The 72,089-nt window shown below is 35.4% G+C and overlaps 4 protein-coding genes and 1 pseudogene across 6 annotated transcripts; all 5 read left to right on the top strand.

Moving 5' to 3' along the window:
• Positions 1-38,172: 38,172 nt before the first annotated feature.
• Positions 38,173-40,941, top strand: LOC110694299 (annotated as a pseudogene).
• Positions 40,942-43,125: 2,184 nt separating this feature from the next.
• LOC110694297 (glutathione S-transferase T3-like) lies at positions 43,126-43,791 on the top strand. Its single transcript, XM_021871475.1, has one exon. It carries the CDS (start codon positions 43,126-43,128, stop codon positions 43,789-43,791), a length of 666 nt encoding a protein of 221 aa, XP_021727167.1.
• Positions 43,792-44,820: 1,029 nt separating this feature from the next.
• On the top strand, positions 44,821-45,945 carry LOC110694296. The gene is made up of 2 exons (XM_021871474.1): positions 44,821-45,397; positions 45,596-45,945. The coding sequence occupies exons 1-2, from the start codon at positions 44,821-44,823 to the stop codon at positions 45,943-45,945; spliced, it is 927 nt and encodes a 308-aa protein (XP_021727166.1).
• A 2,638-nt stretch (positions 45,946-48,583) lies between these two features.
• On the top strand, positions 48,584-63,076 carry LOC110694239 (putative ribosomal large subunit pseudouridine synthase SVR1, chloroplastic). Of its 2 annotated transcripts, XM_021871415.1 has the most exons (10): positions 48,584-49,227; positions 55,282-55,361; positions 55,556-55,656; positions 55,819-55,891; positions 56,025-56,118; positions 56,217-56,265; positions 57,951-58,101; positions 59,211-59,267; positions 60,472-60,527; positions 62,555-63,076. In XM_021871415.1, exons 1-7 carry the CDS (start codon positions 48,828-48,830, stop codon positions 58,063-58,065), a joined length of 912 nt encoding a protein of 303 aa, XP_021727107.1. In that variant the 5' UTR covers positions 48,584-48,827; the 3' UTR covers positions 58,066-58,101; positions 59,211-59,267; positions 60,472-60,527; positions 62,555-63,076. The 2 variants fall into 2 exon arrangements, with proteins under 2 accessions (XP_021727107.1, XP_021727108.1); XM_021871416.1 differs by lacking the exon at positions 57,951-58,101 and having other exon boundaries at positions 48,585-49,227.
• A 5,471-nt stretch (positions 63,077-68,547) lies between these two features.
• On the top strand, positions 68,548-71,317 carry LOC110694238 (protein FAM133-like). Of its 2 annotated transcripts, none has more exons than XM_021871414.1 (3): positions 68,548-68,709; positions 68,854-68,923; positions 70,011-71,317. In XM_021871414.1, the coding sequence occupies exon 3, from the start codon at positions 70,036-70,038 to the stop codon at positions 71,071-71,073; it is 1,038 nt and encodes a 345-aa protein (XP_021727106.1). In that variant the 5' UTR covers positions 68,548-68,709; positions 68,854-68,923; positions 70,011-70,035; the 3' UTR covers positions 71,074-71,317. The 2 variants fall into 2 exon arrangements, with proteins under 2 accessions (XP_021727106.1, XP_021727105.1); XM_021871413.1 differs by having other exon boundaries at positions 68,549-68,709; positions 69,978-71,317.
• The last annotated feature ends 772 nt before the right edge of the window (positions 71,318-72,089 follow it).

The raw sequence follows: 72,089 nt of genomic DNA, 5'->3' as shown, positions 1-72,089 counted from the left end.
CAGAATAGGCGTCCATAAAACTCATCAAGGCATGGCCGGCTGTTGAGTCGACCAGGTTATCAATTTTGGGCAGAGGGTAACTGTCTTTGGGGCACGCCTTGTTCAAGTCTGTGTAATCTACACACATTCGCCAGGTGCCATTCGGCTTTTTAACAAGTACCACATTTGCAACCCAATCTGGGAAGTAACATTGCCGAATGAACCCTGCATCAAGTAATTTTTTGACTTCGGCGGCGGCCGCCTGACCTCTTTCTTCACCATGGTTCCGCTTCTTTTGCCGTACCGGCTTCTTTTTCGGATCCACAGCGAGTTTGTGTACTGCCAGATCAGGACTAATGCCTGGCATTTCATGGACTTCAAATGCAAAGATGTCCTTGTATTCTTTCAACAGGTTGTGAAAGTCATCACCAAGGTTTCTCAGAGCAGTCGTCCCAACTTTGACTGTTCGGTCAGGGCGGGAGTCGTCTAATATCAGGTCCGTATGCTCACCAGCCGGCTGAGGGCGGAACTCATCCGGCCGGTCCTCTGCCAATGATTGCTATTTTCTTGCCTTTCTGGCGGACTCTGTCTGGGACGCCTTTCTTTTTCTGTCGCCTGTTTCTTGAACAGGCGCACTTTCCTTGACATTGTCAAGGTCTGTTTTTTCTCCACTTGACCCAGTGGCCTTAGCAGTGGGTTTGACATCCGAGAGATAGCACTCTCGGGCCATCCTCTGATCTCCCCTTAGGGAGCCGACTGTTCCATTGTCCCTTTCAAACTTAAGCAGCATAAGTGACGGGATTATAACAGCCTTGGCACTATTCAGGGTTGGGCGACCCAGAATCATGTTGTAGGCAGAGAGTTCCTCTACAACTAGGAATCGGACTACCATGTGTCGTCCTTCCCCTTTTTCGCCCAGGCGGACGGGTAGATCAACTCGTCCCAGTGGGTGGACGACTCCTCCTCCAAACCCTATTAAAGGGTGGGAGGCCGGATGTATGCAGTCCGTCTGATATTTCAGTTTTGACAGACATTTGCTGCTGATGAGATCTGAAGAGCTCCCAGTATCTATGAGGATTCGACCAACTCTCTGGTTGGCCACTTTACATTCAATAACGAGAGGGTCGTCATGCGGCCCCCTTATTCCTCCTAGATCCTCTTCAGTGATGACAATCTCAGGAAATGTATATTTGGACGGTCGTTCTTGGTGAACGGAATTTACATCTAACCGCCTTATATTATCTTTGTTGCCCCTAATAGTGGGGCCGCCTCCTGAGAAGCCGCCTGCAATGGTGTAGACGACTGCATCATCTGTATCGGAACTGTCGGCCTGTTGATTCTTTTTGGCCGACTGCTTTTTTGAGGAAGTATTCCCCGTAGATTTCTTGACATAAGTGTCAAGATCACCTTGATCAGCCAAGCGGTCTAGGTACCGCATGAGACTAATGCAGTCGTTGGTGTGATGACCAATGTCATCATGATAAGCACAGATTTTGTCTTGGTTCCGGTTGCTCGCAGAACCCTTCATGGGGAGCGGTTTCTCAATTGAGAGCCGTCCCTTTATTTCTTTTAGGATAAACTGGTTATCCTTGTTAAACACATACTTTGGGGAGTATGGTTTGAATTCCTTTTTCTTCTTGGCCGGCTGTTTAGAGGAATCAGCCGCCCAGACCCCTTTTCTTTTTTCATCTTTGTTGGACGACTGTTTCTGTCGTCCTTCTCTATTGTCGAACCTCTTCCCGTCCGACTGTTTCATTGTACACAGATCAGTCGCCTGTATATAGGCTTCTGCTTCAATCAAGGCCTCTTGAAGAGTCGCCACCCTTTTTCGAACTAAATCAAATTTGAAGGTAGACCCGTCTTTGAGACCTCTAAAAAAGTCAGTATAAGCTACCTCATCCGGTAACCCTTGAATCTGTATTCTCATCAGGTTGAACCGCCTGATGTAGGAACGAAGCCCCTCCTTTTCACCCTGCTGAATTGTTCCCAAATCAAGGGTCGTTTTCTTCGCAGGGATGTTCATTGCAAAGTTGGAGGCAAATAAGTAAGCAAGCGTCCTGAAACTGTTTACACAACCAGTCGGCAGGTTGCCGAACCATTGCTGTGCAATTCCCTTGAGAGTTGCTGGGAAACACTTGCACCAAGTGGGATCATCCAACCCTTGAAGGTACATCAGGTTGGTGAATGCCATCAGATGGTCTTCCGGGTTAGTAGTGCCATCATAGGCGCCTACTAAAACATTTTTTACTTTGGCCGGCTGAGCGGCTTCAGTAATTTCCTTGGAGAAGGCCGACGGCTGTTCACCAAGTCTAAGCAGCCGTAGCTGCCAGTCCATAGGTTGGACGTTTTTTTGCTGCAGGTCCACCAAATGGAGGTGGCTGCATAAAATATTGTTGTTGCGGCACAAATGGCAAATTTGGTACCGCCTGCGCACTATGAAAGCCAGACTGTCGGGAGGTGCCGCCTGACTGACTCTCATGGTACGACTGAGTTGGCCTCATCGAGGCATTTCGCAAACTGTCCTGAAAATTTGAAGTAGAAGCCGACTCTGATAATCGGTCACTCCTCTTCTGCTAGAGCAAGCGGTGCGCCTGCTGGCTCGCTTCCTGTTTGAAGATACTCCCGTTCCCTTATTTCAGTATGACGGGTACGGCGGGCCCTTAGGGTCCCGTCTGGAGCTGTATGAGTTTCAACTTCAAATTCACTTTCGGTATCATGGTCCGACTGAACTTGAGGGTCGTCTAGGGGACGCCTCTCTTCTGGGGTCGGTACAGACTTGGATGCCATCTCTGAAGTACTCTCCCCACAGACGGCGCCAAATGTTTTGGGGTTTTCTGATGTCCTGCGGGAGAGCTACAATTCCGAGACTGGAACCGGACGCCTGTACCTGCAAAATAACGGAGACTCCTTAGAGCTCCGCCTCCAACGGTCAAGTTAGTACCTGATTAAGGAGTAATTAATACAGAAATTAAAGTAATAAGATCTCTCTAGGTGAGAGTATTTAATGTAGGTAATCTGCTTTGCTAGCGAGATCAGCCGGTTATTAGTGTGTTCCGTAATGTTTCTCCTCTGTTCCGTTAATTATTCCGTTTCCTGATTAATGAGGATTAATCGAGTATTTATAGCCTTGGGAAGCGTGCAACTCTCTAGGTTTAAGGTAAACCTAGGGCCGATCGGGCTTCTAGACTGAAATGGGCCTTGATGGCCGGTTGTCCCATTTGGCATGGGTGGACACGTGGCGTGTCTTAAGTGGTCCATGGAGGACGCGTGGCGGAACCTGGTTGGTCCACCTGTCAAACGGCGCTTGGTGGATAAAAATCCCCTAATCAATTTCCTCTTTACAAAAACTCAATTCCTTTCCTAAGTGTGCACACCCCCCAAGCTAGTATCTTTATATTGAAAGGCTATTCTTGAGGAAAGACTAGGTCATACAAAGTTCATAGTATTAAATTAATCCGCATAGTGGGATTAATATAATAATCATGCTTGTAAAGCTTTTTAAATAAATAATTTCAATATTCAGTAATTCCTCTTTAAATCAATAATTCCAATTTTTAAAATAAATCAACTCAAACTCCTTTTTATTTAATTCAACATACTTTCAAAAAATCAAACCTTTTGAATACTTTTGAAATCAAATGCCTTTAAACATAATAAATAATTTCAAACCATTCAAGACAAGATATAAAAACATATCTATTTTAAAACATTAATTCTCAAGATTATTTCATAAATCATAATTCAAAGCAATTTAATGAAAACCACACAAACATGCTTATTTATTCAATCAATTTCGAAGGTATCTAGCCACCTAAACGTACCTTGATCCTTGCTTAGCAAACACACAAAAGGGACCTTAAGAACTCTTGTCAAAAACACCTTAAAATTAAATATAACCTTTAATATAAGGTCAACAAATAATCACAACAATTAAAATAAAACCCCCAACTATATGTACATGAACCTTATAAAATTCTCTTTCATAAATTTGTATAATAAACTGATTTTATTTAATTAAAAACACTCATAATAATTTTTATAAAACTCCCATAATAATAATAATAATAATAAAATTAATTAGGAGAAGAGAAGAAGAAATAGAAAACCAAGGAAGAGGAGGAAGGAGAGGCTTTGGCAAGGGCAGCAGCACGCCGACAGGTGGCTACTGCCGGTGATCGGCGTCAGGGCTGGCCGGAGGAAGGTGGCAGCCGGCGGTGGAGGTGGTGGTTGACGGTGAAGGTGGTGGTGGTGGTGGTTGGCGCAAGAAAGAAAGAAAAAGAGAGAAGAGAATAAGAGAAAATTAGAAAGAAAGAAGAGAGTTTTGGTGTGAGTTTTTAGCTATGATTCAAGGGATATTTATAGTCTAGCTCATGCAAAAATTAAGGTAAGAAAATGTAGGAAGAGTTATGGCAAATTTGGTTTAAAGAATTACTTGGAAAAGTGAGCAAAAGAATTAAGAAAAGTTTAGTTTTATGGTGATTAAAGAATTAAGAATTATGGTAAGTATGTTGTCATGAAAAATAATATGATAAACGGCTTTGCTTGGGGAATAATCAAGAATGGTTTAAGGTAAATAAATAAGATGATTAAATCTTTAAGAGATGGGAAATAAGAATTAGGGAAATAATTAAGAATTAAGGAAGATAATTAAAATACAAAACTACCAAAATAAATTGCCTAAAATCACCCAAGTTGGCCGAAATTTTTGAGTATTCCTAAGCTCTAATTTTCGGCCCTCTTGATTAGACTTAAGGAATTATTTTGTTAGATTATAAGGATTAAACATGATTGTGTAAATAATATATTTTGTATATAATAATTACTTAGGAAAATACCAATTATTCACTAATTAATTTCACTAAGAAAATCAGATTTTCTTTACCAAGAAAATCCGAAAATTCCTAGTTAATCAATTAGGAAATTCGGCTCCTTTAATTAAATAATAAAATATAATTTTGCTTAATTTAAATATCCGAAATACATATATATATAATCCGGTTTTTGAAATAAAATAAATGGATGATAAATCTTATCCAAAATCCAAAAATAATAATTAAGTTTTTAAATGCTTTTGGCTCCAAAATTCAAATATTAAAATAAATTACTAGAGTACCCTTTTCATAAAATATTAATTAATTAATTAATTAGAAAATACGTTTCAAAAATACGGGGTATTACAGGCATGTTTATGCATGAGAGACATTCTTCACAACTTTGTAAAGCTTTGGGCCAACAACTGAACCTCCAGAAGTCCTTTGTGAAATTCTCGCCAGGGGTTGACAATTGTATAAGGTTAGCTCTTATAAGGATACCCTTCAATTCTTAGTTGACAAAGTGTCGGAGAAATTCTCTTGGGCCTCTCTGTGCCTATCCCAAGCAGCAAAATTAATCCTCATCAACACAGTTTTAGTAATTATCTCGGCTCATGTCATGTAATGTCTGAAACTTGCTCAGAGCATTGCAAACAAAATTGACTCACTTATTACAAGGTTTTGGTGGTCCAACAATAGGAACAAGGGCATGCACTGGGTTCGTAACTATCACTCAGCTCCCTAAAAGCATAGGAGTTCTAGGCATCTGAGGTGTTTCGATCCTAAACGTACCCTTCTTTTCAAACAAGCAACAAGGATGCATTTAAATCCACAACTTTTGCTCTCAAGAGTGCATAGAGGAGTCCAACCTTGTGGAATCTGTACTATGGCAAGATCGTATGAAAGGATAGGGAACCCATCAACGGGAAGGTCAAGCCTACAAAAAGTTACTATCTCTTTCAAGAAAGGTTTTGCGTGGAAAGTTGGTAATGGAAAGGACATTAAGGCTATAAGTATGCCTTGGTTAATGGGGAAATCCCAATTGCTAACTCTAACCAAACCTTACGGGTCTCACTGAGCTGGAAAGTAAATGATTTTATAGACAGGGACACAGCTACTTGGAAGGCGAGAAAGGTAAGGGAATGCTTTTGCTGGAATAATGTGAGATCAATTCTGTTTATGGAGCTTCCCTTTACAATGGAGGATGATTTCCTTTGCTGGAAATACCACCAATTGGGTAGATATACTGTTAAAACTGGTTACTACTTTCTTTCAAAGGAACATGGTTTAGAGCGAGCGACCTTCTCTAACAGAGAACATGAATTTGTGAAGCCCATTTGGAGGATGAATATTCAGCCAAAATGGAAACTTTTCTTGTTGAGGCTTTTTCATGATGGTATTGCAGTAAAAGTCAACTTAGCCAACAGGGGCATACAAATGGATGCAACTTGTGGTTATTGTGGGGTGGACATGGAAGATAGCAACACCTATTTCGTTTTTGCAATCTAGCAAAGGAGGTCTGGGTGGCTCCCTAGGAATTTGCTCTGACTCTACTGGTTTCAATTCTTTGAGAATATGGATCCAGAAATTTATCCTGCTATTTTATAGCAAGGATGGTAAGCATGACACCCATAGCGTTTTGTTTATAGCAACTTTATGGGGCTGTGGAAGACTAGAAATGTAAGAAGCTTCAATGGTGCCAATGGGGGAGCAAGCTTGGTTACGGATTTTATTAACCAAGCAATGCATGACCATGAGATTTTCACCCAAACGAAAAGGCATTATAATAATAATATGGATGATAGGAGGGATGACCCTTCCCTTCCCCTCGGGTTCAATCATGTGCAATTGGGAAAAGAAATGGAAGGGTATGACAACTTCATTGTGGGAGTTGATGGGTCTTGGGATAAGAAGACCACAAGGGCAGGGATTGGATAGGCAATCATGACAAATGACAATGAAAATGACACGGATGGGGGGAAGACATGTAGGGCGGAAACTTCAGCACTCCATTGTAAGGCTTGGGCTTGCCTAGAAGCAATGAAATGCGCTCGAGCAAAAGGTAAGAGGGATACTTATCTTCTCTGACTCGATTTCTCTCCTTAACAATCTACAAAATAGTCTAAGTAAGGACATGTCGATCTCTTGGATGATAAAGGAAATAAGGGAAGTGGGCACTTTGTTCCAGAGATGCGCAATTTTAAAGGTCCAGAGGGACCAAGTTCAAAGGACAAACGACGTTGCTAGGAAATGCTGTTTTACTATTTCTAATAATTATGTGTAGTCTTTAGTGTTTTGCTAATTTGCTATTGCCACACAAAAAAAAAAAAAAAAAAAAAAAAAGCCTTAATATTAACTCCCATATGTCGAATCTCGAATCAATATTGCATAACTCATGCAATTAAACCAGGCCTAATCTAATTGCATAGCATTATAACAATCCATAGGAAATTAATCCAAAACATTAACAATCAACAAAAATAAATCATCCCTTTATATTATTCATAGATCCCCAAGACCTTAGATGGTAATCTACTCGCACATAATTAAATCTAAACTAATCAAATCAATTAAATTAAACATAATCAATTAATCACATCAATAATAGCAAGAAATTAAAGAAAACAAAATATCATCGATGTATAAGAAATCTCGCAAATCAAACGTATCTCAAAGAAAATCAAGTAATAACAAGGAAAAATAATGTCAAAAGCATAAAAACAAAACCTTAACTAATGGAAAACTTGATTAAAAGCTATAATCCCCACTAAAACCTGCTACTTACGCAAAGATAAAGAAATAATAAAACTAAAACTGAAATCCACTAAAATCAATTCTATCGGAAAACAAAACTAAAGACTAGAAAAGTAGAAAGGATTAATCTAACCTCCTTCCATGTCAGCCTACTAACATCATTTATATATGACCAAAACCCACAAAAACGCGGAAAAACGCATAGTTGACCAACAACACTTGAATCCCTCTCACCCGATCGGGCACTAGGCCACCCGATCGGGGCCCACTATTTTTTCACACCCCAACAGTTGATCACTTGGGCAGGGATTAGGCTTCCCTCCAATCACTACTTGTTTCAGTCTAGCTAAATTGGATTGTCATACTTGTTTGGTCCGAACTAGTAACATGAACTTTCGTAGCCTATTTATTTAATCGAACTCTTAATTACCAGACCAAATTCATCTAGCTCATACTTAGGCTTCGTACATTTGGTCATTAAATACGATCAAACTCCAATATCTTTGTAGTGGTTTAAATAACTCAGAAATTATCATAATTAGGTGAAGCCCATGTGATGCACGGTTTATTTGTATTTATTGAAAAAATATTTTTTGTATTTATGCGATAAAATTTGTTATTTTGTTCGTTGTACGTAATATATCATTTAACATTTTTATTTTAAAATAAATTGTGAATTTTCTCTCATTGGTTATATATTTAGATACAATTTCTAATGTCAAAAGATAATATATTATATTTAATTAATTAAAACATTAAAATCTCATTTGCCAATTTTGCTTATGTGGCATTTAAATTATTTATTTAAAAGAATTTACAAATTTCTAATTTGATTGACTATCACTAAAATTTATAATCCTACATGGCGCGTTAAGAAAATTAGATCTTACGTGGCTCTCTAAAAACTCGGGAAAAAAAAATCTCTTTATATATTTATATATATATAGATTATATTTTATCTTACGTACAAAGCAAAAACAATGGTCAAAGTGATGAAGCCCGTGCGATGCACGGTTTATTTGTATTTTTTTGCAACTTATATTTTTTTCGTATGTTTGTAATAAAATTTGTTACTTTATTTATTCGTTGTATGTAGTATATCACATTCGCATTTAATATTTGTTTTAAAATAAATTGTGTATTTTCTCTCATTTATTATATATTAAGATGAATTTCCTAATATCAAAAGATAATATTTTATATTTAATTAAAATTTAAACTTTAATATCTCATTCACCAATTTTACTTATAACATTTGAATTATTTAAGTCTAAAAGAAATTACAAATCTCTTATTTAATTGGAATTAATGCCTATTTATAATAATAACAAATCATAAGATGAAATCAATTCATAATAAAGTTTATTATTAGATATGATAAATTTTGTTATCGCATAAGTTAATCTTTAAAACGAATAAATTATATTTTTATAAAATATTTTATTATAATCACTTGTCATATTATTATTATTATTATTATTATTATTATTATTATTATTATTATTATCTAATCCATTTTTTTTAATATCAGTTGAACGTTAATTTCATTTTTTTAAATTTTAATAATATATATATATATATATATATATATACAAAATAAAATAAAATGTTTCTTTTCTCTCAGGTAAAAGTTTCAATTTAAAAAGATAGTCTTTTATTTTTATAATAAATTTAAATTTTTAATTTTAATCTTACGTGGCTCTTTAAAATAATAAGCTTACGTGGAATAATCCTATATGTAACGCTCTTAAAATAGTAATCCTATATGGCTCTCTAATTATTTTTTAAAAAATCAAGATCCGAGTTGGCTCTCTAAAATCTTGGGGAAAAAAATCCCCTTTATATAATTGAACGTGATTTTTTTTTATAAGTATATTTTTATAAAATATTTTATTATAATCACTTGTCATATTTTCATTTATTTTTTTATCTAAATCAATTTTTTATTAAATATCAATTGAACATGAATTTCATTTTTAAGTTTAAAAGTATTTTTTTTAAAATATACAAAATAAAATAAATTGGTTCTTTTCTTTTAGATAAAATTTCCAATTTAAAAAGATAGTATTAATTTTTATAATAAATTAAAATTTTTATTTTAATCTTACGAGGCGCTTTAATATAACAACTACGTGGCATAATCTTATACGTAATGCTCTAAAAATAATAATCCTATCTGGCACTCTAATAATTTTTTAAAATTCAAAATCCTAGGTGGCTCTCTAAAATCTTGGGAAAAAACTCTCCTTTTATATATATATATATATATATATATATATATATATATATATATATATATATATATATATATATATATATATATATATATATATATATTAGATTAGATTAGATTACGCAAATTCATACAAAATAATAACAACTCTAAAAAAACACTAGAAAACGTTTATTATTAATAAAAATAGTTGCGTAGAGCTCAAATAAGCATAAATATGTCCGTAGGACGAGGGATAAAAATATACTACCTCCGTTAACAGTTATCTGCAACAAATGTACTTTTCGCGGAGGCCTAGGCAAAACTTTTAAAGCATGATTATTGAAATATAAGGGCATGTAATTAAGTATTAATCCAACTAAAAAAATCACAATTAACAAATACCAGCAAACCCAAAACCCAGAATCACCAAAACCACCGACACCCACAACTAACCACCACCAAAACTCACGAACCCACAACCACCACCACCACCAAAACTTGAACCCACAACCACAACCACAACCACCACCAAAACCACTAAAACACACAACCACCAAAATCAGAACCCACAACCCCAAAACCCACAAACCCCCACCAAAATCCATGAACACCACCAAAACCCACGAACCCACAAACACCACCAAAACTCACGAACCCATAAACCAACGAAGCCCACAACCACCACCAAAACCCACAAATTGAACCCCCACGAACCACCAAAATCACACCCTGAATCTCCAAACCCAGAACCACCACCGAAATCCACCAAACCTACGAACCACCAAACCCACCCACAAACCACCCCCACGAACCTGTAAATCCACCCATAATCCATCAAATCCACCCACGAATCACGCAAACCACCCACAAACAACCAGATCTGGAATCCACTTAAAGGATGGTGTGGAATTTGATGATGAGAGATAAGAGATGAAGAAGATGAGGTGCAACGAGGTGAGAGATTAAGGGGCTGCTATGGTGCAAATTGGTGATTGGGAGGGCCGGAATTGCACGACTGTCATTGGTGGGCGGCAAGTGGTTTGAGGCAGAGGAATCGGTGTAAGATGGTGTTGGAGAGGGTGGAGATGGTGTTGGGTGTTTGGCGTGGTTGGTGAGAAGAAGGAGAGAGAAAGATCAAGGTGGAGAGAGAAAGATGAAGGAGAGAAAAATAATCTGATTATTTAGGTGGGAAGATTTAGATAATTAATTCATATTAGGGTTATAATGAGTTGTAATTATGTGTAGTATTATGTGGTAATAATTTTTAAGTGAGGGTATTTTGGTCATTTTGACATAAAAATGTTACTAAAATAGAAAAGAAATAAGTTTGTTGCAAATAATAGTTATCACCTTTTTTTTTGGTAAATGTTGCAGATAACTGTTAACAGAGGTAGTATATAAAATAGACTCATCAGGTATCCGCCTCGCTAATTTCAAAAAAAAAAAAACCTACAAAATTAAGTTGGGTTAGCGGGTCGAGTATTTTTTAGCACCCCTAAGTTTAACAATAGAGTTAAATGTTTCGTTATAGTCAATCTGAGCTCGTTGTTGAAAACCCTTTGCAGCTCAATTGAACGAGCTCGATATCGCTCAATGGTGCCATTTGGATTATACTTAATTCGAAAGACCCACTTGCACTTTACCATATTGTGACATGAATAGTTTCCCATGCACCAAGTTTATGTAAAGATAGAATTTCATCCTCCATCAGAGAGGGTCTTTGAGGGCCCAGCAATAGTGGTAGGCTCTGTTGGTTTGGGTTGGGTAGTAGTGGGATCTGCATTTTTTGAGTTTGTAAATATGGTTTTGTAGCGTGCTGTAATGGTATGTTGTGGAGGTAAGGGAACTCATGTCGTGAATTTGATGTTAAGGATGTAGATAGGAGGGGATTAAGTATAGCAGATGAGTAAAGATTCTTCAATTGATGGAGAAGTAGGTGAGCTAGGTGACGTAGAGGAATTTAGGTCAAGAGAAGCAGTAACCTTTGAAAAGAACTCCATGACTATATATAGGTTGTTGGGTCCATATTCCGCAAGCCCACATTGAAAAGAAGCGGCACAAGAGATGACAAGAAAATGTATTCAGAGAATTGCTTAAAGAAATCTGGACAAAATCACGAAGATACAAACAAATCAAGGATTAATTAAAAATTATTTGATTAATCTCAATTCCGAAAATAGCGTTCAAAAGTGACAGGCTAAAGTCGTATCACCTAATCAAAAGTAATTCCTAAGACCACTAACTAAAATAAATAGGGAAGTAGGGTCGAATCCACAGGGAAACAATGTTTTATTATTTCTAATAAATTATTATAATCTAAATTATCAAGTAACAAGTATGAATTTATGTGAATTAAACTAAGGGGAATAATTAAACTAAGCAAATAAGACTAAGAGAACATCAATAAAATAAATTACAGGGAATAAGTTCACCAATAAATAAATTTCCGAGATGAAGGACAACAATCAATTATCAATGCATAAATTAACGGATTATAAAGGGCTTTTGCTATGTATTACAATCACATAATTAAGTTAGCGAGTTTTAATCGCATCTCTCTAATCTTGACTTAACCATTTATAAATTATACTGCCTATTGAAACTAAGCCTAAACATCAATTCTCATCTGTCGAATTTCAAATCAATATTGCACAACTCATACAATTAAATCAGACCTAATCTGATTGCATAGCATTAAATAAATTAATAGGAAATTAATCAAGCATTGACAATCAAAAATAATAAATCATCTTTCATATTATTTATGGATCCCCAAGAACCCTAGAAATAAACTACTCGTATATAATTAAAACTAAACTAATCAAAGCAATTAAATTAAACATAAAAAAACAATAATTATAAAAACTAATATTAAAGCAAAATACCAAAGTAAAATTAACAATAATAATTAAACAAAAGTAAAACAATAATAAACACTAGACAAACGAAAAGCAATAGTAGTTAGTGCGAAGACGAAATAGACCAAACTCGATGAAAACAAAAACCTAAAAATTCCTAATTAGCGTGTAAAACTAAGAACTACAGTACCCTACTAATCCGCAAAAACTCATATTAAAGTCAATAAAACTAATATATCATGTTCTTTCAAAAAATAAAAAATAATAATAAAAAAAATAAAAAAGAAGCTAAGAAATCATAAAATCCCACTTAAACTAAAACTAATGAAAAACTTACATAACCCCTGTCACAACCCACTAATTGGGTATTTATGATTCCCCATCAACTGACATCAAATTAGCGAAATCAAGGGTAATGTCTTTCCGCCTGATCGGCCATTGGGTGCCCGCTTTTTCACGTCCAGCAGATCCGATTGTGGGCCTTGTTTTTCACTTGGGCCTATAACATAATCTTTGCTGTTTTATGATTTGTGGCCTCATTACTTGGTCCGTAATACTAGCTTGTAAAACTTGGACTTCTTCACCAATCAAGTCCTTATTCACCGAACTAAATTTATTTAGTATGCCCTTCAGATTTAAATATTCAGTCATAAAATACGATCCGACTCTAATATTTTTGTAGTGGCTCAATAAGCTCGGGAATCGTCATAAATCTGCAATTTCCTACAAAATAATACCAACTCTACAAAAACACTAGGAACGTATATTAGTAATAAAAATAGTTTCGTAGAGCTCAAATAAGCACAAATATAACCGTGGGACGGTGGAATAAAAATATATATAAATTAGACTTATCAAACTCCCCAAGCTAAACCTTTGCTTGTCCCTGAGTATGTTGGAATATTTAGAGTGTTGATGGTTGCGTGCTCGCGAACCATGAGTAGCGCCCGCGCTAGGTACGCGTGGCCGCGCTGAGGTCGCTCCTAAACCGCGAACCTCACTGGAATTTGGGTATTTGGAAGGGTGAAGTTGGCGTGGCCGCACGTCTGGTGGCGCGCCCGCGTGTCATGGGTGGCGCGCCTAAATCGCGTACCACTCTGCCTTCCTTTGTGAATTTCGCAAGTTCAGAAGAGGCGCGCCCGCTCCCTTTGAGGCGCGCCCGCGCCTGTCTTTTTTCCGCGAAATTCTGACGGTTAAGTCTTTAATAAAAGGCTTGATTTCAGATTTGAAGGAAGATAGAAAAATTCTCTGAAACTCTCCAAAGAAATTCTCCACACTTATTCTCTCAAATTTCTTGCAAACTTTTGTGAGAATTCTCTTGCAATTAATTCTATATTGTGAATTGATCATCTTTCATCGTTTCTTAGTGCAAAGAACGTTGGGCTGTCTTTTGTATCTCAAAGAGTATTTCCATATTAAACCCAAGCACCGTTGTGGAGGAAATTAAACTCTTTAGGAAAGTGTTTACACGCCTAAGACAGTGTATCAAGGATTGAGACTCAAGTGGTCACCGGTTTTTCTCATGTTCATGTTGGTTGTTAAGGCTTGGAGTAGAGGAAAGTATATTATCTTTCACAACTAGTGTTTTCTTTGTATTTCTGTAATACTTCGATATTTTGGTGTTTGGTTGTAATACATTGAATTGTATTTGGATTATTGTATAATTTGATATTAATTATACACAGTTAGGTTTTGTTCCCACAATTATTAAGTAATTCTTGTTCTTGAATTGCTGTAAAATCTAACAATCTAAAGAGTTTAATTCTTTAGTAAGCATGTCTAGTGTGAAAGAATTGACCACAAACTTTGTCAAACTCAAGAAGTTTGACGGTGTGGAGTTTCGGAGATGGAAGAAGAAGATGTATTTTCTTCTTACATCTTTGAATGTAGCCTATGTCATTAATACTCCAAGGCCTAGTGAACATGAGAATGAATCCTTGGAAAATGTTCGTCGAAATGGGACAATGATTACTTTATTTGTCATGGTCATATTTTGAATGGTATGGAGGATGATCTTTTTGATGTTTATCAAAATGTGGAGTCGGCCAAGGAGCTTTGGGAGTCTTTAGAGGGGAAATATATGGTTGAAGATGCTTCAAGTAAGAAGTTTTTAGTAAGTAATTTTAATAATTTTAAGTTTGTTGATGGTCGGTCCATAATGGACCAATTTCATGAATTACAACGAATCTATGGGAACTTGAAACAACATGGTATATCTATGGATGAATTGTTTGTTGTTTCAAGTATAATTGACAAGTTACCTTCTAGTTGGAAAAGTGTTAAGCATGAGCTTAAACACAAGAAAGAGGACATGTCTTTATCCGAGTTGGCCACCCATCTTCAAGTTGAAGAAGGGATAAGAGCCATGGAAAATGCTAAGGATTGGAATCCTAGCTCATCCACCATTAATTTGGTGGAGGAAGGAAAAAACTGGTGCTTCCACTAGTGGAAAGAGGAAAAACAATACTTCTTTCAAGGGAAAGTCCAAGAAGCAAGCAAACAATAACAAGTTTGCTTGTTGGGAATGCGGTAAAGTTGGTCACCGCAAGGACTGCTTTTCTTTTAAGAAAAGGATGGAGAAAGCCAAGGAGGGTCGTGCTAATGATAGCAAGGACCAACCCACCAAAGGTAATCCGATTCATGAGGTTGAATTTAATTCCGGTTTGGATTTAAATGCAACGGATCCTAACATTTTTATGGTGCAGGATGATGACTCATGGTGGATTGATTCGGGGGTTTCAAGGCATGTATGCAAGATGAGGCATTGGTTCAAAACCTTTCACAAGGTTGGTGATGGAGAAGATCTCTTTATGGGGAACAATTCAACCATCAAGGTCCTTGGTAGAGGACAAGTAGAACTAATGTTTAGTTCGGGGAATGCAATCATTCTTAGGGATGTTTTGTATGCTCCGGATATTAGTAGGAATCTTTTATAGGGGCCTTCCCTAAATAGTCTTGGCTATAAACTAGTGTTTGAAGCTAATAGGTGTATAATTACTAGAGGAACAAATTTCATAGGTCGTTGTTTTTTATGTAATGGATTATTTAAGCTTTCTTTGAAAGACAAGTATGAACTTGATGATGGTTTATGTTTGAATGTTGATGTCAATGATAATCATGTTGATTTGAGTTTGTTTGACTTATGGCATTCTAGATTAGGACATGTGAATTATAGTAAAATGCTTTTTATGTCCAAACAAGAATTAATTCCTTCTTGTGACATTTCTCCTAATAAGTGTTCTACTTGCATGTTGAACAAGATCACTAGAACTCCTTTTAAGAGAGTTGTTGAGAGAAGTTCTAATATTTTAGAACTAATCCATAGTGACTTGTGTGATTTTCATTGTACTCCTTCTTTGGGGAACAAAAGATACATGGTTACTTTTATAGATGATTATTTTAGGTTTTGTTACGTGTATGTTTTGCATTCCAAAGATGAAGCTTTAACCAAGTTTGATATTTATAAAAGAGAAGTAGAATTGCAAGTAGATACATTTATTAAGAGAATGAGAACTGATAAGGGAGGGGAATACTATGATCCAAGTTATTTCCAATCTTTGGGTATAATTCATGAGACAACAGCTGGTTATGCACCACAATCAAATGGTGTAGCTGAAAGGAAAAATAGAACCCTTTAAGAGATGGTTAATTCCATGCTATCTTACTCTGGTTTGAGTGAAGGGTTTTGGGGTGAAGCAATGTTAACAGCATGTCACATTCTTAACCGGGTTCCCACAAAGGGAAAAGAATCTAATCCTTATGAACTTTTCTACAAAAGAAAGCCAAACTTGAAGTATCTCAAGGTTTGGGGTTGTAGGGCAGTCGTAAGAGTGCCCGGCAACAAGAAAATAAAGCTCGGTGAAAGGGGCTTGGATTGCATATTTATAGGTTATGCTGAGCATAGCAAAACCTATAGGTTCTATGTAATAGAAAAAAATGACTATATATCTGTTCATTCGGTTATAGAGTCAAGAGATGCAATTTTTGATGAAAACCGATTTTCATCAATGAATAGACCGAAAGATCTACAAATTAGTGCTAATGATAGGGAGATAGTAGAGTTGAATGATCAACTTGATGTTAGGGTTTACTACTTTGATTCTACACAACTAAAATCAAATAACAATGGTGGACAAACCCTAGAATGTGTATAAAATTCAATTAAATACACAACACCAAATACTTAAAGTATTATCACAAACCAATCACTAAATTAACAATATAATTTAGAAATTACAACAAAAATAACACTAATGTGAATGGTTCTTTACTTCCCTCTCTCCAAGCCGATATCCACCAAGAACATGAGAAAAAACAATGACCACGTGAGTCTTCTATATCGGATACTTGACTAAGGCGTGTATACACTTTCCTAAAGTGATAATTTCCCCCACCACGGTGCTTGGGTTGAAACCAGAAACTCACTTTGAGATACAATAGTCAACACCACACTCTAAGCACAAAGATGTGTGATAAGATGAATAAATTCTCAATTAATAAACTTAATGATGGAGAAATTAAAGAAGAGTTTGCAAGATTCTTCAATAAAATTGTAGAGAGAAGAGAGAGTTTTTCAGAGAGGAATATTATGTTATGTGTATCAAAAAACAAAACATCGAATACGATATAAAGGAAATAACCGCAAAAACTGAAGACGAGCGAGGAGGCGCGGGCGCGCCACTCCTGCGCACGGGCGCGCCACTCCTGCGCACGGGCGCGCCACTTGCTCGCGCGGACGCTCCTCCTCGTTCTTCCAAAATTCCAACTTTTCCAGAACCTGACGCGATTTTGTCGCAGTTTAGGCGCGGGTCGCGCCAAATCATGGCGCGGGCGCGCTTCCTAAACTTTACAGATTTTCCAGAAACTCAGCGCAATTTTGTCGCGCTTTTGGAGCGGTCCGTGCTTGTCTTTCACAATCACTACAACACTCTAAATTATCCAACACTTGAAACTCATGAAAGTACATTCGATAATAAGAAAGTTGAAACTCCTCAATTGAGGAGAAGTACTAGAGAAAGGAAAATTAGGAATCCTCTAGATGACTTCATAATTTATTTGGTTGAAGGATCTAGGGATGTCCTTAGTTCTACTACTCCATATTGTTTCAATGTGGATAGTGACCCAAAGACATATAGTGAAGCAATATCTTCCCAAGATAGTTCATTTTGGAAAGAGGTTATAAATGATGAGATGGATTCCATCATGGGAAATAACACTTGGGTCTTAGAGGATTTACCTCCCGGTTGCAAACCTCTTGGTTGCAAGTGGATTTTCACTAGGAAAAGGAGACCGGATGGCTCCATAGTGAAATTTAAAGCCAGATTGGTTATCCAAGGCTTTAGGCAAAAGCATGGTGTTGATTATTTTGACACCTATGCACCGGTTGCAAGAATAACCTCGATAAGGTTGTTAATTGCAATGGCTTCGGTATATAATCTAGTGATTCATCAAATGGATGTCAAAACGACATTCCTTTATGGAGATCTAGAGGAAGAAGTGTATATGAAACAACCCGAAGGGTTTGTTTTGGAAGGACAAGAAAGTAAGGTGTGTAAATTGGTTAAGTCCTTGTATGGACTTAAACAATCACCAAAGCAGTGGCATCGAAAATTTGATGACACGATTTTGTCTTTTGGATTCAAAATGAATCAAGCTGATAAGTGTATATATAGAAAATTTGATGACAAAGGTCATGGTGTCATCATTTGTCTATATGTTGATGATATCCTTATCTTTGGTACAAGTCTACAACAAGTAGAATTGACCAAGGAATTCTTATTCTCATCTTTTCAGATGAAGGATTTGGGGGAGGCGGATGTCATTTTGGGCATCAAGATTGTTAGGGACAATGGAAGGCTTATATTAAGTCAATCTCATTACATTGAGAAAATGATCAAACGGTTTAATATGTTTGATAAGTGTCCCGTGAACACCCCCATGGAACCCAATGTAAAATTGGTTAAGAATTCGGGAAAAACGATTTCCCAATTGGAGTAATTAAGGATAATTGGATCTTGATGTATGCCATGACAAGTACAAGACCGGATATTACATTAGCTGTGGGAAAACTAAGTAGATTTACTAGTAACGCGGGTGCACAGCATTGGTTTACAGTTCGGAGGGTCTTGAGGGTCTTATAGTGGATTTCCTTCGGTTTTAGAAGGATATTCCGATGCAAGTTGGATCACTTACAAAGAGGATGACTCTTCTATAAGTGGTTGGGTGTTCATGTTTGGGGGCATATTTCTCTAAGGCATAGCCTAGTGAAAGAGCTTATCAATGATGGGGTCATAAGTCTTGACTATGTTCCAACAAAGTTGAATTTGGCGGATTGCTTTACAAAGGCAATGGCAAGACATTCCATCATATTTTCTATGAATGGAATGGGGTTATGTCCAAAAACACAAATTTTTGAAACCCAATCTAACGCTTAAAGAAACATCAAGTCTTAGATTCAATGTGGTTGAATTGCAATTTTGTTGTTTGTTAGCAATATTTGATGACCCATATTGCTATGGTACTTGTGATGTACTAGGTAGCGTCTTTTAAAGTTCTCAAAGGTTTAGAGTTGAGAAGCTCTAAATGTAAGTGTCTTGTCACAAGGGCACATTTACGTATATGAGAACCTACCTATATAATTTCGAAGTTTAGCCGGTTCAAAAAGTCTAGATGGACATATAGACTTTGATGAACTTATGAAAGATACGGACATATGGTTGTATAAAAGTGTCAAGTGATGATAAATTCGATTTGTCTTGTGTGTACTTCACCTTCGAAAGGTTGGATATATCCGTGTGATTCAATCCATATGGAAATCATGGGATATGATCATCGTTAAGTGTATTGTACTAGGTGTCAATTCAATCCGAAGGGACATTGACATTGATGCATGAGATGTGGTTTAATTGTAAGAAGTGGAGAATGTTTTAAAGTAACAGTCTAAATGGGGGAGGATTGTTGGAATATTTAGAGTGTTGATGGTTGCGCGCTCACGAACCATGAGTAGCGCCCGCGCTAGGTACGCGCGGCCGCGCTGAGGTCGCGCCTAAACCGCGGACCTCACTGGAATTTGGATATTTGGAAGGGTGAAGTTGGCGCGGCCGCACGTCTGGTGGCGCGCCCGCGCGTCTTGGGTGGCGCGCCCGCGCGTCTTGGGTGGCGCGCCCGCGCGTGTGGTCGCGCCTAAACCGCGTACCACTCTGCCTTCCTTTGTGAATTTTGCAAGTCAGAAAAGGCGCGCCCGCGCCTCCTGGTGGAGCGCCCGCGCCTGTTTGTTTTTCGCGAAATTCTAACGGTTAAGTCTTTAATAAAAGGCTTGATTTCAGATTTGAAGGAAGATAGAAAAATTCTCTGAAACTCTCCAAAGAAATTCTCCACACTTATTCTCTCAAATTTCTTGCAAACTTTTGTGAGAATTCTCTTGCAATTAATTCTATATTGTGAATTGATCATCTTTCATCGTTTCTTAGTGCAAAGAACATTGGGCTGTCTTTTGTATCTCAAAGAGTATTTCCAGATTAAACCCAAGCACCGTTGTGGAGGAAATTAAACACTTTAGGAAAGTGTTTACATGCCTAAGACAATGTATCAAGGATTGAGACTCAAGTGGTCACCGATTTTTCTCATGTTCATGTTGGTTGTTAAGGCTTGGAGTAGAGGCAAGTATATTATCTTTCACAACTAGTGTTTTCTTTGTATTTTCTGTAATACTTCGATATTTTGGTGTTTGGTTGTAATACATTGAATTGTATTTGGATTATTGTATAATTTGATATTAATTATACACAGTTAGGTTTTGTTCCCACAATTATTAAGTAATTCTTGTTCTTGAATAGCTGTAAAACCTAACAGAGTAAAGCAATACTTCACCCCAAGTACAAATTAAATCAATAAATACGATTCAAGGTAAATCCGACAGATAAGTATCAAAGTCAATCAATCAAATCCATCCAACTACCAATCTTCCCTAACAATTTTCAAATAGAGAAAACCACAAGAGCATATAGATTTCAAGACTAGTGCTCACACACTCAACACTCATTTAGGTGGCGAGTAAAATATGTACTCGATCGCTCTCCATCCAACCCCTTTATATGTTAACAATGCCCTCCCAACTCACGCATTCGTGTGTTTAAAAATACAAGAACTCCACTTAATAGTTGACTCGAAATATGTCAAATCATTCTTTCCATTGATAAACAACTAATTTCACAATTATACAACTCTATGCACAAAGGTCGGGAGGTCTTTAAAGCTTGTAATGTAAGGCTAGGGTAAAGGGTAGGAAATATTTAGGAAAATGTGGGAATAAAAATCCATGCTTAAGGGAGCCAAATCCTAATAAAACCAAAGTCAAAAATAAATAATGATTAATCATCTTCAACATAACTCAACACTACAAAAATTCACCAAACAACCAATCCAATCATATCAAAATTTCCCAACACTTACGATTTCACCCATAAAGATATGACATTATAGAACTTGAGTGAATCAAACAAACTTTGAAACTTTTTCAACTTGAATTTTTCTTTGGAACTCATTTTTTTTCTCTTTTCTTTCTTTTGATCAACCTTCACTTAGAACATTTGAACATTGAAACAATTTTTTTCCTTTTGCTCTTTTTTTTTTTCTTTTTATCTCACATTGGAATTTTTTCAGCTTGAACACCTTTTTCATTTTTTTTCCAATCCACAAAATAAGAACAAACAAATAACTTCTCAAATCCACCTAAATTGTGCAGATTATGTGCACACTATAACTCCCTCACCTCACTATTAGCTCCCCCAAGCCAAGCTTGGGACTACTAACCAATGGGGAACAATTAGGCTTGTAATATGGCTAAATAAACAATAAAAAGGTCAAGGCAACAACAAGGGTAGCAAAAAGGAAACAAATGTATCTAAAATCATCTGAAGGCCACCTAAAAGAACAAACGCCTTCATCCTCCTCAATGTGCATAATAATGAGTTATACAAATATTACTCAAAGTTAAAAACCAATACTCAACTTCATTGACATACCAAGAACTAACACACATTCCTCACCAAATCAACTAGTCAAGCACTATATTCACAAGTAGTTGGGCAAAATTGACTCGTGTTAAGATTTCAAGGCAATCAAAATCAAATCATGACCAACTAATCCACAATATTTATCATCAATAACCAAGAATCAAAACAATTTGGAAAAAAATTCATCAAGGGGAACAGGGAAGCATGATTCATAATTCATTGGAACGTATTCTTGGGTTTTTTAATTTTTTGAAAGCAATAAAAACTAACCTAGAAATCAATAAAACCTATACTAATCAAGCAATAAAATCTAGACTATGAAAGCAGTAAAACTAAACTAAGCATACCAAAAAAAAAGGGAAAGAAATAGTACCTATATATACAAAAAATCCCCCCCAAGCTAAATCAGACAATGTCCTCATTGGCTTAAAGGGATGCTAGTAATCCAAGTGAATACCCCTCATCATCAAAACCGTAGCCACCACCATCCCAAGAATTGCAATGCATCACCTTGGTAAAATTTTGGACAAAAAAAAAAAGCAAAGTGTTAATAGGAAAATAGGCAAAAACGAGTCATGTTCACTATTTTGCTCTGAATTTTTTTTAGATAAGTGATAATACAGTGATCTTAATTTCAATGGAAAGTAGACTTGAAGAGCTTTCCAATAGTAGGTCATACGCAAAATTTCGTTAAAAACGCAAAAGTTATGGCATTTTGAAGTTGGCCAAAATTGATGTCGCGCTCTCGCGCCCGACCGGGCGAGCTTAGCTCGGCCGGGCCCGCCCCTAGAGTCCGATCAAGTATCTTCTTGCTACTTGCTGCTCGAAGTATCTTCTTACACTCGATTTTCTTCGTTTTTCCCTTGATTGAGCAAATATCACTCGATCGGGTGGGACTTTCACTACGGGCTCAAACTCTACAACTTACTTCTCTTTCTCCACTTGTTCATCTTCAAACCCGAGCCCTACACAATTTAGAGCTCTTTCTATAGCATCCTTTTCATCTCTCCATGTATTAGTTTTTCTTGTGGAAGATGCAACACAAAATACCGCCTCCAAGGGATCTCTAACAAGAGCTTGGGGCTTATTAGAAAAATTATTTACATCAACCACACCAACACTATAACACTTTTCCTCTAACATGGGGCTTTTAGGGACATTATTCAGATTAAAAGTAATATTATCATCCCCTACCGATAGTGTAAATTTACCACTTTTCACATCTATTATTGCCCCTGTAGTATGAAGGAACGATCTACCTGGAATAATCGAATTTGCAAATCTTCCTCCATATCAAGAACAATAAAATCAACAGGTATATAAAATTTACCTATTTTAACAGGAACATCCTCTAAAATACCTAAAGGGTATTTAACAGAACGGTTGGCCATTTGCAGAGTAATATTGGTAGCTTTTAATTTACCCATATTTAATTTAGAGCTCACAAATAATGGCATAACACTTACACTAGCACCCAAATCACATAAAGATTTATCAATCATCAAATTACCAATATGACAAGGGATAGAAAAACTACCCGGATCTTTTAATTTAAATGGAGATTTATTCTATAATATAGCACTATATTCTGCAGTAAAAGCAATTGTCTCTACCTCACTAATAGATCTTTTTCTAGTCAAAATTTCTTTCATAAATTTACCATATGCAAGAGCTCGAGTAATTAATTATGTGAAATGAACTATTATTTGGAAATTTTTGACACTTCCAAAAACTTGTTAAACTGACTATCGACCTTACTCTTAAGGTGACGATTTGGGAATGGAAGTTTGATAGCAGGACTATGCACATCTCTGATCTTATCTTGAGTTTTACCCTGCAATTTATCATTAGAAGAGTTAGTTATACCCTAGGGCTCTACGAGGCTAGTAACAACATTATTTGGTATAACAGAATCAGGAATATTTGTAATGATAGGTTCATCATCTTTGGGCATAGGGGGGCCATCGTATTTTGAACCACTTCTCAGGGTGATTTCATTCACGTGATCTGTAGGTTGTACTGGCTGTGCTAGCAGGGCTCCTTGCTGGCAAGTTTGCAGAGTAGAGGAAATCTGCGCAATTTGATTATCTAAAATTTTTTTATGTGCAATCAAAGATTCAATTTGTGCATCCTTACTCTGTATTTGCTTTTGCATTTAAGCTAGCATATTTTTAATTTTTGATAAGCCAGAATCAAATGGAGGAGTAACAACCTATTATGATCTTTAATGTGGGGGTTGGTAGTACCTTTGTTGTGGTTGTTGTACCTGTGGTGGATGGTTAAGCACATTCGTACTATTGTACGACATATTTGGGTTATTTTTCAATCCTACATTGTAGGTGTTAGAGTATGGACTAATTTGCTTATAAGTGTGAAAAGCATTAATCTTCTCAAGTGAACTCCTACATTCCCGCGCCCAATGACCTACAAGACCACAATTTTCACAAAATATTGCAGAGTTAGTACCAATAGCAAAAAAATTAGCAACGGAAGATGAATTAGCATTATTAATATTATCTAAGTTTTGGCTAATAGAAGTCAATTGAGCTTGCAAAAAGGATGTAGAGTGGACTTGGTGTTTCCCATTATTTTCAAATCCTCTAGGATTCCCATACTGGGAATTATGAATAGCCATCTCTTCAACAACATTCCTTGCTACGTTTTCATCCAAATTCATGAACCTTCCGTTAGCTGCAGAGTCTGAAATTATTCTTGAATTATTTCCAAGCCCGTTGTAAAAAGCTTGGATTAACAGCCACTTTAGTATCCCATGGTGGAGATATTCTCGCTGCATATCCTTAAACCTTTCCCAAGCTTCATATAAAGACTTGTCAGCACCTTGGAAAAAATTAAGGATTGAGCTTCGGGTTAGAGCTGTCTTCTTTGTAGGATAATACTTTTTATAAAATGCTAAGACAAGAGAATTCCAGTCAGTAATACCCAATGCAGTTTTATTCAATCCATTATACCATAATTTACCTTTACCACACAAAGAAAAAGGAAAAAGAATCTCCCTGATTTGGTCCTGTTTAACCCAGCTTGTCTAATGGTGTTGCAATATTGGCAATAATCTAGAATATAAAGATTAGGATCCTCATTCTTGGTGCCGCCAAATTGCTTCCTTTCTATCATGCTAATAAACTGGGTTTGATCTCAAATTGTACTCCCTCGAGATCTGGCGGAGGAGCAAGATGTGGAAGATCCATCAGGGACGACTGTGAATAATCGCTGAGCTTGCGAGCTGGAGGTGGTGGTGGCGTCGCCATCTCTGATTCTGGTTATGAAGAAACTTCTGTGTCGCTAGAATCAGATGGGGGTTCCAAAGGTGTATTACCCTCGGAAGTAGCTCGTACTTGTCTGAAAAGTTTCTTCTGTCTATGAAAAGAACATTCGATTTCAGGATCAAATGGAATGTAACATGATCTGGAACCCCTAGGCATAAACACAGAACAACAAACAAATATGAGAATCTTTCCCAAAGAACTTGCGTTCTCCGAGACGAAAGAAAATAATCTAGACTACAAAAATAATCATGAATAAAAATAAAACCGTTTTCCAAGTAATGGCGCCAAATTTTGATAGATCTAAAGTCGTATCACCTAATCAAAAAGTAATTCCTAAGACCAATAACTAAAATAGATAGGGAAGTAGGATCAGATCCACAGGGAAACAATGTTCTTTTATTTCTAAGAAATTATTATAATCTAAATCATCAAGTAACAAGTATGAGTATATGTGAATTAAACTAAGGGAAATAATTAAACTAAGCAAATAAGACTAAAAGAATATCAATAAAATAAAGGCTTATGGAATAGGTTCACCAATAAATAAATTTCCGAGATGAAGGACAACAATAAATTATCAATGCATAAATTAACCAGATTATAAAGGGCTTTCGTTACGTATTACAATTACAGAATTAACTTAGTGGTATTAAATCGCATCTCTTGAATCTTCACTTAACCATTTATAAATTAACCTGCCTATTGAAACTAAGCCTAAACATCAATACTTATCTGTCAAATCTCGAATCAATATGCATAACTCATACAATTAAATCAAGCCTAATCTAATTGCATAGCATTAAATCAATTAATAGGAAATTAATCAAGCATTGACAATCAAAAATAATAAATCATCCCTAGAAATAAACTACTCGTATATAATTAAAACTAAACTAATCAAAGCAATTAAATTAAACATAAAAAAAACAATAATTATAAAAACCAATATTAAAGCAAAATACCAAAGTAAAATTAACAATAATAATCATTAAACAAACGAAAAACAATAGCAATTAGTGCAAAGACGAAATAGACAAAACGTGATGAAAACAAAAACCTACAAATTCCTAATTAGTGTGCAAAACTAAGAACTATAGTACCCTACTAACTAATAAATAATAATCAAGGAAGTAAAACTAAAACTAACGAAAAATTCCGCTAAAACTCATATTAAAGTCAACTAAAGCTAATAAATCATGTCCTTTCAAAAAAAAAAAAAAAAAAAGCAAGCTAATAAATCATGAAATCCCACTTAAACTAAAACTAATGAGAAACTTACATAACCCCTGTCACAACCCACTAATCGGGTATATTTATAATTCCCCATCAACCGACATCAAATTAGTGAAATCAAGGGTAATGTCTTTCCGCCTGATCGGTCAAGGGGCCGCCCGCTTTTTCACGTAGCAGATCCGATGCCTTGTTTTTCACTTGGGCCTATAACTTAATCTTTGTTGTTTTATGATTTATGGCCTCATTACTTGGTCCGTAATAGTGGCTTGTACAAGTTGGACTTCTTCACCAATTAAGTCATTATTCACCGAATGAAATTTATTTAGTACGCCCTTCAGATTTAAATATTCAGTCATAAAATACGATTCGACTCTAATATTTTTGTAGTGGCTCAATAAGCTCGGAAATCGTCATAAATCTGCAATTTCCTACAAAATAATACCAACTCTACAAAAACACTAGGAAACGTATATTAGTAATAAAAATAGTTTCGTAGAGCTCAAATAAGCACAAATATAATCATGGGACGGTGGAATAAAAATATATATAAATTAGACTTATTAAAAATCCTAAGGGTCTATATGTATAAATAATTTTTGTACCATGTAACAACCTCATTCTTACACACTTACTAACACATATACTTTAAGATATTTTAAAGAAGTTCATCATATTTCTGAGTATTGCCGGTCAATATTTAAATTTGTCTTACGATCTCTTTGCTTTATTTCTATTTGATTTAACATGAATTTATAACTTGAATAAGAAATTCTCTTTGGTAACATTGTATTTTTTAATTTTTTCAGTTGTAAATTCTAAAAATATTTATTATCCTTGGTAAACTTTAATTAGCTACAATAATCAAATGGTGACATTATTAATGTTTATATGATATAATAAGCCTAACATTGGTTAGGTTTTATTAAAAAAAAATTAAAAAAAAAAAAAAAAAAAACTACTCACTCTCCCACCACAACTTAGCCAGGCAGCCACCCCTTACCCTATCCCTCCGATTCACTGCCGGCTCCCAGCCACCATTCCCTCCAGCGCCCAAACTTTCCCTCGCCGGGCATCAATGGCGATTTAGGTTTTGTTCCAATCACGATCGATCTCTCTTTAAATGCGCTCATCCTCTTCCGCATAATTCTGACGCTTAAATTCTCTGATCGTCAATTTTCAGGCGCCATTCACCCGATTTAGTTCGAATCGAAAATCATTTCAATTGAAAGGAAATTTGTTGATTTATGGTGTAATTTTGCTTGCGGTTTGGATTTACGTTCGCTTCAATGGTGTTGTAGAGTTCTGTAACTTCTGTGTTTAGGCAACGTGGTGATGGCGGTGATATGTTGACGTGCAGGTTGAGGCTTGGGACTGGTTTGAGGTTCGTCGCTTCAGCGAAGGTCGCCTTGATCATCTTAGGTGAGGAGGACGCAGAAGATGATGATGGGTAGGATTGGCCGGCGGGGGAGAAGCCAGAGTCGTCGGAGTGAAGGGTGGGCCAGGCGTCGAACATCGAAATGGTTGGGGAGGGGAAGCTGGGTTGGTGGAGAGAGAAGGTTGGGGTTTATTTTTTTTAATTATTTATAAATTAAAATTATTATATTGTTAAAAAAAATTTTTTAAAAAAAAACATTTTAATTGGTCGAGTGCATTAGGTGAGGGTATTTTCGAAATTTCAATTTTTTATTTAAGAAATTGTTAACCATGGTTAAGCATTCATCAAATTATTTCATTATGGTTGCCATTGGAGTTTACCAAGGATGATAAAAATTTACAATTTACCACTGGAAAAATTAAAAAGTACAATGTTACCAAAGAGTATTTTCCTACTTGATTTATTGTTACATTTTGTGTTAAATTTATTATCTGTTCTTATAGTGTTTTGATTGTTTTTGCAGAATTAAAAAAACCTAAAGCAAATTCACATAAGCTACTTTCTGAGATTTGCCTAGAACATAAGTCTTGATTGGGAGGAGTAGGGGAGGGTGAAATAATGGGCATAAAGAGGTTGAGTGGGCAAGAGATTCCGAATTATTCTCCTTAATCTATTCCAACTTCTTCTATTACTTGTTTAATTGATTTATTTAGTTTATTTGTCTATCATTTATTTGCTTAGTTTAGTCATTATTCATAATCCCAACTCTTAATTATTGTGAATATTGGATAGCTAATCCTATTATTTGAACTCTGCACAAGTTGATTTTTTTTTCTTGCTTTATATTACAAAGTATATTTGCCCTAATTGTGACAGAATGTGTATTTCTTTCTTAATTTACGTGTTGTAGTTACATTTAAGGAGGCTAATGATCTCTAATGTTGACTAAATATATTTCTCTAGACGCAACAACTCTTATTTCAATTAAAAGTTGGGATTATGAATAATGACTAAACTAAGCAAATAAATGATAGGAACTCGTTATTGATAGGAACTCGTTATTTTTATATTATAAAATGATCTGATTTAAGTTTAAAAAAATTCTTTATCAATGAAATATTTTTAACTGAGTCAATTGACTTCATTACGTTAAACTTAAATTTGCTTGTCTCTAACAATGGAGAAGCTTTTTTTCTATGAAAGTGTTGAGCGAAACTCATACAAGAGAACTTAAAATTGGGAGGTGATCGTGGTATTTTCAAATTAACTTAATTTATCCATGTTTATTTGAATTACATGTGCAATTAAGTGGCTCTTATAGCTAGAGGCTTGCATGACGACATAAGCTTTGATGGTAGATTCGAGACTCAACTTCAATAAACCTTTGATCATCTACATTTTTAGGTATCTTTCTGCTTAATGGAACATTTAAATACTTCATATCTTTTCGAAAAAGTGAAAAAAAAGAGAATTTTTTTTTTTTTTTTAAAAAGAAAGATTAATTTTTTTTTAGAGGAAATCCAATAAAAATATCAGCTAATTTAAGTACGATAGAGGAGAGAGTGTATTGTAAAGCAAAATTATCTGACTAGCAATACTAATGTAAAATTTCATCTCTTCCTAAAAAAAAGGCGATAATTTATTCCAACAACGCTACTACAGTACTCTGACGATATTAATAATTGACTATCAATATGCCAACTACTTTAACATTTCTGTTTCATTTCACCATCCAATCACTCACTAAAATTAACAATTCAAATATGCCTAGGTCACATTTTTCCAGCAAATAACCATTAGAACTAACATAAAATTACCAAAAAAAAAATAGAACCCGGATGAAATGTAGCAGATCCAACACAAAAAAGAGAAGTTAATACATGAGGCTTGCCTCACCAATAGCTTCGTGAGGCAAGTCTCAAAACAACAACCCCAGCTTATTGATGATATCATATAAACAATAGAGGATATAATCCAGCTTATAAATGATAATATCCGGTCAATGAATGATATCATAAACACAATAGATGATATCATTCAGCTTATAAATGATATTATAGACACAATAAATAATATCATCTAGCTCATAGATAATATCATAAAACTAATAGAGGATATCATCCAGGCAATGGATGATATAGATGATATCATTCAACTTATAAAATATATTATGGAAAACAATAGATATTATCCAAGTAGTCAATGATATCATCCAGATAGTTAACCATGTCATCCAACCAACTTAAAGATATCATTCAAATAATTAATCATGTCATCCAAACAATGAATTATATCATAAAGATAATATCCAAACAATTAATCATATCATCCAAACAATGAATAATATCATCCACTTAATATTTAAAGACATCATCCAAACAATTATTCATATCATCACAACAATGAATGATATCATTTAACTAATTAATCATATTATCTGGCCGATATCATCCAAAGAATTAATCTTATCATTCAAGAAAAATTAAAGCATATTTTTCAACTTAGAAATTAAAGATATCATCCAAACAATTAATCATATCATCTAAATAATAATTCATATCATCCAATTTAGAAATTAAAGATATTATCTAAACAATTAATCATATCATCCAAATAATGAATGATATCATCCAACATAGAAATCAAAAATATCATTAAAATAATTAATTATATCATCATATACATTTAAAGATATTAAAAGAAATTTGCCCAATTTGAAAACCAAAAAAACGACCAAACCACGAGTACAATAATCAGTTGAAAATTTCTTATTCCAACCAATTTCTTTGCCAATAATCTCATCATAACCCAAAAAAACTACTTTATATCGGCTTTGATCATTGATAAAATTGTACCTTGAGTATTATATCCATAATATCGTATCATCTCCTTGTTGTGACATCGAAGCTAATTACTAGTTAATAATAACCCACAAAAACAGCCTATTTCCGATAAAATAATTTCGTCAAAACACCCCATATTTTGTTGGAAACGGGTTTTCCAACGGAATTCCGTCTGAAACTGGTCGTTGTAAATGCATTTGTCGGAAACGACTTATTCTGATGGAAATTCCATCGGAAACGGTTTTTCGACAGATTTTCTGACAAAATTAAAGCCTCGGACAAGATTTCTCCGACCTAGAAAGTCCGTCGGAACTTTTCGAGGGACTATTTTCCGTCGGAAACTTTCGACGGACATTCCGTCGAAAGCCTAACAAAAAACCAAAAACCACGCACCCTACCATTCACCACCACCAACCCCACCCCACACCAGCCTCTACCCCACACCAGCTCTTACCTCACCACCTACCCTACAACAACCCCGACCTCACCACCACCACCTCACAACACCACCATTCCCCACCCTACACCAACCCCCGCCACCATACAACCATCGTAAAAAATAATATAAAAAAAAAAACCAATCAAACCAAAGACCCAAAAAACCGCAAATTACCACAGAAAAAATAGAAAATTACCACAAACTAATTCGAAATTTTAGACACCTAATTGTGTCTCCCCAAACACTAAACCCAGTGATGAGTACCTTTCATGTTTTAATTAACGAGTTTGGTAAAGAATTGAAGGGTTGCGCAAAGTTTATTTTAAGCCTTGACCATTTTTCTAACCTTACCTAAAGTGTTTTTTAATCCAAAAACATTCATTTCATGTCCTTACACCTAAAATCATTCATTTCGTGTCCTTAAACTCAAAAACATTTATTTCGTGTCATTAAAATCGTTTATTTCGTGCCCAAATTATAAATACATCCATTCTGATTATTTTGGTCCATGTTTTCAGTCTAATTATTGTTTATATGGATGAGGCTTGAAAAGAGCTTTCCAACGATATATTGCCCAAATGTGACTTAAAATGAGTGAGTTATGGCCAAAATACTAAATTGGGCCCAAACCGAGCCTAGGTCCACCTTTGGTACGATCCAGTGATTATATGGAGTCCAAATATTTTATTTAGGCCCTATATGATCATATCCTAGTCCTAAATCAGTTAAGAACTTCTAGAAACCTCTAGAAGGTTCTAATCTATCGTTTCCGAAAAGATAAAGATCAAAGAAATTTGAAATTGAATAAAACTTCTCATGTGATAATCCTTATCCTATTCGAATTCAAAGACGTTCAGATATATTTCGCATAGAAAACCCATTAGAAACCAAATTCATTATGAACTTTGCTATCTTCAGGAACCATCGCACAACGAAAGGTCCAACTCGCCGTGATAGAGAAGTTCTATTGCATTCAGAACTTCTGATCTTTTTCCGATTGTTCGACTCTATTTTCCCCTTATAAATAGAGGTTGTTTTTCCCGTTTTCAGATCATTGATAGGTTGTCATACACTTGTCAAAAATAAATTCCTAACAAAACCAACTAACAATGTAGTAGGGTAAGTAGGGTCGAATCCACAGAGAGATGACTATTCAATCTAGCTTTTAAGGTATGGAGAAACTAAACTATGTCATGAAATGGGGATAAAAATATAGTCTAATTTAAAATAAGAATAAAAATCACAAAAAAAAAGCCTAGGGTTATGGTTCACCATGCTTATAGCTCTAAATCTATCAAAATAACATTAACAATTCAATCAATCAAGTATCTAGAGCCATTACTAAGCCTATGGTCGGGTCTTAATGCTCTTAATTCAACATAAGTAGTTCGGTCGCTAACATAATCAGAACTGCTAATTGTAGGTAAGCCTCTAAAAATAAGATATTTCGGTTCAAACTCTTATTAACAATAATTAACCAAACAATTGATCAGGTTACAAGATTAACAATAAAAAACACTATCAATTAAAGAAATGAATAATCAAAATATCAATCAAAATTCATTATATAAACATCGATTCTCAAACCCTAGAAATAAACTACTCTAGTATGAAATAAATAATTAAAGCTAAATCTAATAAAGAAAGCAAGATTAAAAGAGAGAAATAAAATACCTTAATGAATTAAAATAATAAACCCAAAAATCCTCCATGGAGATGCCATGAGAAACTAGGGTTCAAGAGAAAACTAAAAAGAACATTAATTAATAGGAATAAAACGGCCTGAAGGAAAAATAAAATCCCTTGGAGTATTTAAATTATCCTAAAACTAATTTAAAGAAAATTAAAGAAAAGAAATAAGAAAATATAAATTACACAAGTTGTAATAATATTATTGGATGATAGAAGATGACTTGGCACACAAATAAGGTCGGTGGACCGATGACGTGGAATGACGTGAGAATTTAAGGCTGCTCGTGGCTTCAAGGGCTGCTCACCACTCGACTGAACCTGCGGGCATAGGGCTGGTGGCCGCGCCCTGGCAGTAACAGCAGCAAATTCAAGTGGTCGCAGGGTTGCCCGCAGCAATATCCCGCGGGTGGCTGACTGCATTACTTGGATTCAAACGCCCATAAGTTTTGTTATAGGAAGCTTCTTGGGGCGAGTAACCTATCATTGGAAATCTCTTCAAGTCAAGTTTCCAACACAACTTGAATCACTTCAATCCAATCTATATAACTCAAGTTATGATCAAAAGAGTGAGCAAAAGTCAGTTTTGACATATAGTTCATCATCGTTTAAATTTGTTTTTAACTCAAATTCGATTTGGTAAGATGCATAGCGACCCTTGTGGATGCTATATTCATTCCTCATGCATATAAATCTCAACCTAAGCTTCCAAAAACATATATCTTTCATTGAGCGACCTTGATTCATCGATGTTTCATCCTTTCATTGTCTGATTCTTCCAAAATTACTCCTAAAGCGTCCAAATAAGTTATGAAAACTATCTAAAACATTAAGAAAACAAAAGCAAAGCGTAATAGAGCACAAAACGGACAACTCATGCATTTGTAACCTAAAAAGCGACAAAAAGACCTAGAAAGAAACTATAAACTAGCAAAAAAGTGCCTATAAATCCTATATAAATGTGATTCATCAATCATCCACATATCATCATCAAGAATCAACGATCAACAACCATCATAATAATAATCATCACACCCGAAATTCCTAATTCCCATGTTCTTAGCCTAAACATATCCTAGATACATCCCAATCATTCACCATACTTCCTTTGCGTAATTCAAATACTCCAAACCATACTCAACGTTGTCTTCGACCTCGACGTGAAAGGTTGATATTTCTGAGGGTTTGGTCCCAAATCCATATTTTTATTCTTGATTAATTTAGTTTATTATTTACTTTATTGATTTTACTTTCTTGAATTTACTAACATGTGTATTGTTTTAATAGCAAGAAGGCCGAGGCATCAAAGTAAGTAATTTAATTACTTTTTTTAAATAGAAGTCATGTTTAGGATAACGCTTTGATTTTGATTACTAGCATCATGTTTAGGATAACGTATTGATTTTGTTATTAGTAACATGCTAGGATTGTTATTAATCTGTTTAGTATCATGCCTAGGATCTTACTACTAATAATGTTTTGATGTTATTTTCTTGATGATTATGATGTTAATTATATGTTGTTTGATTATCGATAATTTATTGCTATTGCTTGATCACGCCTTCTTAGCAGGTTTAAAGGGAATTTGTAATTGAACATCACGCCTAATAAGATAATTAATGATCTGATTTAGGTTTAACATGATTTTAATTCAAGTGATCACCAATATTAGATTTAATTGTGCATTAATAATCAACCAACGTAGATTAAGCAGGTTTAGTGTTAATTTGATGTATGTATGTTGATAAAAAATCGCGCATGAATATCAATAAGAATTGAGTAGAGGCCTATTCGGGTTTGATCTCTTTGAAGGTTGAATTTGTACCATTATCCCCGAACATCCAATCATGGTTCCAGACTTCTATAGAGTTAGCAATTTCTGTGCTTGTGAATGGGTGTAACCTTCACAATCGTGAACGATTTACAAGTTCCTAAAACTTGTTGGCGACTCTTTTTCTCTAGCTTCTTTTCCTTAGAGCGCCGACATACTTAAAAACATGACCCACATGTAAGGTGAGATAAAATCCCCTATAGCAATTTCATTCGCAATTACCACAAACCAGTAGATCTACATATTAATTCGCAATTTCATTAAAATAAAACAAAAATTAGTCAAATAATTTTAAAGAAATAAATAAATAAACAATTATCCAAAAAAAATTTATAAACTACAATTACAATTACATAAAAAATTAACTACAATCATAAATATTGAAAAAAAAAAAACTACATCTACCATCTAACCAAAATTAATACAAAAAACCTTGAGTGGGTGGCCGGACTTGTGTTGTTGCGCGGTGGTGGTGTTGGTTGCGCCGTTGTTGTTGCACGGAGGTGTTGTTGTTGATGTTGGTGGTAGTTGTTGTTGGTGTGAATAGAAAGAGGGGGAAAAGAAGAGGACAAAAGAAAGAGGGGAGAGAAGAGGAGAGATGAAAGAGGCGAGAAAGAGGATATATGAAAGAAGGGAACGTAAGAGGAAAGAGAAGAAGAGAAAGAAGGGGAAAGAGGCAGACAGAGAAAAATAAGGGGAAAGAGAAGAGAAGGAGGACGAGAGAGAAAGAGAAGGGGAGGCAGGCGGATAGAATAAATATAGGGGAAAGGGGCTCCGGTTTAGGGTTAATAGATTTTTTTTTTATATTCCGACGGAAATTAAATCTGTCGGAAATTTTAATTTACGACAGAATATTCCGTTGGAAATTTCTAACGGATTGTTTGAATTCGTCATAAATATCCGACGAATTTAAATTTCTCCGCCGAAATTACATGTACATGGGAAATTGGGTGTTTTCTTGTAGTGTAATAGCAAAACGCCACATGAACTCAGATGGGAAGATCAATTTTCTTAAAAGTGAAGGAAATTCAAGGACCTTCTTTAAACTCCCAACTCCAGAATCACGAATTGGCGATTAATCACAAATCACTGCAAAAAAATTAAGCGGTGTTGAGATTATGAAGGCGATTAAAAATCATATCAACAATGGCAGAATTGAAATCAGGCTAGGACACTTTTTGATATTCAAGTTCAACTGATACACGTCTCACCAATGCTTTGGTGAGCCTTGTCTCACTCAATATTTTGTGCACAAAAAAACATTTTCACAATCATCATATTATAGAATGAATAATTATCATGTTATCGGGTTAAAAAAAAAAAATTAATTGGTATAGATGAGAGAAAGTGAGAGAGGAAAATAAATTATATTTAGCCTTCAAACATGTGACCCCATTTTCTTTCCCTTATCAAGAAGAACGATCAATAAATGAAAATAACCTTGGCACCTCTATCACATTACGGACGACGGTTATTATTTGATCCACAAAGCATATCTATCATCAATTGGAATCAAATTCTGTTTGTTGTTTGTATTTTGAGTCTGGGAATTGATTCCCTATTCTTCTTTATTACCACAACCAAAAATATTATCGTATTACTTCATTCAAGGCAAGCTATTATTCTTTTGTCACTGAGAATGGATGGAGAAAGGTGTGACTTGTGCAAGAAGGAAACTCTAAAAAGGTGAGGGATGTCTCACCAATGGTTCCAATACTTTGTGTTAAAGTAATTAGGTATACTACTAAATTCCAAGAATCTATGCTGGCTGAGGGAGGTTGAGCTAGCAGGTAGTTTGACACTTTGCAAGAGACAACTTCACTGCACACTGTGTTTCCTAAATGATGAAAAACTGGTGATGCATGAACGCGAAGAGGTATTGTACAGTAATTTGTATAGTTTTTTAGGGACTGTTACACCCAATGAAGGATTGGCTTCAAGATAATTTTTTAGTATGTAAGTGGAGGAAACTACAAGACATTCGCCCATATATAGAGGAAGGGTTCTAGGGAATCATCATCATCAAATCAATCAACAAAAACATTTCATATTCTTTAAAGCTTTCTTAGTTTTCCCTTGGCTTAGTAGCCAAGCGATAGTTTAGTTTCCTTAGTATGTATTGAAGATCAAACGTTTCATCCCAATTGTATTACACGGAGGTAACCTTTCCTACAACTTGTACAATTGTAGCCTTGAATTTATCTTTCAATTAATGGAAAACATTTGTATATTTTGTCATATGTTTATCTACTTTTGTCTTTAGCAATCTAACATGTCTAAACTTCTTTGAAGATAACTTCTTTACTGTTTTTGTTGTGTTACGTTAGCGAGGTTACCAATTTTGAACCCGGCCCCTTAATACTCTAGAACAAGATATTGTATTTGACTTGTTGGTAAAAAAAAACAATAATTACCTCAACGGAGACTATTTTTTGTTGTCTATACGGTAATTCTAGTAGGCCTAATCTAGTAAATGATAATATCACAATCAAACCCAATAATTCTCTGTAATATATTCCAACCTCTTTTATTGCTTGTATTGATTAGTTATTTAGTTATTTGTCTATGATTTATTTACTTAGTTTACTCTTGGCTCATCATCCCAATCCCTAATTTTTGTGTCCTTTCTTAAGTTCATGTACGTAGGGCATGCAGCTTTAATTAATTGCTTTCTTTCTTGCTTGGTCTTAAACCGTATGTTATTGTAGATTTACAATGTTATGAGTTACAAGCTGCTGAAGATGACGGAAATATTGGAGATTAGGTAGGCACGCAGCCAGGGGCGGTTCTGGGCCGGAGCGGGGTGTTCGACGGAACAAGGCCCCCAAATTTGAAGGGCCCCAAAATTCAGATATATGTAATTAAGTTGTACATAATATCACAAGATTATAGTTGGAGTATTGGTTATAACACTTATGCTTTGTGTACAAGACCTAGTTTCAAGCCTTGGGGCCAGCAATTTTTCTATTTTTTTGGGAAATAAAGTGTAGTAATGTACAGCTGTATGTCAGTCAAATTCAATGAAGTGAATGAACTAAGTCACCTCTCTAGAATCCTCCGCCCAAACCTTTCCTCTTCTCCAATATTTTTCTCCAAAAAAACTTTCAATCTATCATTCAATTAATTCCAAGTCGTATATATCATTCAATTAATTTCACTCTATATTTCCAAAATTAATTTCACACTTAACTATTTTAACATCTTGTTTTCAACATTTTTAATTTACTTTTTATTAGTATCTTCAATCATTCAATTAGCCCAAAAATATTTCATCTTCCAAAATAATTTTGCCCATATTAATTCATAATTTCAACGGTTAAATCTTCAATTTTAAGATGAAATTAATTATTAAACCGTTGTTAATCCCCCAAATTTTTCTATATATGCAATTTACTAGGTTTTTCAATTTTATAAATAAAAAAGAAATTTTTAAGATAATATTAATTCCAAAATTATTTGCAAGTACTGTGAGTATAGCTAGTAATTGGAATTTTTTTTATCACAAACCTCTTTGGAATCGGCATTGGATATGGATACGCCTATGGAGTACGGTATGTGTTTAATCTGTTTTTTTTTTACCTGTTAAATCTGTTACTGTTTGATAATATTATGCTTTTTAATTTTTTTTTTGTTAAATTTTAGCAATTACTATGTATAAATTATTCATAAGTTTTTTTTTATTTTTTTTATTGATTACAGCGGTTGATGAATGGTTTTGATGGAGTATTGGATTATACATAGCAATTAGCGATCTCGGATCTGTCGAATTCAATCGTTGGCTTGTTACAAGCTTTTTCCGGTGATATTTTTCCTCTCTTATCAAATATTTTGTGTAATTGTGTTTAAAATGTTTCGAAAGTATCCATCTGGGCATGAAAAACGCAATAAAAAAAAGAAGGAAGATCAATTCATTCAATCACAAAAAGGTGCTTTAGATAAGTTTTTTGTAATAGTGTCACAGTCAACTGAAAATCCTATTGATTCAGAGTTAAAAGAAAATAATGATAATGTTGGTGGTGATAATGTTAATGTTGATAGTGATAATGTAGATGTGATAAATGACAATGTTAATGTTGATGATAATAATATTAATGTTGAGCAAGAAGATGTGAATCTGAATAATGTTAATGATTTTGAACAAAATGTGGAGGAAAATTCAGACCATAATATTCACAATGTTGAAGAAAATGATTTTGTTTCTCGTGATATATATGATCCAAGGATATGGGAAGCTCTTGATCAGAAGTTGATTGATATTTTGGCTCTCAATGGCCCTAAAAGAGACTTAACCATAGTGAAAGGCCCTAAAGACAAAGTATCTAGGAGATTTACTTCAAATTTATATACTAGGTATTTGCCTAATGGTGAAACTTGTGATAGAGATTGGCTTGTTTATTTTAAAGATATTGAAAAAGTATTTTGTTTTTGCTGTAAAATTTTCAAAAAGGGTATCGGAAAAGGCAATTTGGTAAATGAAGGATATAATGATTGGTCACATGTTAGTCATAGACTTAAAGAACATGAAACAAGTGTTGATCATATTTTTAACATGGGTGCTTGGTGTGAACTAAGAAATAGATTGAAAAATAATGAAACAATAGACAAAATTACCCAAGACCAATTTCATAAAGAAAAGGAGTACTGGAAAAGTGTCATTATTAGAATTATTGCTATTGTGAAGTTCCTTGGTAAAAATAACCTTGCATTTCGTGGGAAACATGAAAGGTTATATCAAAGTAGCAATGGAAATTTTTTAGGTTTGATTGAAATGTTGGCTGAATTTGATCCTGTGATTATTGAGCATGTTCGTCGTATTGAGAATGGGATTATTCATCATCATTATCTTAGCCATGAAATTCAGAATGAATTGATACTCTTACTTGCTTCTAAAATCAATAATGCTATCATGAAGAAAATAAAAGAAGCAAAATATTTTTCTGTGATGTTGGATTGTACACCTGATGCTAGTCATCAAGAACAAATGACTTTAATTTTAAGGTGTGTTGACAAATGTTCAAATTCTTATAAAGTGAAAGAATTTTTTATTGAGTTCTTACAAGTTAATGATACTACTGGTCTAGGACTGTTTAAAGTGTTAGAAAATGTGTTAATATCTCATGATCTTGACATAGATAATATAAGGGGACAAGGATATGATAATGGTTCTAACATGAAAGGTAAACATCAAGGTGTGCAAAAGAGACTATTGGATTTGAATCCTAGAGCTTTTTATTCTCCATGTGGTTGTCATAGTCTTAATTTAGTTTTGTGTGACATTGCAAATGCTTCTCCTAAAGCAAGGGAATACTTTGGTATAGTCCAATGCATTTATACTATATTTGTTGGTTCTACTAAGAGATGGCATATTTTAAAACAAAATGTTAAAGGTTTAACTCTTAAATCATTATCTGCCACTCGATGGGAAAGTCGTGTTGAAAGTATCAAAGCAATCAGATTTCAAATACCTGAGATACGTGAAGCCTTACTTGAAGTAGCTGAAGTAGCTGATGCTGACAATGATCATAAACTTCAAAGTGAAGCTAGATCTTTAGCAAATAATGAACTTGGTAGTTTTGAATTTTTGCTTGCAACAATCATTTGGTATGAAATTTTATGTGCTGTAAACTTTGTTTGTAAACAATTACAATCCCAGGATATGCTGATTGATATCGCCATTGGTGAGATTAAAGGGTTGATTTCCTTTTTTAAAAATTATAGGGAGAATGGTTTTTCAAAGGCCATAGATATTGCAAAAAAATTAGCTATTGAAGTTGGCATTGATCCTGTATTTCCACAAAGACGTATAATACGTAGAAAAAGACAATTTGATGAGATAGATGGTGATGAAACACTATTATCTCCTGAGGAATCATTTAGAATCCAATATTTTATATACATTGTGGATCAAACTATTGCATCATTGGAAAAAAGGTTTGAACAATATGAATCGTATGATAATATCTTTGGCTTTTTGTGTTCAATTCTGATAAGTTGCATTCAATGGATGATGAGAAACTTTTATCTTCTTGTTTAGCTTTTGAAAATGCTCTTAAGAAAGGTGAGGTTTCTGATGTTGATGGAGAGGATTTATTTGTTGAGTTAACATGGTTTAGAGAGTTTTTACCCAAGGAGAAAATGGGAGCAATTGATTTATTGAATTTTTTAAAACGATATACTTGCTTACCAAATGCAACAATTGCATATAGGATATTACTAACAATTCCTATTACTGTTGCTTCTGCAGAACGGAGTTTTTCAAAGTTGAAGTTGCTGAAATCGTACTTAAGGACGACAATGTCACAAGAAAGATTAAATGGACTCGCTTTGATGGCTATTGAATCTGATCTTTTAGATGAAGTCGATATGGAGAATGTCATCGATGACTTTGCTACAAAACATACAAGAAGAGCTACTCTTTTTAAGTGATTTCTTGGAACAATCAAACTTTGATATTTTGTAGTATGATTTGTAGCTTGGATGTTATGTTATTTTAAGTTGTTTTGTTTGCTGATGATCAGCAGCCTTTTTAGGCCCAAGGATCATGGCCACATTGTGCTTCTTGATCCTAATTTTGTAAACCTTAATCATCTCCCTTTTATTTTTTAAAAAAATGATGAATTTTCTAATGTAATGAATTTTTTTATCAAATAAAAATTAGGTATTAAATTTATGAACTATAAGGCCCCATTTTAAAAAGTTAAACAGGGCCCCAATTTTTTTTTGCAATTTTAGCCCCGGCACTGAAAAAGAGGGTATTGTTACTGTAATCTGCGTCCGGTAGTTCGTTAGCTTCGACCTCTAGCCAAAGGAACCAGTAACTTTGGCCATGTACTGGATCCTCCATTCGTAATTACTATCACCTATCGGATATTAGTACCGGTAGTCAAAGACAATTATCGGCAGGAGAAGATGGTAGTATAGTGCCAAGATTTTTGAAACAAATTTGAATATATTAGAACATAATCTGACGTCTTAATATGAACTTGTAGTATGTAACATGTAGTAAAGTAGCTAATGTCACAAATTGACTTGAAATAGTTGATCTTATGTAGTCTGATATTATGAATTCATGTTGCAGACAAACGTTTTTGATTGATTAGGATCCGTAATTTTGAACCGGTACCTCTTATTAAGCCCCGAAATTTCGAACCGATACCCCTTATTAGACCCCGAAAATTCAAATCGGTACCCTTTTTTAGGCCCCGAAAATTTGAACCGGTACCGCATATTAGGCCCCGGAAATTCGAACCAGTACCTTGTGTTAAGCCCCGTAAATGTCTCGTATAAGTTGGAAATTTTAGTTGTGCGACTGTTCATCTAGTAATAAGATTTTACAAGAAAAAAACTAGCACAACATATATATACGTAGTGCCTTAAGAAGTTCATCATATTGCAATTTATCATTGTCCTTGAATTCGTACAAAATTAGATATCAAACATGATAAAAAGTTAGATACGCAATAATTTATTTGCAAATAGATGGTCGAGAATTGGGATGCTTATATATATATATATATATATATATATATATATATATATATATATATATATATATATATATATATATATATATATATATATATTACAAGAAGAAAAAGGATTTCATTAATGGAAGATAGCCAAATGGCACTTAGAGCACTCCCAATGGTGATAAAAAAAATATGGTCATGGGCATTTTGGGTGGGCAAAAAATATGCTCATGCATTACAATGGTGATCAAATGAAGAAACGCAAAAATATGCCCATGAGCATTTCTTAAAATGCCCAAGACATGGGCAAATTTGAAGATGAACAGTGCTCTATGTGGGCCCCACAACGTGCAGCCAGCAATAAAAAAATTTGGCTGATCCAACCTCAAAACGCGTCGTTTCGCTAGGGGGGCAGAAGAACGCACCTCAAAACGCAGCGTTTTGAGGTTGGAATTTTGAAAAAAAAAAATTCAAAAACTGACTGACGCGCGTTAGTCAGTGAACAAATCCGGGGACGCCACGTGTTATGCACATGTTTTTGACCAATAAGAATAATATAGCTATTACAACGGTAATTTTTTTTGTAATTCAATTTCTGAAAAATCTATTTATTAAAAAAAAAAAATTACCAACGGTCATAAAAAATTTTTCTCTATAAATAGACATGCATTTTGGTATAATTTCATAAATACCATAAATCCTCCATATTCTTATTTTTTTTAAAATATTTTGAAATTGTAGAAGAATATTTTTGTTGTATTTCACCCATTTTCAGGTAAATATGTTTTTTTTTATATATAAATTCAGTTATTTATTAAAATTAGTATATATGTGATTTTTTTGCAAATAAAAAAATGTAGTTCATGTAATGTACTTGCAATTATATATATAATTGAAGAAAGTTGTTGATATTGTTCATACATTAATAAATTTGTAGTTAATTTAATTTGAAATTATTTGGTATTTTTTTTGGAAATTGGGTTGTTGTTTTGTATATGTGAAGTTATTTGTTATGATAAATTATATTTTATATGTTATTTTTGTGTAGTTATTTAATTTTGTTACATTAAATTATGTATTATATGTTTTGTTTATATGTTGTTGAACGTGAATGTTGTATATGTAATAAATTAATTGGTAATAGATTTTTTTTTTTGATTTGTTGTCATTTTAATTTGTTTTTAAAATTAATCTTTTTAAAAATATTTATATTTTGTTTTCTGATGCAGAATCTTTTAATGGATCGAAACAACCCAAATTTCTATCAACAATTTTCGGGTTTTAGTGATGATTTCCTAACTAATCCCGAGTTTCAATCGTTCTTGCAAAGAATGGGCAATACGTCTTTGCAACCACCTCCACAGCATCAGACACCCACTAAGTTTCCCCTACAAAACCATGTTAATGAAGAACGTACACCTGAAACTGATCATGATAGCAACACACAATTCGATGAGAGCGAAGAGGAAAACGTACCAGAGACGCCGCAATATCCTCCACCAGTTCCCAGACTGGAATCCAACCAGGTTGCTGCACGAGCGACTCGAATTTGGTCTGTTGCGGAAGATGAAGCTCTGATTGGGTTGTACTTGGAGATCAGCGAGGATGCTATTAAAGGTACGAGCCAGAAAGCAACTTCCCTATGGCGCAATGTACACGCAGCATATCAAATGGCTCATGCGGAGAAGCCGCATATACTTCCACCAAGACCTATGAAGAGTCTGACGTCGCTCTGGAGAAGGTTGGCAGCAGACACACTACAGTGGATATCTTGCTATGATGAAGCGGGTAGACTTCCGGAGGGAGGGAGTGGTTACAACGAAGCTGACCGTATAAAAAGTGCGTCGAAGCTTTTTCATCTCGCCCAAGGTCGCAATTTCACTTATCCTCACGCAGTTGAAATGCTTAATAAAGATCCAAAGTGGAGGCCAAAGCTGAGATGGTCCTTGTCAAAGGAGGAAAGAAAAGTTGCTTGTGATATTGAGGAGCAAGCGTAGTGCTGGAAGTGGGAAGAGGTCCAGAGATGATGAAGGGGATGAAACCCCTACGGATGGTTTTTCATCTGGAGGAATACGTACAACGACCCGAAGGTGTTAAGAAAGCAAAGGCCAAGCGTAAAGGGAAAGCAGTAGCTACAGAAAGTGGTTCGTCTGACCTTAGCGAACGAATGAAGGAATTCGCTTCAATTCGCGAAAAGGAGGCCATTCTGAAGGAAGAGAGGATCAAAATTGAAAAGGATAAGGAACAGAGGAAACGGGAGGAACTTGACATTCATAAGATGAGAACCATGTTTGATATGCTGCAAACTCTGAAGAATTCGCCTACGCCACTCACTCCTGAAGAAGAGTCGTACAAGAATTTTTTACTGGGTAAATTACAAGGCTTTTAAGCATGTTTGGTTTGAGTAGGTGTACGCTTGTATTAGTTAAGTTTTTAATTATGCGCAATGTAGTCTTTTATGTTTAACTTGTATTACTGGTGTGTTTAATTTCAATGTCAGATGTAAACTTGTATTCTGATTTTCCAATATTGAATGACAAGTTGTTTAACAAGTTGATTTCAGTTGTCATTATTACTGACATAATTTATTCAGTTGTTGTCATTGGATAGTCACTTTTTTCTGATTTCACTTTAACTTTGGGTCATTCATACCAACATAATTGTAATTAGTCTTTGTCATTGTGTAGTCACATTTTTCTGAATTCACTTTGTCAGAATGCTTTAACTTTGGGTCATTGATACTGACGTAATTGCAATTAGTCTTTGTCATTGTGTAGTCACATTTTTCTGAATTCACTTTGTCAGAATGCTTTAACTTTTGGCTATTGATACCGACATAATTACACTCAAGATTTGTCATTGTCAACTAGCGTAGTATACCTATTCCGTGGCTGAAAATTTGATTCCTTTAGTTGGTGTGGTCATTCAGATTTGTAACCACATATTCATTTGATATATTTGCTATATATAGTAGGCATGACACATATCCACTACCACACCAATTCAGAAACTTATAATATTAATACATGATGTATTCCAGACCATCATCAAGTTCAAGTTCATCTTCTTCAAATACTGAAGAATATGATCAACTCGTTGATGAACTCTTCACATACCAGCCCCCAACTTTCCTCATGCCCCAAACACTATCCCAACCTACTACAAAAACACCTAGAGGGGGTACAAATAGAAGAGATAGGGAAATGGGACATGCCAGGCTGTTTAATGATTATTTTTCCGATAATCCTGTGTACAACACCACCCAATTTAGAAGAAGATTTCGTATGCAACGACCTTTGTTTTTACGTATTATGAACAAGGTCGTTGAAGGTGATGTTTACTTCCAGCAGCGTAGGGATGCAGCTGGAAGGTTAGGCTTATCACCTCTGCAAAAATGTACAGTCGTGATAAGAATGTTAGCCTACGGCATGGCTGCAGACGCCGTAGATGAATACGTTCGAATCAGTCAGTCAACCGCTCGAGTTGCCCTTCAACGTTTTTGTGCCGAGGTCATTGATCAGTTCGGAACCGAGTACATGAGAAACCCTACAACTGATGAATTGGCCCGGATACTGCATCAAAATGAACTGCGTGGTTTTCCAGGCATGATAGGCAGCATTGATTGCATGCATTGGGAATGAAAGAACTGTCCAACGGTTTGGAAAGCGCAGTACGTCGGTAGGAACAAGAAAGCAACGCTAATACTGGAAGCCGTTGCGGATCAGGATTTATGGATATGACATTCCTTCTTTGGTATTCCCGGATCTTGTAATGATATTAATGTGTTGTACCGTTCACCAGTGTTCGATGAGGTTCTGCATGGTCGAGCTCCTCCGGTAAATTTTACAGTTAACGGCCATGAATACAACATGGCTTATTACTTAGCCGACGACATTTATCTGAAGTGGGCAACTTTTGTTCAGGGTATCACATACCCTCAACTTCAAAAAGATAAAATGTCCGCTGACCACCAGGCTGATGCTCGGAAGGACGTTGAAAGAGCTTTCGGTGTTTTGCAAGCTCGATTTGCAATAATACGAAAACCGTCACTGGCGTACGACGAGGACATACTGCGGGACATAATGAAAGCATGTATCATTATGCACAACATGATTGTTGAAGATGAGTGGCCACAACTACACTCGAGCTGAAGTTCTAAGAGCCTTCTACGAAGAAGATCAATAAGAATTAACACCAGCATCAACGTCTACAACGCCACCGTTTGAATTCAACGTAGGCCGACCTACCAACTTTGACTTTAACGCATTTCTATAGCGAAAAGCTTCCCTCCGTGATAGAGAAATTCATCTATGTCTGAAATGTGATTTAGTCGAACATATTTGGTTACAATACGGGCCAAGTAATTAGGGAAAAATTAGCATGACTTAAATAAGGCCCAGTACTATGGCCTACCTACTTTTCCGTACGCAGTTGGGTTATTTTTTAATTGTTTTTTTTTCTGTTATTCCCTAAGTTTAATTACGCATGACGTTGCAAATGTAATTGATTTCTAGTAATGTACCGCTTTTTAAAATAAATAAAAACATTTACGAAATTTGGAGCTTTTTTTACAATTATTTCATCTAACGTACATAATTTAACGACAAATTTTAACGATAAAAACGACACAAATAAAAAAAAATAAGTTACACAAATTTAAACTAGTTTTTATTTATTTGGAGTAATATTGTTAACATATAAATGAAATTAATAAATAAAGAAGTGTTGTGTAGGAGAGAGAAAGTAATGGTGGGGTATTGAAAAAGTAAGAGAGAGAGAGTGGGGGGGCAAGCATTTTTTTGCTCACATTGGGAGAGAAATTGTGAAAAAAATTTGCTCATGGGAAAAACCTGATTTGTTGAGAGAGAAAGTGGGTAGAGAGATAGTGGGCAAGCATTTTTTTTTCTCACCATTGGGAGTGGTCTTACAAACAATTCCTAGGAAATTTAAAATTCCTACACAAGTACAAATCACCTTAGAACTAGTTACATCGCAGATTCGATCAACGATTGCCTTAATAAAAAACTTCATCCGAAGCAATTCAATATGTGAGTTAGCACTAATTCGGCTTGAGATCCACGGATGAATAGTTATTTGGATGAAAAAACGCATATGACCTTCTAGAAACTTCCGAAGATTATGAAACCCTAAATCTTCAATCTTTGGCAAACGAACAAACAAAAAAATTAAACCTAATAGGATAAACCCCATCATAACGATGGGATCCATTTATTGAAAGCAATTAAAAAGTTTTTTGGGGCTTACACCGATAAAAACACCGGTGGAAGCCCTTACAAAATTTATAATTGAGACTAGAAGAAAAGAGATGAAAGAGAAAGAGAAAAAAAGGAGAAGAGTGAAGGAAAACCTTCAAAAAAGCCAAAAAAATCTAGCAATGGAGGTTAGAAAAACCGTCCCAAGTGAGAAACCTTAGAGGCAACAAAAAAAGCCTATGATTATATTTCTATTTGGAACTAATAAGGATGATTTTATAGTTAGGAGTGGAAAGGGTTTAAATTAAAGCAAGGTTAAAATTGAAATATAATTTCGGCAATTTCATGAAATGCCACTGACCACTTAAAAAATTCATGAAATGCCATCGTGTTTTCCAGAATTCACCAAATGCCACTGACAAACAGTAAAATGTCATGCCATGCCATTAATGAGGTATTTCCGTTAGTTGGCTGTCAGTATCCGTTAGTTGACCGTTAGTTGACCCCACCACTTGCCACGTGTCACCTTCTGATTGGTTCGTTTTTAAAAAAAATATTTAAAAAAATAAATAAAAAAAACCAAAAAAAATAAAAAAATGAAAAAAAAAAACAAAAAACCCTTGAAACCACCCCAGCCACCACCCCTTCCACCACCCGCTCCCTGCTGCCGCCGGCGACCTGCACCCCCTCACCGGAAGGCGCGCCGGCGGTCGCCGAAGCAAGCCCTTCCCCTCCCCTCCTCTTTCTCGTCGCGAAACCACGGCTACCACGCGAAATCCCACCCTTTAATTGAACCCAGGTTTGCGCGCCGGCGAAGACACCACGCAACAGCTGCCTAAGGTTACTGCTTTGATTGCTGCTCGTAATTTGGTTTGTAGCTGGTGTCGTGTGGTGGCGAATTGGAGGATGTGCGGTTTGTGACTTTGTGTGGGTGAGTTGGGAGGTGGTGCGAAGTAGAGTTGCGTGGGTGGTAATTTGGGCGGTGTTCGGCGGCAAAGGGCTGGAATTGGTGGGCTGTTGCTGGTAATTGTTGCGGTATGTATGGTGGCAGCAGCGGTGCGGCTGGAGATGCGAGGGAGAAGGGAAATTGGTTGCGTGGGGCTATGATTGGTGATGGCAGGGAGGTGGTCAGGTGGAGGTTCTATTGATGTTGAATGTTGTTGTTGGGGTTGCAGGTGTGGTAGGGGAGTTGTTTGGTGGTGAGTGGAGGCAGCAGCAATGTGTATGGTGGTGGAAAGATGACAGAGAGGGAATGAGGAAGGGACGGGGTCGCCGGCGGCAGGGGCTTCGGTCTTCAGCGGCAGGGAGGGGTTTAGGGTTGGGTGGGCGGCTTGCCGGTGAGGGTGGTAGAAGGGGTGGTGGGTGGGGATTTGGTGGTTTTTTTATTTTTATTTTTTAATTATTATTATTATTATTTTAAAATATTTTTGGTTTTTTTTTTATAATTTTTGTTTAATTATTTTTTTTAAACGGACCAATTAGAAGGTAACACGTGGCAAGTGGTAGGGTCAACTAGCGGTCAACTAACGGACACTGATGACTAACTAACGGAAATACCTCATTAATGGTATGGCATGACATTTTACTGTTTGTTAGTGACATTTGGTGAAATCTGAAAGATACGATGACATTTCATGAATTTTTTAAGTGCTCGGTGACAATTTATTGCCGATATAATTTTCTTAAAAAAATTATGTTATTCAGCATTTAGGCAAAATGCTACCTGAATTTATTATTTCCCTTCCTTTTTAATTCCCTCTGCAGCCCGCAGTTCCACTCTCCTATCCAAAACCCACCACCTCCATCACTAGCCACCATCAATGGCGGCCATTACCATCACCACCGCTTCAACAACGCTAGCAATTTCAACCCTCCACTTCACTCGACCATCATTCCTCTCCATCCACCGCACCTACCTCCACTCTCTCTCTCCTCGCCTTCGCATTTCTCTCACTTCCTTCCCTTCTTCTATCGAAGACAATCCGCCATTGTTGTCCTCCCCCAAGCTTTCCGCACCACGGATTCTCCACGCACTTCCCACGACGCGCTCATTTCAATCGGTTGCCGAAGGCGGAAAGCAGAAGAAGGCGGTTGTGGTGAAGACGACGAAGAAAAAGATGGTTGAAGAGCCTCGTTATTCGAAAGCTGCTCGTAGGTTTTACAATGAGAAGTTTGGGGAGAAGCCTCAGCGTCTTGCTAAGGTACTTGCTGCTGCAGGAGGTGAGAGAAATTTATTACTTTCAAATGTGAATTTGTTTATAATTTTTATGATCAACTGTGAATTGGATCAACATGTTGAAATTCATGTAAAATTATGATTGATTATAATAATTTTTTGACTAGCTTGTTGTGAATTTTTCTGAAAACTGCTCCATTTTAGGCTAATTACTTTAAGTTGGGAAAATTTGATTGAATAATTTGATTGTTAGGTGGAATTCAATTAAATTTGGGGCCGATTGCATAAATGGTGGAAGAACCAAAAGCTATAGATTGTTGGATGTAATGTGAGAGTGATTGTTGATTTGTCGACCCTTTGAATGAATATGAACCTACTATTGGGAATGTCGTAGTCTTTTTCGTATTCTGTGCTTTGCTCTAAATTGAGAGAATTATGCGGAGTAGCATACTTAACAAAGTGTTAGAGTAAAAGCTTCATGTTCTTAGTTTTTGCTATTCGAGTTTCCATATCACTCGGTCATCATTACATAGCTAGTCCTTGTAAGCCAATGCATTTTTGTTATGTGGGTGACATGCGTTTGTGTCCAAGCGAATAACATTCAGCTATTTCTCCATGTTTTGGTTTAAATTGAAGTGTCCAATTGTTCAAACCTATGTGGAGGAATTGACATTGATACCCGAAGAGAACTGAAGAGTTTGAGAACAATGTTTTTAATTCCTACTAATGCCGATAGGCATGGCAGGACAAGCGTCATGAGCTATAGTGAAGGTTAATTTTAAGGAAGGTAGATAATGAATTTAGATGTCCTTATACTAGCAAACAATGTACACTGTACCAGTAGCATTATGCTCGTGTTTATGCACCAAGTACTGGTATACTTTAGAAAAGTTTTGTCTCGGAATGAAAAATCCAAAATCATTTATAGATTGGTCGACCAAACAGTAATTTGTGTAGTAGTTGTCAACTAATGAGACTTTGCTTTAGTTGAACTTTATGTGAAAATTAAAGTGGAATCAGGGATGGTGGGAAAAAAGGAGCTTGTTAGAATTTTAGTCTTGTTGTTTTCTGCTTATAGGATAGCAATATAATGCATTGGTTTTTAGTGGCTATTCATTTTAGATGTCATGGAATTGAAGTAAAAAAAAAAAAAAAAGAAAAAGCTTAGGCATTGGGTTCCACTCATCATTTGACATTCTATGTAGTGGATGCTTTAAGGAACTTCAAGAAAGATTTGGATCATAAATAATTGAGTACATAATAGTTAGGCTTAGGCTTAGGCATGATGAAGTTTTTTTGCCCGTAGTGAAGCGTTTTGTCTCCAAGTTTATGGAGATTTACGCATCTGAAAGTGGCAGATCTACTTAATCAACAACCTCATTACTATGTAAGTTGAAAATGGTACATATGTGGAAATGAAAGCAAAAGTAGAAATGGCGAAGTGAGATTTATATTTTCTATAATTAGGAACTAGGGAAGTAATCATTAAATGTTTTTTAGTGATGATCATTAAGGTTTTTTAGTCTGCATAAAATTATCAACACCTAGTGTCGTTTATTTTTCCAGTGAATTTAGGATTGAAAGTATTTTAAAAATATGTAAGAAAAAATAAATTATAATTATAAAGCATGCCCATCATCTAACTAGTCTCCCTCCATTCCAAAAGGCCCAAACTTTAATCTTCTTCATTATCTTTCATTACCGGCCGTCAGCCGCTATCAATAGTGTTTCGTTCTACCTATAAGAAATTGTTGTTTTTCTTTAAGGATCGACAACTCTGTTAAGGATGGATTGGGTTGAGTGTTATACTCTATTCGTTTTATTATATAAGTGGAGACCATGCAATTGCTCAATTTGACAATTAGAAAGGTTGAAATCTTGAGTCCTAGCTTTTATTTTGGTTCCTTTTAACCCATGACTTGTAAGGTGACATAAGTATGGAAAACATTTTTCGTGCACCATAGATGATAAAAAGTCCTTGCTATACATGTTCCCTAAATCTCATATGCCAATTCAAAACATCATCTTAGGCTTAAACAATCTATTTTCTCACCACTAGCTTTTGGTACACTTAATGGTTCTTTTAGTGAATTTTGACTTGCCATTTGATGAAGGTTTTATTATCTTTAAAGGGGCTAAGAAATTCTTTCCTCAAAGTTGTGACATGCGACAGGTATTAGGTAGTAGGTTACTAGGTTAAAACAGTTATCTATGTACTTGTATCATTATGTGGAATAACAACAATATCTGTGATGGAGCACAGAATATTCTTAGGCCTTGAGTGAATAGGATAGCTAGTAAATATCATTCATATGCAGTCTTTGAGTTTCTAAAAAAAATTTATGGTATCATAAGGTATCAAGTCCAAAAATGAGATTAGTATATCACTGTCGCTTAAGGCTTTAAGAGTAAAGCAATTTTTTTTTTTTTTAAACTTTAATACCTCTAATGTGTAGATGACTTTAATCGTGGATTAAGGGAGCTTATTTGAATTTATTTTATTTTATTATTTATTTATTTATTTGCATTCTCATGGACATGTAGAATGCTAAAGTTCATAAAATTATTTTAGCCCAAACTAAAGTTCACAGGCCATTTCCTTTCCTTTCATCACATTGCCCTTGGCTTCTTAATCCTTTTTCAATAGTTCTAGTGCCTACACCTAATCTATATATATATATATATATATATATATATATATATATATATATATATATATATATATATATATATATATATATATATATATATATATATATATAATTTAAATGTCAATCTAAGTGCTAATAATCCTCTCTAAAATATTTCTTTCAATTTCATTGTAGGTGTCATACATCTGACTTCTCTAATTTTCACCACTCTCAACTGAACCTCATAATCACATCTTAAGCAACAAGACCCTTCATCTTTGTTGTCTATGTTAAAGTGAAATGGCTATGTCATAACTATTCACCTACGTAAAAGAGTTAATACCTTAATATATATCATTAAAATCTCTTTGCCGGGTTTTATGCATGGTTCAAAGATACGATCTTGATTATCGAGTCTCTACAGGATTTTATTTTAATTCTACTCTAATAGAGTATTTTTGCCATTATTAGGGGACATAGGGAATCTTTCAAAGAGTGACTTTTGAATGAAACAAGGGATGTAACATTCCTGTTTGATTTGGATGAGATTGTGTGTTTGAAGCGCCCCAGAGTGAAAATCCTTCACAAAACGCCAAATCAATATGATTTGGCCATAAGTTTGCACTTTGTCTCTTTGCTTTTCAGATTTCCTGCACTATTTCTTACATGTTTTCTGTTACTTACACAATAAGTTTTGAGAAAATTAAAGCAAGCCCAAAAATAAAGAAAAAGAAAGCTTGAAAGTTGAAACAAGTAATGCTATATTCAGCAAAATTAATATTTCCTGCGTTTCTATTTAAATGACCTATAGCTTTTGGCATAGTTTATAAGGAAGAGGAGAGAGAGTGTGTATTAGTTACATTGATTATTTAAAAAAGATATTAACTAAATGCTTAAATTTATTCATCTAACCAACATCTCATTTCATCTGCTGCCAATCCTCACCTGTCCATCACCGACACCACCTTCTTATCTCCTGCCCATCCGAACCACCGTCGTCGCTGCCTTCCTAATTTAAAACACCACCGATGCCGCCGTCCTCATTTAAAATACAAGAACCATCGCCCTCATCTAAACCACCAAACCGCATCCGACTACTATCACCCTACCCTCACATCCAAACCACCACCGTACCACACTAAGCTACCACCATAAAAATGGGCTTTTGAATTTTCGAGAAGAGGAGAAAGAAGATTAAGAAATCAAACCACTGCTAAGTATATGCAGTTTTGCAGATCTGATTTTCTTCCTCGTTTGTTTTGCCTTTAGATTTCTTTCTCTAAAACAACAATGATGGCAGTGGTGTGTGCGATAACGACGACAATTGGAGGCGGGACTTGAGAGTGTTGGTGGGTGGGTTACAGATCTAGTGGTTGAGGAAGGAAAAGGGTTGAGGAGAGAGATAATAGAGTTAAGGGTAAAGATGGTTGTGGTGGTGGTGGTATAGTGGCTGGGGTGGTCATCCAGCGAGGAAAGAAAGGGTGGTTCGGTGGTGATTTGAAAAGTTGGGGCGGTGCTTTTGGTGGTGGTTCGTTAGACAAGGTTGATTGGGTGGTGGTTAGTTATATCGGAGTGGTGCTTTCCGTGGTGGTTCAATAAGGGTGGTGGTGGCTTAGTAGGAAGAATGTTGTTGGGTTATAGGGATGGTAGTTTTGAGTTGGGCTGATTATTTAGAGATTAGTTCATTAGGATGGGTATGAGGTTGGTTAATTGTGGGTGATTTGTGATTATAAAAAAGAGTTTCCTGTCAAGTATTGTGACATTTTCATTTTAGGAATGTTAGTCATCTAAATAAAAATGGAGGAAGTATTAGTTAAGCTTAAAATTTTTGATTTAGCAAAATTATTGAATAGAACATAGTATTCACTATAACACCATCTTTTTTACGTACAAAGTTTTCATGTGAGACACAGCAAACGCGTTTTGAGATAATCTACTCCCATTTCAATCAAGGACCCTGCACATGTCCCACCACGCACTTCAATTATCAATTTACTCGACTTCTTATGATTGTGACAAAGATCTAGGATCAAATTGTCTTCTTGCTTTAAGAAGCTAGCTTAATATGGTGCCTGTGTGCTGATGAGCTGCTGGCTAGCTAACCGAGGCAGGTGATTTTCTGGGTAAAGTAATTTTCCATTACTGCTGCCACTTCTCTTCATTGAGTTATCATAACTCAAGTTTTAGCTTTCATTGTTTGATGGTTTAAAATTTTTTATTAGTTTCTAAGTGACCTTCAAGTCACCAGCTCTTCATTGTTCTTACCTTCTTCATCCCTTAATATGAAATCACTTGTATGGATATGCTTCATTGTCTTTGTATCGCTTGGGTTTTTGTGGTCAAACTACCAATCGAGCGGTTTATGAATAGGTAATATATAGAAATATACTTCATCCGTTCTACTAAAATTGCAATGATTCTCATTTCACGCTCACCAATGCATTATTTTAATATCTTTAATTTTCAAAAAGTTAAAATTATAAAATTTGATATCATCAAAAAAAATCGAGGTGAATCTAACAAGATCCCACATGCCTATATCTTTACATAACCATAAATCGTAAAAGTTAGTCAAAGCAGAGTGAAATTGTGCATAAGTCAAAGTGTTGCAGTTTTAGTGAAATGTAGAAAGTATAAAGACCAGAAGCAAAATATAGCATTGAAGTCACTGTAATTTTCAGTAGTATGCAGGGCAACATAGTCTGGAGTCACTCTACATTTCAGTAGTATGCAGGGCATCCACTGACTTCCTGTGTTACCTTAAGATAGCAACAGCTGCAACACTTTCATGGGGATCATTATATGCAAATTACAGTATTACACAGCATACCATGTGGTACTTCATCCGACGAATTGGGGTTTTTGGAAATTTATTCATTGGCTTTGTGAGTTGTGATTGATTTTTGGTTGTTTGCTAGACTGGCCATCATGTTGTGGAGGGATTTTTTCCCCCCTGATTGTATGAGATTGACAGGTTATGGGTCTCATTGGATGATCTCTTTGTGCCTTGGTTCTGCTTATATTATTTACTGATTGTGTTTAACGGAAAACATTCTCACATTTTCCTCAATACAGCTGAATTAGGTCATGATAGGTTGGTGGTTATTCCCACAATTTTCCACATTATATACTTGCTGCACCTACCTGAATTAGTTCAATCTCAATGCAGACCCAACAAATGCTTTGTGTTGCATTGTGATAAGATAAGATTGTAGGTCTTTTTGAGTCTTAATTTGCAGCCAACCAAGTTGATAACCAATCATATATATAGGCTGTTATCAGGACATGAGGTAAATGGTAGTTAGATTGAATAATAGATTAAAAAATTACAGAGAAGAAAAAATTAATGTGAGAGGGGGAAGCTGTCATTTTAGGGTAGAATGAATTACTGGAATTTTGTTCTACAGCCAATTGCTAGTCGGTGGCATGTGTCTTATGTTTGTTCTAAGTTTGCATCTCTCTTCTTAGTGGCATCAAGGAGAAGCAGTGAGGAGCTCATATTTCAGGGAAAGGTGACTGTCAACGGTTCTGTCTGCGATACACCTCAGGTTAACTGCTCTTTATATTCACATAATTTAGGTGTGCTATGCTTTATAAGTTATTGCTTCTAATTTTTTGCTAGGGTGTCTGTATATCTTGTGTCACAGATTTGACTTGCTTCTTCCATGATTATTGTTTCACTTTCCATCAGTGAATTGTTTTGTTGAATTTGCAATTTTAACTAACTAGTGGTGATGCACAGACAAAAGTTGATCCTGCCAAGGATATTATTTATGTCAAGGGAAACCGCCTACCTAAAAAGTTGCCATCAAAGGTGTATCTTGCTCTCAATAAACCTAAAGGGTCAGACACTCACCAACTCTACTCCATTGAGTCCATTCTCAAAGTTGTGATTAAAGAAAGGAAAATTCTTACTGTCTTGTGCATGTCTTCTGTCAGAGTTTTTCTCAACTTAGTTCCCCAAAATGATTTACATTCCTGCTTAATATGATTATATCATTGCAGATACATATGCTCTTCTGGTGAGAAAGAGCCCAAATCTATTTTATCCTTGTGTGCTGATTTTCTGAAGAGTTGGGTATGCGCATTGTTGACTCCAATCTTAAGCCCCTCAAATATCTCTGTTTGTGGTCTCTGTTTTTTGAAATCTTGTCATGTTTCAAATGCATATTATCTCTTTTATTAAAATCAATTAATATATATTCTTCTAGGACAAAAAGAATCCTGGAGAGCCAAAGCCACGGCTTTTTACTGTTGGGCGCCTAGATGTTGCAACAACTGGACTAATTATTATAACTAATGATGGTAACTGCTGTACTTTGTATAGCTTTCAATTTTTAAAATATTAAGTATGTCCTCGAATCTAGTAGATTTTGTTATAGCTATTTGCTTCTTCTACCCAGGTGACTTTGCTCAAAGAGTATCACATCCATCTTCTAATTTAACGAAGGAGTAAGTAGTTCTTCATTACTCTCCATTTGGAAGTTAACATTATATATTTTAGATGTCCACTTTCTAAATACAATTAGTTTGTGTTATGAGTTTGTATGTAGAAGCATCAGAAATCTGAATTAACTTTCTTTTCAAATTTTTATGGTTGATCCCACTTAGTTATTATCATTGAACTCAAATTGGCACTGGATTACTAGCAACTTATGTTGCCTGTGAAGCAGTAGCAGGCTAGAAGCTTATTATGCCTTTTCAAACATAAAATCATGCTGCCTATTTAAGCAGCAAATACATTATACTGTGTAATTTTTCTTCAAATATTTTAAAAAAGATCATTTAAAGAACAATGGACTGAAAGTACATACCTGATGAAATCCTGTGTTCATAACAAAAGGCAGACAGACACACCATGGAAATTCCCCAATTTTTTTTAGAACGCTCATTTATAACAAAGGCAAAAAGAAATGGACTCAAAACACGTACTTATGAATTCTTATATTTATAGCATAAAACACCATCCCCTCTTAGTGTTCTATTTGATTACTTGCACTTTCATGCATATCCTTGATAATTCGTTCATACTGATAGGATTTGCCTTTGCCTTTAACACCTATGCATCATTTTTGTTGGTACTTGGTTATAGGCTTATAGCCATTAATCCCTCATAGGCCTTTGTGAAATTGCATTTGCATATTGCTATGTAACATCCTCGCTCATTGGTTGAGTTCCCCTCTACAAAATTTCATCGTCTAATTTTGACATATTATCAACACTTCATTCAAGCTGACATCCAGTATAATTAGTAGCTTGTATTGTTATTTGAGACACTCTCTAGAGATGTCTTTGCAATCCTCACTTCTGTGTCTTCTTTCTTAAGAAAGATGTAACCAGTTGGAGTCATAATTGTGCTATACTTGAAAGCTACATCTCTTACTCGTCACTTTACCTCAAGTAATCGTGTTGGATCCTTGACACTCAGACATGGATAAGTCACTTTAACACTTCATTTTGGGCCAAATCACTGAGATTTTTCACAAAATTGCCAAGTTGGACACGTACCAATTTCAAACACGGCTAGCAGAGTTTGAGCATCATAGTTTGAAAGGGACTATGTTTTCTAACTTAGCTATCTCTTTGATTTTTTAAATTATCTTGAAGGGAGCATCACAAATTGCCAAGTTAGAAAACATAGTCCCTTTCAAGATAGAGCATCACAAGAAAAAGAGTGACCATTTAAATCAAATTCGCTTCGCGATAACTGCAACACAATCCATGATCAATGCATCATTTCCTTAATCTAAGCATTGTGTGGCTGTTCCAGTGATGGCTACCAAAACCATATTTTCAAACCATGCTCTTAATATTCCGCTTGTATCTGTTGATTACTCTAGGCTTGGTGCCTGTCACAAGGTCTTTTGAATGCATGCTATACTGATATTGTGCCCCTATTCTGTCTTAGTTTGGTGCATTTCTTTTATTTGCATTTCGTAATTATCTCCAAATCCTGATGTACTTACAAAATTAAGAAAATCTTTATCCGTGAGAACATGATTTGATTTGTTGGTGGCTTGTGAAGAATTCTGGTACTTATAATTTAACTGATTCATCACTCATCACAACATTGCTGTATTGCAAAGTATATTCTATGTAATCTATGAATGGTGATAGAATTTTCTTTGCATTTGAAGATACATTGCCACTGTTAATGGTGAAGTTCATAAACGACACTTACTGGCCATTATCCAAGGAACAACCATTAATGGTGTGCATTGTACGCCTGAATATGTAGAACTCTTGCCTTGACAGCCAGATATTCTCAGATCTCGTCTGCGTATTGTGGTAAGCGTCATAGTATTGTACATTAATTGTATAGGTGACTTGCAATGGACTAATCTCTTTATAAGATTTTTAATCTTAAGATAAGATGAATAAAAGGCTGGTATCGTTCTCAGTTTCTTTAGTTAAATAGTTCTCTGTCATTATCTCTAGGTGATTCTTTGAGGGTAGTAGAAATTTTTAGCTTCATATTTTGATAAAAGAAATTTTATCAATTTTTTTAATGAAAAACAAAGGTGTCTTAGTCATTCTGAAGACAGTAAAGAGAAGTCCCACACTGTTTGGATAGTGTGGAAACTGGTAAATTCTGGAATTATGTTCAACGATTAAAACTAAAGGCTAAACAAGTGTGCTCTTTGTGTAAACCTCCTTCCTTTATTCCTTCATACTTGCACATTGCTAACCTACAGATGCGACAAAGCATAGGGTGAGCACTCCTATCTTGATGACTTTAAACAGCCGGCTTCAAATAATAGTTGCCATCTCACAGTATGCATGAAAATTATATTCTTCAGCTTTTTTATTCTGAGCACACATGTTTGAGGAGACTCACCTATTTGATGCTGGATCTAAGTTTGCCATAGTTTTGGAGCCTCTACAAACAAACTGACCACACAAAGGGCTTATGCTCTTTGGGACATTTTTTTCTTGTGGCTTAATTGGCACCGGTTGGATGTAATGTATAGGTGGTAAATCCATAAATCTGTATAGAAAGATAATTCATGCTTTATATGCTTCTTTTGTAGACAAGCTGGATGGGTGTCATTGCAATTGGTTGAGCAAAGTCAATTAATGCTCTTGTGTCTTGTAAATCTGGAAAGCAGTAAATATTTTATATTGCCTTTTTTAATTTTGTGACTGAATAGAACAGATGATGTCAGATTTAACTCACTTTAAAATACAAAGAAAATGTGTGTGTGTTTTTTTTCCCTTTTTGAAGTATTGAAATTGTATTTCTATGCTATGACTATTGGAGCTGAGGGGACTAATATTGATACAATAATCGTTCCCCAAGGGTACTTATGGAGTATAATTATTTGATGCTTTCATTGCTTTGTATCTAGTTGGGTAACTGAGCATCTGATAGCTTACTGCCATTGTTGTATTGATAGGTTAATGAGGGAAGAAACCATGAGGTTCGAGAACTGGTGAAAAAAGCTGGACTTGAGGTTGTTTTCCTCTTTTTGGCTTGATAGTAAACATTTGTTATTTGTATTTCCTTCTTCAAGTCACTAACGCTGCGCCTTACAGATTATACTTTGTTATGAGACATATATACAAAGTACTGAACTTTTTATGGCACTTTCCCCTTTTCAGTCTCATCTTCCCCAATTCTCAAAGCCACATTATCAAATTTCCCTGGATTCTTTGCTTCAGTCTTATCTCCCCAGTACTTAAAGCCAATTTATCAAATTTCCATGGACTTCTTACTACAATTCTTCTTCCATAGACTTTATTTACATGCAAGAAGAATCATTAGTTATTATTCTCAATATTTATCCAAATTTTGAAATTTTGTGTTTTATTTCTTGGTAGAGAGTTGATTAAACTTTCTCCCTAGAACTAAAACTTAAAATAGTATAACATCTATCATGGATGCAACTGATTGAGGATTCACTTATTTTGGTTGGTTGCCATTATTCTCTATTACTCTTTTTTATTAGTATTATTCTTCTACTTTGTCGAATTTTACTTCTTTCTTATTTCTTTATTACTACGTATTATTGTTATTATTAATTGAGATTTTAGAAGATGATTTTTTTTTTTTTTTTGGTTGTTTAGCCTGTTCTTGACTGAGGCTCCACTCAATTGGAAATTAAGTTATACAGAGCCTAAATGAAATAAACAACATATTTCCAACTTTCTCAATCCAAAACGCTGCCTCTATCAGCATTTTTTTATATAGCAGGCTGGATGCTAACCGCTAGTTACCAAACACCCACATGAGGTGTTGGATTTGGTCAAACCATTGATATGGAGCCAAACCACTAACTTTGGGACAATCTGTAACAAACTAACGTATTAAAACAAAGGGATTACGTAGTAGGTTAGCTTGACTTCATTAGCATGAATGTATAGTGTAATATTTGGATGATAAGTTGAGGTTTGCACATTTTGCATTGATAAAATTGCAATTGTACTATAATTATGCAGGAATACTTTGATGGCTCATCATGTTAAAGTATATTGATGGTGAAATTGATGGTTGATGTCTATTCTCTAGGAAAACAAATTTAAAAAGTTCCCTTCTCAATAAGTTCTCATATTGCTAGTTGACTGCACAAAAGAAATGGCAGCATCTGATTTTATTATGTGTGTTAGTGTGTGACACATGCGTCAATTTCAACTAATTTTCCTTCCTTTCTCATACAGATCCATTCCCTAAAACGTGTACGTATTGGTGGTTTCAAGCTTTCCTCTGACCTTGGGTAATTTAATAATTTTTATTTTCCTTGTTTTCACTTGTCTAGATATTTTGATTAAGTTCCACATTCTGGAGGATAACCTTATGTATCTTTATGTTCACGTGGTCATGTTTTAGTTGTCCTTAATATATCTCATTCATTGTAAAATGTGGCTGAGTGCATCATTTATATTAAATGCCCCTTCAATGTGTAGTATTTAGCATTTGCATGTCTATTCGACTGATAAGAGAATAATGTGTGCATCTTTGTGTGTGTGTGTGTGTGTGTGTTTTGGTGGTGGTTGGGGGGAGGGGGGGAGCGCATAGAGGGGAATAATTAGTTTGCTGTATCAACATCCCTTGTAACACCTTATCTCTTTATAGTAGCTAGTGGGAGGATGATCATGTGACTAATGATCTTGGATTTATAGAGACCAGATTGTTATGCTGATGTAAAATGGTCATGTGCTAACTTCACTATAAGGTTGCTGGTATTCTTATGGCAGAAGTAGGAGAAATCAGCAAAATGCTTCTAGGTAATTCACTCTAATAGATATCCTTATACTAGGGAAAAACTTTTCTTGGTTCTTTGGTAGCGTTGCATGGGAGGTTATGCTTGAACCACAAAAGCATTTCACTGTAATAGATATTCTTATGCTAGGGAAAACCTTTTTTGGTACTTTGGTAGTGTAGCATTGAAGGCTATGCTTGAACCACAAAAACATTTTAATTGCAAATGGGTGCGATTGGGAGGTATGTCTTATAATTGAGAAGGATGCCAAAAATTATTTTCGTCAAATGAAACATACTTGTAGAACCCAAGCTAACACTTAAGATAGACAAGACTCCTTCCAATCCTAAATGTTTACTCCATATACCCTATTGGGATGTCCCTATAAAGTAAAATCTAATTTTCACTACTACTAATTATTTTTCTGAATTATCAGTGTCCAAATCTAGCCACTAACTATTTTTCCCTCTCTCATTAGAAAGCATCACACCAAAGGCACAATAAGGGATAAGGTGTAAAATCTAACATTAACTTTTTGATGAATGAGTACCAGTAGATTTGAAGTGTGATTTAGCACTAATAATTGAGAAATACAAATTCTAGTAAGTTATGAAGCTTTAAATGGAATCTGTTTCAAATGCCACTTGCAAAAAACATCAAACCCTGATTGTGGTTGCTATTTTTGGTCATTGGGTCCAGTGGACTGGACTACATTACTAGTCTTTTCAATAGCCTTGAAAATCAGAAGTTTTCTATTAGGGGAATAAGGATATGTGTGGATACCTAACTTGTGCAAAATTTAGGAAAGAAAAAGTAGTTCAGTAGTTTTTGTAATTTTTCTGTTAATGCAAGTTTAAACATGAGTAACTATGAAAATATGAGCAATCCTTGGATTAATAGATTGATTATGCATGACAAGTGAATTTGGTATGTCTAAAGTTTTGGATCCTTTAGCATGGTTACTTATGTGTTTGGCCTTCAGATAAAGTAGAAGTTCTCCTTATGTCTCTGGCCTTATCTCTTTAGCCTTCATATAAAGTAGTAGGTATTTGTATAGCTGCACTTTACTTGCCTTTTTCTAGCAAATGGAATTTAGATGCACTTCTATTTTTATTTATTTAATAACAGTGATGCTTGATGAATACATTGTACTTCATCCATTCCTTATATATTGCAACGTGGGAAGAGTGCATAAGATTTTAGGTATTGGGAAAAGAGGAAGAGAGGGAAAAACTTGTCTATGTGATTGCAAGCATTAACTACAGCAATTATTAAGAAATAAGAGTATATTGGGTATTGTAGTGAAAAGGAGAAAGTTGTTTCCTACATGGGTGTGTTGCTATATTTATGAAACTTCCTCAAGGGGTAAATGCTGCAATATTAAAGGAACGGAGGAAGTGTTATTTTTATTTTTCACCGAAAAGCAGGTAGATGTCTTTCGGATGTTTAATATGATGCTTTGCAAGAGTAGAAACTTGTTTAAATTACTCTGTTTATATTAAAATAGATATGTGATGTTCTTAGTTTGTTGTCTATTGTAGGCTTGGTAAATATGTTGAACTGAAAGAAAACGACCTCAAAGCTTTGGGATGGAAGAAGTGAATTTCTGAAGATGGACTAGTTTTTGCCAACTTGGCTAACCAATGAGCAACTTCTGCACGACTAATCAGAAATGTGATGTCTTATCAGCAAAGGATGACACTACATTTTGGAGCCTCCGAGAATATGTCGCTGTAATTTCTTACATGCTGAGGCCTGCTCATGTGGAGATGTGAGAAGCTAGTTACCCAAAAATGAAAGATGTGCAGTCAAAGCAGATATTCTAGAAAATTATGCTCTATAAGATAGATGCTTCATGCACAATCAAATGCAATTGAATCACAAATCAAGATGGAATCGAGATGAAGAATGTTGATCAATGTCTCCTCTGTAAAGTTAATGAATGAAGAACTTATATAATTGTTTATTGCAGTAATATTTGCTAGTATTGCGTATACCAATTTTGTTAGAGATTAAGATGTAAGAACTCTTGAACTGAATATATGGAACAAATTTGACCCTAATAATCTAGTGTATTGCTCAAAAGATGCTTTATGATTGAAATCCTTGCTTTGTGCTGCAGATTTAGTGAGCAGGCAGTTACCTGTGTCTCAACTTTTGCTCAAGTAAATGTTGCTTTTACATGCGACAAAAGACCAGTTAAGATTTGTACAACACTTGCTCTTGAAAGTTATTAGAAGAAATAAATTTTTCTCATGGCGATATGGGGCGCATGGTTAGGTCTCTTGCTAACCTGCTTCCAACAATCATACGGGGAAGAAGAAGTCTATGGCATGGCTGGTTCAGCTTCAGGTTGAGGATCTTCATGACATGCTCAAGCTTGTCAAGTAAAAGATACTTGGCAGATGGTGATATTTGAACAAAATTTCTCAACCTAGCTCACAATTGTGCAACGGAACAGTATATCAACCTTGGTTGTTGTATCTCCGTATCCGAGTGCTATTCCTGTAGATTCTGAAGTCATAAGAGCAATTATTGTGTGTTATGAGATCATTATGAGACTGCCTGATGGTGATAGAGCAACCTCATAATACAGGTTCTGGAGGTAGGACGCCAAATACAGGAGGAACAAGTGTTGGGGTAGCAAATATTACAGCAGCAAACTCAAATCATCGATGCTTTTGAGCTGTAGCAAATGGGGCAAGGATGAAATGATACAACCTATTGTTCAGATCTTGTCGCTGGTGCTCAACTGCTAATCGTGCAGCTAAAGAATAACTCTTGATTTCCCCCTCTACGATCAAAAGTGACGAGTAAATGGCTCAATTAGACAAAGTAGAGGTTGATATATTGTCTGAACAATGAGCTACTGCAATGGTGATTTATTGTCAAAGACACGCCTAGTATTGGGGTAGTGCTAAGATTTGTTGCAAGTGTTATATTCTGTGAGAAGGCTCTAATATATTCCATTGTGGCATGCCTATGATTGTGAAGCTTGGTCAGCAAATTTTAATTTCCATGAGGTTCTTAGAGTTATTCCATTGTGGATTAGTTTGCCTACTCTTCCACTTAATTGTTTCAGTGCAAATTCTATGATGAATTGGAACTATTCTGGGAATACCATCATTTACAGAGAACGTACTCGATGACTTAGGAGTCTGATTTGCTAGATTGCTGATGGAAATGGATATCACTAAACCTCACCCAAGTAGAAAGTTGATGATTAATAAGCAAAGTGGAAACATACATGAGAATAGACAATAGAGCTATTTCTAATATATGACAGATGATGCAAAAATGGGTGCCAAAGGTGTCTGCTACGATCCTGTAAGGTAACTTGGAAGGCAAGAATGCATATCTATTTTCTCCAATTATGAAAAAAGGATAGTACCAGAACTCAAGGCCTTACATCATCCAGCACATTATCATATCACATGTTATCCTGCTATCGAAGTCGAAGAGAGGTGGAGGGCGCTAGCTAGGAGGAGGAATAACAAGCAATCGAGCAACCTAGAACTCATACGCCAGTAAACATCAATGATCAAATGTACCAGCCAGATGATGTAGTAGGAGACAGATTTGGCCGGCATCACTCACATAGCATAGTGATTGTTTGCTCTTGGAATATGCACTGTAAACTAGAAGAGCTAAAACAATTTTCTTGTGTTAGATATAATAGATTAGGAAAATACAAGTTACTCAACATGAGAAACAAAATATGTTTTTCATGATCCTTCAAAAAAAAAAAAAATGTTTTTTCATGACAGCCCATAAGTCCTTTTCAATTCTAAGTCCGGGATAGAAATGTAACTTTCTATATTTGGCCTAAATAGCCATTAACTTAACGTAGCCTTGATGGTAACACCATTCGTCACCCTTCAATATGGTCTTGGTAATGTCCGTGAATGTTTGGTTAGCGTTGACAAGGCGTGCCTATCCATAAATGCGGTGAAAGTTATTCTTTGTAAAAAAAAAAACATTTCTACATCAACTTCGTCCCCGTCAAACGACGTGAAAAATCCGTACGCGTCAGTTGTTAAACTTTTTATCTAACACAGTAAGCAAAAACTATTAAATAAAACAAAACACACGAATCTTTATATGCTTATTATTCACAAAAGTGCCACTAGAGAAACAACTTGAATTCCCTCAAGTAGATTTCTTTTTTTCCGATTAGGTTAGTTTGTGACATCTCACGATATTCCTAGTTACTCCCTCCATTTTTAAATACTTGCTCCATTTCTCTAAGACACGTATGTCGATGCTATTCTTTAATCAATAATATCTTTAATTATCAATAAGTATAAATTCTAACAATTAAAACTACTAATTTATTCATTGAAACGATTCCAACAAGTACTCACAAGATTATATTTTTTTCTTATAAATCACAAACATTAGTCAAAGTAGGACAAATGAATAGTGCAATAAGTAGAAATGGAGCAAGTATTTTAAAACGAAGGGAGTAGTACGTTAGAGCAATTTCTATCCTCTCGGAGTACCATGCTCACGGTACTCCGGGATTAAAACAACAAAGTTATTAAAAGACAAAAGACAAATATGCATAAATGGGGAACAGGAGAGAGAAAGTTCGATAAAAATTAGGGATTATAAAACCCTAAATCAGTAAATTGAGATGGGGAAAGGGAAAGAAAAAAAAAAGGAGAAAGAAACTTAAAAAGCATATTTGAATGCCATTAATGATGACAGATTGAAGAAGGAGATAAGTGCAAAGAAGACAACAAACAAAAGCAACAGAATAAAACTAAATGTACAAAATAACATTAAATTATTGAAAGAATAACATAAGGTTATATACAAAGTAACACAATATAAGAATATAAATAACGCGATTTAGTAACATAATTATATTTATCAAATAACATATGGTGTCTGTAAAATAACACATGGTTTTAACAAAATAACACATGGTTTTAACAAAATAACACAAGAATGCAATTGAATAATAGAAGCCTAAGAAGCAAAATAACATTAGGTTTTAAGTTGAATAATTTCATTTAATTTACTAAATAACATTCACCTCCACTATTTCCAAATACTAAAATAACACAGATTAAACACAAAATAACATAAGATCTAAACAACAGTAACATCATCTTGAGATAACAGTAGCCTAAAATCAAAATATAGAAGCAAAATTTGTTTTTGTTTTATACTTTATCACGCCCCCCTCACACGTGAAGTGTGGATACAGCATGGGCTCTCCTCATACCCTGCGTTAGCTCTTGATACCATGTTGGAGGACCAACTCGACCAAAAGCTTAAGCTGATGGTTGAGGCCCAAGAATATGTTTTATACACTATCACGCCCCCTCACATGAGAGCCCGTTGGGCTTGTGTGGATGCAGCATTGGCCCACCTCATACCCTGCGCTTAATAATCCACTTTGAAAGGAGGGGTGGATGAGATTCGAACCCGCTGGCTCTTGATACCATGTTAGAGGACCAACTCAACCAAAAAACTTAAACTGATGGTTGAGGCCCGGGAATATGTTTTATACTCTATCACGCCCCCTCACATAAGAGCCCGTTAGGCTTGAAGTGTGGATGCAGCATGAGCTCTCCTCATACCCCGCGCTTAATAATCCACTTTGAAAGGAGGGGTGGATGAGATTCGAACCCGTGACCTTTGTATCACGCTAGCTCTTGATACCATGTTAGAGGACCAACTCAACCAAAAAGCTTAAATTGATGGTTGAGGCCCAGGAATATGTTTTATACCCTATCACGCCCCCTCACATAAGAGCCCGTTAGGCTTGAAGTGTGGATGCAGCATGGGCTCTCCTCATACCCTGCGCTTAATAATCCACTTTGAAATGAGGGGTGGATGAGATTCGAACCCGTGACCTTTGTATCACGCTAGCTCTTGATACCATGTTAGAGGACCAACTCAACCAAAAACTTAAACTGATGGTTGAGACCCAAGAATATGTTTTATACTCTATTACACCCCTCACACGAGAGCCTGTTGGGCTTTAAGTGTGGATGCATCATGGGCTCTCTTCATACCATACGCTTAATAATCCACTTTGAAAGGAGGGGTGGATGAGATTCGAACCCGTGACCTTTGTGTCACGCTGACTCTTGATACCATGTTAGAGGACCAACTTAACCAAAAGCTTAAGACCCAGGAATATGTTTTATACTCTATCAAAGGGGGCGTGATAGAGTATAAAATATATTCCTACGCTTCAACCATCAGCTTAAGCTTTTGGTTGAGTTGGTCCTCTAACATGGTATCGAAGTTAGCGTGACACAAAGGTCACGGGTTCGAATCTCATCAACCCCCCCTTTCAAGTGGAATATTTCGCGCAGGGTATGCGGAGGGCCTATGTTGCATCCACATTTCAAGCCCAAAGGGCTCTCATGTGAGGGGGCGTGATAGAGTATAAAAACATATTCCTGGGCCTCAACTATCAGCTTAAGCTTTTGGTTGAGTTGGTCATTTAACACTCTCCTTTTTCATCTTCATCTACTACATCATATCTCCATGTATTAATTGCATTTTAAATTTAAAAAAAATACAAAAATTATACAAATTCAACACTAATTAGCAAAATAATTTACAATTATTCAAAAACTTACTTCATGTATTAATTTATGTCAGTTTTGGGCTTGCTTGTGTAGGAATTTTGTCTTCAATGTATGCAGTTGAAGATTTTTCACTCCATTTCAAATGGAGAAACTGTAATTTCAAACGGAGAGAGAAAAAAGAAAAGTGAGTGGAGAGAGAAATAAAATGGTTTGAATTTTGGTCCATCTTTCTTATATACTTCCTCTGTTCTTTTTTAATTGACCTGTTTTTTTTATCACGCTTGCTAATGCAAAACTTTAACGATCAATAATTTTAATTCTTCATAAATAAAAATTATAAAAGTTATATATTATGAATTATGATATTACTTATTGAGATGAAGTTAAAAAGGTCTCACATGAATATGTTTTTCCTTAAATATTTTTCACAAAAGACGGTGAAAAGAAGGGTGATGAATAGTGTAAAAGTCAAAGCGGGTCAAGTAAAAAAAAAAAAACGGAAGAAGTATAATTTAAGTTATTTCATTTTCTTTATTTGTTATTTCGTAAAATGAAATTCCGCAATCACTTCTTTTAGTTGGGTTTTTAGCCCATTAATTTAGATTGGGTCTGGAGTACAATATTAGGTACTTCAGGATTACCATATACTAATTTGTATGGTAGAGAGGTTGTACTTTTTTTTTTCTTTTTCTTTTGAACCTGGAGAGGTTGTAGTTGGTACTCCCCCTGTCCCTAAATTATTGCCCCATTGCAAAAATTCAGGTCAAATTTTATAAACTTTGACCGTAAATTACTCTTAATCTATGAGTGATAATATAATCACGTGAGATTTTGTTGAATACGTCTTATTGTCCATTTTATTGATATTTAGTTTTTATAATTTTTACACATGTGAAAATGGAGATATAACCGTTTTAACTCTTTTAAGATGCTTGTTGGAGACCGCGAAATAACACAAGTAGAATATTTAACTCTAGTTTTCAAAAAAGAATATTAACTCTGAAATTCTCCTTTCTCTCTTTCCTGTAGATCTCCCACCTCATCCGTCTTCCTCTCTCTCTTCGTCGTCTCCTTTTCAGATTCTGCTACTTTTTTTTTTTTTTTTTTTTTGAAGAGACAGATTCTGCTACTTCTTGCACCAGGTAACTTCAATTCTTTGACACTTTGACTTTTTTTTACTCAACTCAATCTTTAGGGTTTGCTATTGCTGTTTTCCCCTTTATTTATTTGCGCGATTTAGGGTTCGCTTCCGTTAATTCTCAAATTTTGTTCACTTTCTTGATTAGGGTTTCCACCATACCAATTTCGGATTCTGTTCGACATCTGGGTCTTGATCAATCAAACTTCTTGCACAAGGTAAGAATTACGTTTCAGAGCTTCCATGGTTTTGCTGCTACTAGATTCTTGTAGATGCTGATTATTACTATATTTTTTGCTGATATAAAAAGCATGTAAATTGATTCTGTATTTGTGTTGCTCATTAGATTGTGTTATTGCTTCGGTATTTCTTGATGATTTTCTTGGTTTTTTAATTCTTGAAAATTGAATTTGGACGAATCATGATATTGATCTCAATTGTTATTAGGTGATAATTCTCAATTTCTCGATGCACCGTGTAATTGCTTTATCGACCAACCTGCTGAGTTCCCTGAATTTATGTTGTCGGTGTGATTGTTTTCAAAAGTGATATTTTAGAGGGGGTATATTGAGAATCATGTTAAGTATTTTGGTGGTTTATGTACTCGTTTTTTATCATTGACATGTGGAATTCTGTTGCAATATACAGCTATAATAAGGCCTGATTACTCTGTTCTACTTTTTTAAGTGATAGAAGACAGCTGAATGCGAATACGATTTAGTATTGTATGACAGTTATAGTTTAGTTCTAGTCTCTGTCTTCTATATACGAAGTATATTGTTATTTGAGTGGCTGCATTTGTCAAGTTGCATGAGACTATAGATAAATCCCACACAATGAATGCTATATCACTTCTTGTCTCCTTGGTGTAGCGGGAAATAGGCCAATCGTGATTAGTGTTTGATTGTTCCTTCTTCAATTCATTATTCCACTAAACACTCGATCTTGCTACACAATATGGTAAAGATCGATTCAGATGGAATGGTTCTTATGAGGTTAAAAGTACAGCAATCTTTTATAAGCATGTTTTGCCTTGGTAATCTACGGTTCTACATACATATGCTTCAGGTTATTGCATGTTATTTTTATTGATCTTGAATAAAGTTTTTGAATGATATTTCAATGTGTCCTCTTGGTTTTTATCTGCTTCATTTATTTTTTCCTGGAAAGATTATATGCTGGGTGGTATATTTGTTTATACATCCTCCATTCATTTTTTTCTGGCACTTAAGTGTTGATAGAAGAACTAACCTGGATTTTTCTCTTTATGAGATGTACTTCCTGCATCTTCATACCAAAATGCAGTTTTTGAGCTGGTTTTTGAATCCAAATGGATGCCAAGAAGTTCATTCAGTTGGTCGAGGAGAAGAAGAAGCGAGTTATGGAAAGGAAAGAAGCCCCTATCAAATGGCAGCAGAGACTAGAAGCTGCTGCGAAAGCAAGAGCCGATGCCGAAGCCAGAGAAAGGAAGGCAAAATTGGCAAAAAAGAATAAAAGAAAATCTGTATCTGGTTATGAGAGTGAGAGTGAATCTGACAGCAGTCATGGGGACAGAAAATCCAGAAAAAGATCTCATAAGAAGCACAGAAAGCACTCCCATTCTGATTCTGGGGATGAGAAGAGGGAGAAAAAATCTAAGCATAGGTCAAAGAGACGCTCTTCGGACTCAAATGACAGCAGTGGTGATTGTGATAGCTCTGATGAAGACAGAAGGAAACGGAAGCGTTCTCAGAGAAAGCACAGTCGGCAATCTCGTAATGGTTCAAGATCCGAGGATTCTAGTTCTGGTTACTCTTCTGGTGAAGATGCTGCTGTGAGGAGATCTCACAAGAGGCACCACAAACGCAACAAGAGGTCAGACGCTGATTCTTCTGATTACTCTGAAGAGGAATGTCGGAGGAGAAGCCATTCTAAGCACCACAAGCGTCATCGTCGATCCAGGTCCAATGACTCAAATTCCTCTAGTGATGATGACTCTCTGGAAAAGAGAAATCACAGGAAGTTCCGCAAACAGCACAGAAGATCACACAGTGTTGATTCTTCGGATTCTCATGGCCACAAGCATGATAGGAGGAGCCGATCACTAGGAAAATCATCTGATGATAACTGTGATGAAGCTGCCAAACATAGACACAAGAAAGGTGACAGTCACCATCATCACCATCTCAAGCATGTGAACCACAGCAGCGTGAAAGAACTTGCTGCTTCAGGTAGTCATCCATCTGAAGCAAATGGAAATTATCTGCAGCACGGAGATACTATTACCAATGACCATTTGAATGGAAACTGCTCAAAACAAGATGTTGGCACAGTGGTGAAAGGACAGATTGACCCTGAGAATGGACACCTTGCTGACCTCAGCAAGTAATTACGAAGGACTAAGTTTTTCGTTGAACTTGATTGTCGTCTTGTTTTAGCATTTTCTATCATTGTTAAGGGTTTCTGCGAGGAAGTCATCTTTCTCTTGGTTCAGGAGCTATCCTAACCTTTGCACAAGTATTGACCTTGCTTTACATTACCTAATATGGGTTCATTGTTAATTGTACATCAACTTTAGTGTGTTTTGCTTTATACCAGTTCAGTCAGTTGATTTGATGAAATTGTTTTCTTTATTCTCTACACAATTAAGCCAATGACCTTTTATGTTGATGTTTTAGGGTGATTCTGGAGGATTAGGTGTTTTGGGGAAGGTACCTTGGAATGTTATGCGGTTTCTAGAGATCACCCTGAAATTTTCAGTTTAATTAATCTTGCTGATCATTCCTGTCCGTAGTTCTGGTGATAACAAACTCAGCAACTACCCATTTTCACAGAGGTTTATTATGATAAACATGGTCATTTGAGAATAGTTATTCAGTTCTCGGTGGTAACTTATCTTGTGAGTTGTGAGCGTGCTTTATGCAAACATTACATTCAAGCATTTCATGGAGAATTTGGCATTTGAACGAGAAGGAATTATGATGTTGTAGCTCATACTTTTCGATCCCTATGCTTATTGAATATTGAGACTAAACAGCACCAATTTGATAAAACAGCAAAAATTTATTGGATGATAAGATTTGTTCTTATGGCGCTTCAGTTACAAACCAAGATGTTGAAGAAATAGGGGCAAGTAATGGTAGGAAGAATATGACAGGCTTAAAAATATTTATGATTTTCTAGTAATTTAGAAAAGTCAGAGCTAAATCTATTCAGCTAGTATGCAAGGAATTCGGGAATTGGCCATAAGAGGTCATGGAAGGGTATCTTATAGATAAATACTTGTACAACAACAATAGGGTCATGACTTGGTGTAGTTGGTGAGAAATTTGTCTTGTGATCTCTTCCTCTCAGTTGCAAAAAAAAATAAAATAATAAAATAAAAAATGCAAGGGTTGTGGTTAG

Source organism: Chenopodium quinoa, unplaced genomic scaffold (genome assembly GCF_001683475.1).
Source record: "Chenopodium quinoa cultivar QQ74 unplaced genomic scaffold, ASM168347v1, whole genome shotgun sequence".
Lineage (NCBI taxonomy): Eukaryota > Viridiplantae > Streptophyta > Magnoliopsida > Caryophyllales > Amaranthaceae > Chenopodium > Chenopodium quinoa.
Note: the sequence above shows the minus strand (reverse complement) of the source record. Positions and strands in the feature narration are given on the sequence as shown.

Bases quoted from the DNA above. Each gene is read 5' to 3' on its own strand.
- LOC110694297 (XM_021871475.1), top strand. From the start codon at position 43,126: ATGGGCAATACGTCTTTGCAACCACCTCCACAGCATCAGACACCCACT.
- LOC110694296 (XM_021871474.1), top strand. From the start codon at position 44,821: ATGATGTATTCCAGACCATCATCAAGTTCAAGTTCATCTTCTTCAAAT. The intron at 45,398-45,595 runs GCATGATAGGCA...ACCGTTCACCAG, and splicing joins TGAACTGCGTGGTTTTCCAG to TGTTCGATGAGGTTCTGCAT.
- LOC110694239 (XM_021871415.1), top strand. From the start codon at position 48,828: ATGGCGGCCATTACCATCACCACCGCTTCAACAACGCTAGCAATTTCA. The intron at 55,362-55,555 runs GTTAACTGCTCT...GGTGATGCACAG, and splicing joins CTGTCTGCGATACACCTCAG to ACAAAAGTTGATCCTGCCAA. The intron at 56,266-57,950 runs GTAAGTAGTTCT...TTGCATTTGAAG, and splicing joins TCTTCTAATTTAACGAAGGA to ATACATTGCCACTGTTAATG.
- LOC110694238 (XM_021871414.1), top strand. From the start codon at position 70,036: ATGGATGCCAAGAAGTTCATTCAGTTGGTCGAGGAGAAGAAGAAGCGA.